General features: G+C 42.6%; 1 pseudogene; it reads right to left on the bottom strand.

Moving 5' to 3' along the window:
• Positions 1-17,778: 17,778 nt before the first annotated feature.
• Positions 17,779-62,064, bottom strand: LOC121645115 (annotated as a pseudogene).
• Positions 62,065-72,089: the final 10,025 nt, after the last annotated feature.

The following is a 72,089-nucleotide window of genomic DNA, read 5'->3' as shown; positions in this document are numbered from 1 at the left end:
TCAGTGGAAGAGAAGGACGACCTCTCACACTCACATGCGGATATCAGACAGATGAGAGCCTCGTTTGGCTTCATTGGTACAAACATCATTCTGACCTTCAGGCTCCTCAGTTTATACTCTGGAAAGGAGCAAAATCAGTGAGAGGTGAATACATTCCTGATCAGCGATATTCCTCAGAAACAACGTCTACAACAACCAGCCTGACCATCAGCGAGCTAACCCTGGCAGACACAGCTCTCTACTACTGTGCTCTAGAAACACAGTGATACAAAGTGTAGAAGAGGCTGTACAAAAACCTGAACACAGATATCTGACTACTCTTCAAAGAGGAGGGAAGTGGTATTCAGACCACAGCTTCATATCAGATGGATTCTGCTCATTCCTGTTGTATCAGAGTCCCTGTTGTTCATGCTGCAAACACTAATTATTCTATTAGAAAAACAAATAGAACAAGAATAGAGCTTAGTAAAGAACATAGAACATGTCTCCTAAAGATACATGCCAGAACAGAAAATAAAAATGAAAACAAACCAGGCCACCCCAACTCATACTGCATGTATATGCTCACACTCGCGCTAGTTTAGAAGTACAAACGTCTGGACTAAATAACTACCAAAGCTCATTATTCTGAACCAACATTGACATAAAACTACAAACCCCTAGTCCATGTTACTCTCTCCTCTCCTCATCAGAAGGTTCAATAAAACATAAAACCAGGATTTAATGGATGTTAAAGATGGTTTTATGTTGAGATGAACAACATGATTGTATCATGTGTCAGCAAATCATTTAGATGCCAGTTTACTGTAGTACAGGGATCACCAGCTCTGGTCCTGGAGGGCCGGTATCCTGCAGGTACTGGATGTTTCCCTGCAGCAACAACCTGATTCAGATGATCGGGTCATTAACAGACTTGTGTTGAACTTGACAACAAGCTGTAATTCATTGGACGTAGGTATAACGCAGACCTCAAAGACACCCAGCAACTTAAGCAACTTCGGCAGGATACAGCAAAGGACCTTAAGCAAATCGACAACACTGCACTACCCGGGAAACTGAAGCTCTGGTGTTGCCAGTTTGGGCTGCTGCTAAGAGTCTTGTGGCCATTGACCATGTATGAAGTCTCGGTTAGCCATGCCAATCAACTTGAAAGGCTGATAAACTCTTATGCAAGGAAGTCACTCGGTCTTCTTAAATGCCTCAGCAGCATTGGGCTATATAGTGACGGAGCCCTGTCTTTACCAAGCAGCAACCTCCACCCGTAAAATGTGAAGCCTATGCGAAAGTGCAAAAATTGCAGTTCCCCCCTCATCCACTAGGGGCTGGCTCCAAAACAGAGCAAATCCCCATAGACTCCCATGTTAAAAAGACCAACTTCACAGCAGAAATAAACAAGTTTAAAGCCTGGTACAAAAATCCATTTTAGGATTAATAGGTCAAGTTTACCTTCATTACAACTGTGAGGGGGGTGGATTTTTTCTAACTCATCCGTTTGGATGGTATTTAATCTTGAATTTCAGCATAATTAGGGGCATGTCCTTTTGATTGACAGGTATCCAATATCTGCGGAAAGAAGGGAGAGTGTAGCACAACCACGGTTTTAAGCCGGCTAACAGCATGCCTTAGCTTTAGCCCGCCTACCTCCATTAGCTGGTTTGCTACCGTCGCTTGGGGTTAGCTTGGTTGGCTCTTAGCTACATGCAGCTCGGAGTTATATGATTGTCAGTCATCCACCCCCACCTTTACAGTTCCCTTTACATACAGTCTATTGTCATTATCACTCTCTAGTCTGGCTGAAGAAGTCAAACGTGCCAAGGTGAGGCTGGAAATGACCCTCAAAGACTCTCAGGACCCTGTGGTGAGACAGCCACAACTGTGCTACAGGCCAAAACTGCTCTTCTCCATCTCCGTATTGGGCCATGTCCAACAAGGCAGAGGAGGCTTTGGCCTTGGAGCTGTGACACCTCTTTGGTAAAAGGCATCTGCACCCGAACGACAAACCACGGTAGTAGAGGAGATGCACCGACAGGTGGAAGCAGCCAGACATTCCGAAGCCATAGCCCAAACCAAACAAGGCCGAGGTGTTACTCATGATGTGCTGCCCTCTCCCAAAAATCTGCATTTATGGCTTGGTAAGGACCCACCTTGCCCTCTGTGCACAACCCCAGCAACACTCAAGCACATCCTGGTTGGCTGTAAGACCAGCCTCAGTCAGGGCAGATACACATGGAGACACAACCAGGTCCTCAGGTTTCTGGCTGGTAAACTTGAGAGCAAGAGGGTATCCATCAATGCCCAATCCCTCAACAACCAGGATGTGCGCCGACAACCACCATTGTTTGTTCAGGGAGGGGGACAAGCCAAAGGGTAGCCCGTCAAACCCTGATCTTACCCCAATGATTGTAGCCAGGGGCTGGCAGATGCAAGTCGACTTAGATCAGAGGCTCATCTTCCCTCGGGAAATTGCAACAATCACCCTGCGAATCCCAAAATGGTTTAGGCCCAGAATACATCTGTTATATGTTCAGAGAATATAAACCTAGCAGAGCTCTTAGATCCAAAGACTCTGGTTAACTAGTCCAGACCAGAGTCCAGACTAAACATGGAGAAGCAGCATTTAGCTGTTATGCTGCAAACAAGTGGAACAAACTGCCAGTGGAGATTAAACTTTCCCCAAATGTAGACATTTTTAAATCCAGGTTAAAAACATTTCTTTTCTCATGCGCCTATGCATGAAATCTGCACTGTAACTTTTTTAACTTATCTAGCTTTTAATCATTTTAGTGTAATTTATGATTTTATTGTGATTATGTGTTGATTATGTGTTGATGCCTTTTACTGTTCTAAATATCTGTAATGTCTTTGTTTTATGTAAAGCACTTTGAATTGTCCTGTACATGAAATGTGCTATACAAATAAACTGCCTTGCCTTGCCTAAATCCAGTAAACATGCAGAGGCCCGGCCATTTAGGATCTTAAATACTAAATTAAAGTTTGTAAAAAGCCTCAGATTTTTAAAACTCAACAGGTTATGTTTCTGGAGAATCTTGCAAGGGTTGACTGGCTTTTTATCACATACTTTTATAGACTGTTTGTATGGTGATTTTAGAGGTCTGATGGCAGATTCACTGACCTGTTCCCAGCAGGTGATGCAGTATGAGATGTGTGAAAAAATCAGAGCATACATAAATATTTAGGCTACGTCCGTAGGGAGAAACGATCTAATAATAATTTACCAGGTTGCATTTGATTGTTTTTGCCATTTTCTTGATGTATGATTGGAAGTTAAGACTCGTATAGCTAAGTATCATCTGCATAGCAATAAAATGTGTCATTATGTCGACTCATTTTACCAACTAGAAGCAAGTAGAAAGTGAAAAGTATCAATCAGGTTGAGACCAGTGGCGTCGCCAGATAGTTTGTCCAAGGTTTCATTCCTGGATGTTTTGAGTCCAGCCCAGGGTAACCTGTAACTTAGACTCATCACTCATGAGCAGCTGCAGGCCGATATCGTACCTCCATTTTCTTATTAAGATTAAAGAAAAAGCTCTTTAAACAGTTACACAACTTCCTGACACTAAATAACTGTTCTGGTGTCTACCAGTCAGGTTTTCAGCCACACCGCAGCACTGAGATGCTCTAGTTAAGGTCTTTAATGGAGGAGTCACCTGAGAGGTCCCCATTCTGGGGGTCCAGATGGGCGATCTGGACACCGCCAGACAGACTCAAACCACGGGGGTCTGCACAAACTGTGAAGGGAGCTAGAAGGAGGCGAGGCTGCAGACGACCTCGCTGTACACCGTCGCTACTGGCGTCCAGGTCTGCTCCAGTGCTCCACGCCGGCTCCGAGGTCTGCTCCAGTGCCTCAGCGCCCCACGCCGGCTCCGAGGTCTGCTCCCATGTTTCAGCGCCCCACGCCGGCTCTGAGGTCTACTCCAGTATATCAGCACCCCACGCTGGCTCTGAGGTCCTCCCCAGCGCCGCAGCGTCCCACGCCTGCTCCGAGGTCCTGCCCTGCGCCGCAGCATCCAGCACCAGCTCCGAGGTCTTCGCCTGTGCTGCAGTGTCCAGCGCCAGCTCCGAGGTCCTCCCCAGCTCTGCAGCATCCGACTCCAGCTCCGAGGTCCTCTCCAGCGTCTCAGCACCCTACGCCTGCTCCGAGGTCCTGCCCAACGCCACAGTGTCCCACGCCAGCTCTGAGGTCCTCCCCTGCGCCGCAGCACCCCACGCCAGGTATGCCTGTTCCCTCTGGTTTAAGTATTCTGGTTTGTCCTGTTTTGGATTCTGTAAATAAACCTTCTTGTACCTGCACCGATTCTGCCTCCTGCCTGACTGCCTGCAAATGGGTCCTCACCTCATCCGACGCCTGCCATTTGTGACAATTTAATGACATCCACTTCACATTTCAGTCCTGGTACTACTGGATCTCAGTGTCTCATTTGACACATTTGACCAGAACATCTCACTAGACCAACTGAAAAACTGTGTAGGATTTTCTGGCACTGCAGTTAGTTAGTTTGAGTCCTATTTACAAGACAGGAACTACTTTGTGTCTATAGGTAACTATAAATCTGAGTAAACCAAAATAACTTGTGGAGTTCCCCAAGGCTCCACACTGCTGTTCAACATCTACCTGCTGCCACTTACTCACATTATGAAAAACAACTAAACATGTTATGCTGATGACACACACATCTACATAAAACATCTCACCAGGAGACTACAGTCCGATCCAGACTCTGATCAACTTTGATCAAATTAAAGATTAGATGTGCCAGAACTTCCTTCAGTTAAATAAAGACACAAATAAATGAATAATTTTATCATCATTTTAACTAAATATTCATCTTAGCTCCACATTCAATGGACACATAATCAAACATCTTCAGAGCTCTCATCACAACTCTGATCATCAGAGTCTGAATCTGAGCCACTCTGGATGTTCTCAGTTAGCTTGGTGTTTCCATTTCTTCATCAACTCCAGCCTGAGTGAGAACAAACTCTGTACGTCAGATCTCAGTGGTTTCCACCTCCTCTTTGCTCACTGACATCCTCCCCCACCTCCTTTCTTTCCTTCTAACCGCCTCCTTGTTTCCACCATCTTGTTTTTCCTTCTACAGACACTTTCTTGCTTTAAATTTCTCTCCTCATCCAGCTGCACTTTGTTCAGGCAGCAGCTCATAAACGCCACCACGCAGCCGATGGATGGATGATACGTCATAGAATAGTGTTGATGGGAAATGTAGTGAGAGCTCTGCCAGGACAAGGAACTGGAATCATTTGCTTCTTTCATCACCTGCTGAACTGGACAGGAAGTTTTCATTTCATCCGGTAACTGGTGGACTGTGGTTGTTCACGACACATTTCATGACCACCCACACCCTCATTAGAGGGGATCAGGTCTCAGGATCATCACGTCCATATTAGTGGAATAACTAGTTCCTACCTTCCTACACTTGAGTAAACCTGAGAATCTTTTATTCCTCCCTAAAATCATAGAAAACCAAGTTAAACATGGATAAAAGTTTTTACGTTTCCAACAGTGAAACTGGGATCCAGATTGTAAAGTCCTGATCTAAACCAGAAAGACCTTCTAAGCTCCTGAGATCAGAGTGATGAAGATGAAGCAGCCAGACTGTTAACCAGGAGGAAGAGTAACTGAGAGAAGAGAAACTACAGATGAAAGAGGAGACGGAGAGATTCAGGGAGGAGCTGAGCTGTTACTGAACTATAGAAGAGACACAAACTTCCACATTCAACACAGTTCAACACACAAACCACAAACATCACCTTTATTCAACATGCTGTCTTTGCAGACATTTGGATTCACTCTGCTGTTTCTAGTCATTCTAACAGGTTTGTTTGCTTCTTTAAAACATCCATTTCTGGATTTTCTGCTTCTTCTTCAGTTATTTGACTTCTCTCTTCCTTTAGGTGTCAGCTGTGAAGAACTCACTGCAGTCAAGAATGAAGAGTCCAGTTTAGAAGGAAGCTCTGTTACTCTGTCCTACACTTACTCTAAAACACCAACTGGAAATGATTATTTCTTCTGGTATCGACAATATCCAGGAAAACCACCAGAATTCTTGATCTCTCACTCTGCTACGGGAAAAGAAGGAAATCGAAACTTTCGATGGACTGACGATTAAAGTGGAGAATAAAAAAATACATATGACCATCTCCTCCGCTGCAGTGTCTGACTCTGCTGTGTACTACTGTGCTGTGAGGCCCACAGTGACAGGAAACAGCAAAACTCTGTACAAAAACCTTTGGAGCAAAGACAACGCAATACTCCACAACGTCCACTAGAGGGCCTCACACACTGTTAAAGCTCTGATTGTTGAGTCATTGGACTGATGACAAAGACAAGAGAGAAATGAAGCAGTAAAGATCAGAGACAGAGACAGAGCTGCTGTGGAAGCAGGAAACAATCTGATTGGTTGAGCTGAACTGAAAACATCATGGCCCCGCCCACTGAACTTCAGCTCATCCAATGACATTATTTCTTCCTCATTCTACTGCAGTGGAAGAACATTGTTCATCTGCTGTGTGTCTGGCTTTAAGAACTCCAAAGACATGTTGCTTTACCTCTTTTTGCTTCTATCTCACATTCTAGGTGAGTTTAAGAACAGGGATTAAAGTTTGCTTGAAGCTGCTGCATTAACCACATATACAGACTGCATTTCACTACTTTTCTGCTTTCTTTGCTCTGATAGAATGAAAATCATCTTTGGATCATCTTGTAAATTGAACTGACAGAGTTCTACAGTTGATTTAGTTGTGAATGTCCACAGAGTAACACTGTACAGGAGACATTTTCCACTGTCTTCTCCTCTCAGCCTCATGGACAATGTTAGTCTGATGGCTTCATTTTCTCTACTTTTTCCAGGACTAAAAGCTGCAGACACAATCTCTCCTGATCAAGATGAAGTCAGTGGAAGAGAAGGACGACCTCTCACACTCACATGTAGATATCAGACTGATGCTAGCAACATTTTGCTTCACTGGTACAAACAACATTCTGACCTTCAGGCTCCTCAGTTTATACTCTGGAAAGGAGCAAAATCAAGGAGGGTATGAACACATTCCTGATAAACGATATTCCTCAGAAACATCGTCTACAACAACCAGCCTGACCATCAGCGAGCTAACCCTGGCAGACACAGCTCTCTACTACTGTGCTCTAGAAACACAGTGATACAAAGTGTAGAAGAGGCTGTACAAAAACCTGAACACAGATATCTGACTACTCTTCAAAGAGGAGGGAAGTGGTATTCAGACCACAGCTTCATATCAGATGGATTCTGCTCATTCCTGTTTTATCAGAGTCTCTGTGGTTCCAGCTGCAAACACTAATTATTCTAATAGAAAAACTCACCAACAATGTGCTTCATAGAGCTTTGGAAAGAATAGAAAATGTTTTAAAATGTGTTATAGAGAAGATAAAATGAAAAAAACCAAGCAGAGGTTGCAGAGCGCTGAAAAGCAGAGTTTATATTTCCACTTAAACAAATCAAATCTCAAACCTATAAGGTTTTATAGACAATGATGCAGAGTGAATCAGCAGTGTTAGGAGAGTAGAGTAAGACAGACGTCACCATTTACCCAAAATATACAATATTCTCATAAAATACACAAACATGTCCCCAAAGTTGCAGGTAAAACTGTTCCAGATGATCTAAGAAGTCAGAACATGCCAGAAAATCTGAGATGTGTTTGGAGCCAAAACTGTTAAGAACTTGGATTCATGAAAACCTCCAACCAGACCAGGGGGCATTTCCACGAAGCTGGATTAAGGGAAAGCCGGGCTTATCTTGATAAGTCTGGATCATTTCAGAGAGAGCTCTGTTCCATAAAGGTGGTTTATGTGAATGCCGGTGAGTAACCATGGTAACTGATACACCAGAACTAACCTGCTCGGGGCAGGCTAACGTTCAAGCTTAGCTTAGCTGCGTCTCAAAGATACAGATTCCCTAAAGAAAAGTTCCACCTGGTAGAACGCTGCGCTCCCACCTCATTCTGGTATTAAAGTAAAATAAAAACACTTGTTATCATATCACTACTTTGTCTTATATAATCAATAAATCTGTCAGTGCCGATGTAACTAAAGAAACACGACTATACACATACTGAACATGAAATAAAAAGAACATGGTATTCATTAAAACTAATTAACACCTTATTAACCCTCCCCAGGTTCAGGAACCCGACCTCCACTGCCTCTGGTTGGCTACCAGTAAAACTGGGATCAGCTGAGCCCCGTCCATACAGGCCGAGGGTGTTTAAAGAGAGAGAGAGAGAAAGCTGGTCTAAAGAGATGGACGGAGAAAGATATAGATAGATAGAGACAGGCTTCCTTTCTGGTTACCATGGCTTGGCCTTTTATTAATGACCCTGCAGAGGGCGCACGCTTCATTCAAAGCTCATTCAGACCACCAGACCCACGGTTTTCAGGGGGAGGACCACCAGTAGCAGTGGTCTCTGACATTGTCTCGGTCTCTGACGTTGTCTTGGTCTCTGACGTTGTCTTGGTCTCTGACGTTGTCTTGGTATCTACAGAGCAACATGTTTACAGCTCAACACGTTTAGAACAAATATTTCTTCAAAGATTCCTCCCACTCTGAGACATGTTCTGGTTCTTTATTTCCACCTGCTGCAGGTTCGCTTTGCTGGTAAGATGCTGCTGCTGGTGGAACAGAGTTAATGTAGCTCACACACACACACACACACACACACGCAATAATATATTGACATTACATGATGATGCATATTGATTACTGGATCATTAATAAACTGGATCATTAATAAACTGAGCAGGGCCAGTACATCTTATCCAGCAGTGACGTGCGGTCAGGAGGCAGCAGTACTCTGCTTCACCTCCAGGGGGCGTAGTTTCATGCTGGTGGATGAATAGTGAAATAAGAAGAAGCTCTTTTCAGTTCTTACCATGTAAATGTGACTCCAGAGGAGTCGGTTCCTCACCAGCCATGAACCCACCGCACGTCACTGATCTCCATCAGCTTTCTTTGTTCAGCTGCTGAGAAAATGAAGCTCTCGGTTTGCTCTCTTTTCCTGCTGCTCCTCTTTTCCACCGTCCACTCGTTCCTCAGGACCTCCCACATAACCAGGCCATGTAAGCCTCGCTTGGATTAGCTTCAGATGCAGCTGGAATGTGTTAGTGGAACAGCTTGATCCTTAATTCAGAGATGATGTTACTTCAAGCGAGGCTTTCCGCTTACAGCCTGGCTTTCTGTAGCTACGCTGGTGGAGCACCCCCAGCGGTTTGGTTCCATCACCTCTAAAACAGCTCTCATTAGGCCACTACTCAAAAAAATTGGTCTAGACCCAAACACCCTGTCAAATTACAGGCCCAACGCCAACTTGCCTTTAATTTTGAAGGTCCTGGAAAAGGTGGTGGTTACCCATCTCGAGGGTGTAATGGAAAGTTTTACACATAACCCTTATATTTGTGTGATATTTAGATGAAACATGTAATCTTGCACTTTGTATTATAAAACCATGGCTTATATTTCACTGAGCAGAACGACCTGTACCCAGCAAATATTTGGTAATGAGCTTTTCTTTCTTATCACACCGCTGGTAACTTTCTTCAGAAACTCTATAACTCATCAAGGAAAAGAAAGAAGAAGTGTGATAAACCAGTTTGAGCAGGTTCTGTAGACAGTGTACTGAGGGCTTGTACCTACAACCTTGATGCTTTCTTGTCATGCGAGTCTATATTAACCAAGCCCATGTGTATCTCTGTGGACTCGCTCAGCCAAAGCTGTTTTGACTGTGTGACTCTCATTGCTGATCAGCTCTTAATAAAAATACTTTGTTTAATTCTCACTTAGTGTGTGATCTTTGATAATAAAAGTTCCACTACAAGGGCCACCTAAAGACTTGTGAACTCTATGAAATGTTTCAGTCCAGTTTTGCAGCCCTGGTCAGAGTCACAAATGATCTGCTGGTGGTAGCTGACAAATTCCCATCTCTTCTGCTCCTCCTCAGTCTAACAGCAGCTTTTCATACAGTGGACCACCATATACTCCTTCACCGCCTGCAGCATACTATTGGTCTGACTGGAACTGTCATTGAGTGGTTCCAGTCTTTCCCCACAGGTAGGGCTGAATGTGTGGACCTGGGGGATGCCAGGTCAAGGCCCCATGCTGTCACCTGTGGGGTCCCTCAAGGGTCTGTCCTCGGTCCCACCCTGTTTACCTTCTATATGCTCCCCGGGTTCACATCATCGGCATGCATGGAATTCCTTTCTACTGCTATGCCGATGATACTCAGCTCTACCTGCAGACTGATGCCACCTCACTGACGGCCACCTTACCCCCCCTCTCCTCCTGCCTGGAGGAGATAAATGCATGGATGACAGAAAACTTTCTATAGCTTAATAGCACAAAAACCGAGACCATCCTCGTTGGCACCATCAGGTTTAATCCTCTCCCATGACAGCTATTTCATGTTCTAACCACTCCATCCATCTCTCCACCTCTGTGACAAACCTTGTTGTCAGGTTTGACCCCAACCTTTCATTTGACCACCACATTTAAAATCTCTGCAAAAAATATTCTTTTCATCTCAAGAACATTTCCAAACGTTGCCCCTCATTTACCCTCAGTGATACTGAAAAGCTGGTCGAGGCCTTTGTCACCTCCAGGCTGGATTAATGTAATGCTCTCCTCGTCGGGATACGGGGAGGAGCCTGGAGAAGCTTCAGCACTTCCAGAACTGTGTTGCCTACGTCCTGAAGAGGAGGCGCAAATACAACCACATCACCCCTGTTTGCAGTCCCTGCATTGGCTCCACGTCCAGCAGAAGATAGAGTAAATGCTCTCATTTCCACCGGGTGCGTTTGCACCGTGTTATGGCTGCTGCAGCTTATCATGGCCATTTTAGTCAACGGTTTAGTTCCCACCGGGCGCACCGCGGTGCGTGTCAGAAGCAACCTGGAAGCGTCTTGTTGCAGCTCTCTGCTAAATAAATGTGGCGAGTCTGGTTTTGACAGAACATGCACCCAGAACGCGTCAAACTCCGCAGTTCAGATATGAGCAGACAGGAAGTCAGACACGGGAGCAGTGTAAAAGCTTCTGGCAATTTTCAAAATAAAAGCCCCCGTGCAGATTTGTGCTGCTGAACCAGTAAACATTACGTCATTAACCGGTCAGGGTCTCTCAGTGGTTTTTCTTGTCATCATGGACGACTAGACGTTTATCTTCGAAGTTGAGAATCACAATATTCTCTAGTCCTCCTGTGATTTAATGATAGCGCGGATCCAGCGAGATGGACTGCACTCGCTGGCGCTCTGCACCTGAAACGCTCCCGATGTGGACTGACGCGCCACAGAGGTCAGAACGAAACCGCAGCCGTTATGCAACCCACACACATCCGGTGGAAATAAGGGGTAAGATGTGTCTGCTGACCTTCCAGTGTCTGCATGGCCACACTCCTGGCTACTTGACAGAGCTACTGACTCCACACTCTACCATTCGCCATCTTCAGCCCACTGACTCTAACTGCCTTTGCCCACCCAGGACCAGACTCAGCAAAATGGCGGACAGGTCCTTTCAGGCTGCTCCTCCATGGCTGTGGATTTCCCTGCCTGAACCCCTGAGGATGCCACAGACAGTGGAGTCTTTTACAAAACACCTGAAAGCTTTAGTCAGCAGGCGTTTTTATAATCTAATGTATTTATTAGTTTATAGAGTTTTGTGTTTTCATGCTTTACGTGATTTTAATTTTTGGCACTTTGACATTTTCTCTAGAATGTAAAGTGTTATAAATAAAAATTATTATTATTATTATTATTATTAACTGAATATTTTATTGGTGACAAACATGCTATTATTGTGGTATTTCTATATATATTTATGCATTTTATGGTAATTTCAGTTTTCTATAGAAATGTAACCACCACTTCCTTTCCTCTCAGCGTAGCTGCTTTCAAAGTGATTTTGTAAACACATTAAGTTTCTGTATGAAGTATCGTATCTGATCGGTATCACCGGAGCTGGCTTGTTTTTTATTTGGTAACAAATTGGAAATAAAATGAGTGGTATCACACATCACTACCAGAAATCTTACAACGTTCTAAACAAAGACTAAATAAGCACTATTATCCATCCTGGAACACCAAACAAGTCGGATTTACTCACAAACAAAACATCTTAAAGGTTCAACACATGTAGATGATACAGACTCAGAGATGGCTGCTGTCATCTGAAACCCATCACGTGACCACACCTGAGCAAGCTGAAAAATCCTGAACTGAGCTGCTGCTTCCTCCACACAATCACCGGGTGGAGCTAAAACACCTACATGGAACATCACAGATGGTAACTGGAGAGATTCAGGGAGGAGCTGAGCTGTTACTGAACTATAGAAGAGACACAAACTTCCACATTCAACACAGTTCAACACACAAACCACAAACATCACTTTTATTCAACATGCTGATCTTCTGTTTTTCCATTTCTCTGCTTCTTCTTATTCTAACAGGTATTAATGGACTAAAAAGCAAAATTAAGCTAAATGAAAATATTTAATGAAAGTAAATCATGTTAAAGATTAACAAATATTTCTCTTCCTTTAGGTTTCAGTGATGAACAACTCACCACCATCAACACCACCATGTCCAGTTTAGAAGGAAGCTCTGTTACTCTGTCCTGCAGGTACACCAAGGGAGCTTCTGATTATGTCTTCTGGTATCGACAATATCCAGGAAAACCACCAGAATTCCTGATTTCTCACTTGGAGTCTGGAAAAATTATGAAGGATTCAGGATCTGGACATTCAGTTAGAGTTAGAAAAGAAGAAACTCTGATGGATCTGGTGATCTCCTCTGCTGCAGTGTCTGACTCTGCTGTGTACTACTGTGCTGTGCAGCCCACAGTGACAGGAAACAGCAAAACTCTGTACAAAAACCTTTGGAGCAAAGACAACGCAATACTCCACAACGTCCACTAGAGGGCCTCACACACTGTTACACTTCTATGGTTTGTTGGGGTTCAGTCTGGATTCCTTGTTCAGTTTAAAGTAAAACATACAGCAGAGTGTTTGATGCATCTTTTAAGTCTCTGTGATGATGAAAATAAACTTTCTTTATTAGAATTAAGCAGAAGAAATAATAATCATGTACTTTTCTCTCTTAAGACAGAAACAGACATTATTAAATCTATAGTTTATGTACTTTCATGTAATAAATTCAGTAAGAGTTTAAAGAAGTGATATGATTTCATGGAGGTGCGTTAATCTGCAGTTGTTCAGGGATTCACTCTCAGTGCTTTGTTTAGCTTTTCTGTTGGTTTAGTGTGTGTTTGACCACGTTCTGCTGGGCAGACGACATCTACAGCCAACATGGCCTCTTAAAGGTGGGATTATGGACTGAGCAGCGTAACACAGGGCCTGACTTCACATATAGAAGGTGGTTTTTGACATCCTCTGTTAGAGCTCATGTGGAACTTTAAATGATCATTTTGTTTGAAACATTTTCCACATGTTGGACAAAAAAATTACTTCTCAGCTGTGTGAATTCTCATGTGGCGCACCAAAGCATCCTGGCGGCCGAAACATTTTCCACATGTTTGACAAGAATACGGCCTCTTACCCGTGTGAATTCTCATGTGGTACTTCAAATAATGAGTTTGATTGAAACATTTTCCACAAGTTGGACAAGAATACGGCTTCTCACCTGTGTGAACTCTCATGTGACGCACCAAATTCCCCTGGTAAAAGAAACATTTTCCACATGTTGGACAGAAAAATTGCTTCAAGCCTGAGTGAATTCTCATGTGGCGCACCAAATTACTCTGGTGACTGAAACATTTCCCACATGTTTGACAAGAGTACGGTCTCTCTCCTGTGTGCGTTCTTACATGAACAGTTAACTTATTTTTAATTTTAAATTGTTTCCCACAGAACTTGCAGGAATGTTGTTTCTCATCTCTTTCATTACAATGACTTTCTAACAGAAAGGACTCTCCTACGTTCTCATTTGTCTCCGTTAGACAGCTCTTTTCTGGCTGTGCATCTGCACACGTTGTTGGTCCTGAGTCTTCAACCATGCTTTCCTCTAAAGGTGAATGTTGGTCTGCAGGAGGACTGTAAGAGGGAATATGGTCCCTGTTTGGTTCTGGATCACTGTGACCATCTTCCTCATGAGCAGCCGGTATTGAAAACTGATCAGTTTCATCCTTCAGCCAAAGCTGCTCTTCCTCCTGACTGCTGAGGAGTTCCTCCTCTTCCTCTTTAATACGAGCAGACTCTGGTTGCTCCTGGTCCAGGTTTGAGTTCTGGTTGCACAGCTGCTGGTCTTCTTGAAGAGCTTCATCCACCTTGTAGACATATTGATGTGGAACCTCTGGAGGGATAAAGGGACAAATGAAAAACATGAAGAAAGATTTTAGTTTAGGTTAATTACTAGGGTTCCTAAAAATGAAAAAATAGGACTCAATATTTATATTATTACTTATTCAACCATTACAAGCTTCACTGAGACTAAAAATCTCTTTTCAAAGAGTTTAACAGCACAGTTAAAATGTACAAACACAAAAACACACATTCAAACTGAGTTTATAAAACACATTTAAAGTAAATGTAAAACTAATTAAAATCCTCAAATGAAGCAGAACATCTACAAACACATGTAACTGCCTCCAAATCATCATGAAAGCCCTTTTTCCCACCTCAGTTTGAACCCTCTGGGACTGAAAATAATAAAAAATCTTGTAAACTAAGACTAAAAGGTCCTGATCTCTTCAGATGATTATATTAAATAATTTATCAAGAGCTATAGGATTAGAGATGAAAAAATGTGGTTTTAAAGGGAGTCAGTGAGTCTTAATTTGTCCCCCTATGACCCAGAAGGATAGCAAATCATTAATCTGACTGAAAAAAAATCATTCTTAACTTTTTAGTTAATCTAAGAGTGATCTTTACATAAAATCCGCCAAAACTAAAACACCTAAAATCTATTATTTTAAAAAAACAAAACAAAACAAAAAAAACCCAAAAATTGTATTTATTTTATTTTCCATCCATCCATCCATTTTCTGCCTCTTATCCGGGGTCTGGTTGTGGGGGCAGCTGCCTAAGCAGGGAAACCCAGACTTCCCTCTCCCTGGCCACATTCACCAGCTCATCCAGGGGGATCCCGAGGCGTTCCCAGGCCAGCCGAGAGATGTAGTCCATCCAGCATGTCCTGGGTCTTCCTCGGGACTTCTTTCCGGTGGGACGTGCCTGGAACACCTCACCAGGGAGGCGTCCAGGAGGCATCCTAACCAGATGCCCGAGCCACCTCATCTGGCTCCTCTGGATGTGGAGGAGCAGCGGCTCTACTCTGAGCCCCTCCCGGACCACCGAGCTTCTCACCCTATCTCTAAGGGAGAGCCCGGCCACCCTGTGGAGAAAACTCATTTCGGCCGCTTGAACTTTCGGTGACTACCCACAGCGGGTGGCCATAGGTGAGGGTAGGAACGTAGATCGACTAGTAAATTGAGAGCTTTGCCTTTCGGCTCAGCTCCTTCTTCACCACGACAGACCGATGCAGAGTCCACATCACTGCAGACGCTACACCGATCTGCCTGTCCATCTCCCGCTCCATCCTTCCCTCACTCGTGAACAAGACCCCGAGATACGTGAACACCTCCACTTGGGGCAGGACCTATTGCAGACCCGGAGAGAGCACTCCACCCTTTTCCAGCAGAGGACCATAATCTCGGACTTGAAGGTGCTGATTCTCATCCCAGCCGCTTCACACTCGGCTGGAAATCGCTCCAGTGAGAGCTGAATTTTTTTATTTTATCAAAATAGCGACTGTGTTCAAAATGGGCATTTTAATGGTCAATAATAATTTGAATGATTATATTTGATTGATATTTTTTATTATGAATGAAGATGATTAAAACATCTGAGCCAAAAAAAAGGAAAAAAATCATCTTCTGTCATGTTTTAATAGTAGTTTTTGGGAGGGAAATTTTGTGTCCTCCAATGACCCCAAAGGATAGTAAATTATAGCGAGCTACATCTTCAATCAATGAACTGTGTTCTAAACTTTACATCAAGACCTTTCAGTGTCATTCTTTTTCGTTCCACTAACTCCGTGGTTCTAAAACATAAATTCAGGGAGGAGATCCAGATATCCGGCAACACATGATCCGATACTGAACAATCAAAAGGGTGTACCTCCGCGTAATGGTCTACACGTCAGGTCTGGAAGAGGTGCGCGTCGAGACTCTGTGGAGCTACGTCGAGCCTACAATGGGAAAGCAGATGCCGCGCAAGCCTAAATCCGCCTTTAGGCATAACCTCAATGCACGTCTTGCACTGTTAGACATTTTATTGTATTTTTGCAGTAACTTACTGGCAACACTATTGCTAGTAAGTTACTGTAACCACTGGTCTGCGGTACCTTTACTGTTATTATGTTTCACAGTAAAAAACACTTTACTGTAAATATCTTTTACAGTAGAACAGCTTTACTGTAAATGTGGTTTACAGTTAGAAAAACTTACCGCAAATTTTACAGTATAACTGTACTACCGCAAATGTGGTTTATAGTATATTACTGTAGTTGTGTTTTACAGTATAATTTGCCTATACTGCAATTGTGTTTTACAACACAACATATTAATTTTGCTGTGCATTACTGTGAGTTTAGGTTTACCATTTTCAATAAGAACATTTTACTGAAACAATGTAAGATATAAAATAAAAATTAGTCAGAGAATGGTGAATAAAACAGACATTTATTGTCAACAAACTTTTCACAATTAAATGCATTTTCAATCCCATAAAACAATGTCACAGCACAGGACATAACAAATGTTGTCCAATTGGACACATGCATCAATATGAGCACATGACATCACTGAAGTGCCAACAATGATGATGCAAAAGGCTATAAAAAACTAAAGACATGGCGGTTCACCTGTCTGTCTGTCTATCAGTCCCCTGTCTAAAAGTAACAATCAGGGGTCCCCAGTAAATTTTCCAAGAATTTCATTGAGTAACACAGAATCAAAATAAACAAACAATAAACACACAAGTTAAAATAAATATTTTAACAACATTTTTGCAACACCTAACTGTTCTCTAAACAGAACCCACCAGCATGAACATTTAATGAATGGATTATTCTGCCAGTCCCCTGTCTGTCAGAAAATAATAATAACAACAACAATAATAATAAAGACAAAAAACTGAAATACGTATCAGGAGGTTTCCAGTAAATTTTCCCTAGAATTTCATTGATTAGTAACACAGAATATGACTGTTCTTATCATGGGTTTCATATACTTTCAACAATGAAACATTGACAGCTTAAAAGCAACTTTTTTTCCTTTAAAAAGAAAAAACATTTTTGCAACATTTAACTTTGTTCTCAAAACAGAACAAATCCACCAGCACGAACAGTGAATGAATGGATTATTCTGCCGGTCCCGTCTGACAGAATGAAAAAAATATTCAACAAATAATAAAAAAACAGTACTTATCAGTGGGTCCCCAGTAATTTTTCCCTTGAAGTCACATAGAATAAGACATGGGTTTCAGGTTTCAGTTTCCAGGATGGTCAGATTCAGCTGAGTCTTCTCTCCATCGCCACCTGTCAGAGACATAGATATGATCAATGTTCATGTTCCTGAGGTTATCCACCTGTTGGTGTCATCTGTCTGTCTGACATCATGGTGTTCTATGGATTTGTGTACAGTAATATATGTGTTGGACAGAGTCATGTCATCAGTTATGTTAAAGATATCTACGTATTCTTACCTAGTTGGAAGTCCTCCATTAAAATTCAGCAAGTTGCTGGAGAAAGGTGGTGACCCGAGAACTGATGCTTGCCACTTTTCTCTTGACAACACGTCCTGTCTTGCGGCTCGTACCTAGTTTGGCAGGGCATTTTGTACCCACATCTGGGTTGATCCTCACAAAGAATCTTTTAACAGAAAAAAGGCTGCTTTAATTTTAAAAAATTAAGGCATACAGTACAGCATCACCTATATCAGAGGCCTTAAACTGGTTCCAGAAAGGGCTGTGTGACTGCAGGCTTTCATTCCAACCAAGCAGGAGCACAACAGACTCCACTCATCTCATCAAGTCTTCAGGTTAAGACTGGACTCACTTGATCAGGTGAGTGGAGTCTGATGTGATCCTGTTTGGTTGGAATGAAAGCCTGCAGCCAAATGGCCCTTTCTAGAACCAGTTTGACACCCTTGACCTTTATGTTTTTTTCCCACTGTAGTCAAGCTGTCATGCACTAGATTTCATTCTTAAATGGTTGATGGTGCTAAGTACATACCTCTGTATCATCTCCATCGTGGTGGATGCTGACTCTTGATACTCCAGGTTGAAGACGTAGTATGATGCAAAGAAGACAGCAAGGGCGCTGGCAAAGTCATGCAGCTGCTCAGGCTCAAAGAATACCTTGCCCTCCATACTGACCATCCACCGGGTTGCAGACACCAAATCATTTCCTAAAACAGACAATGTGCTCACCATTACAAATAATGTTTCCACACAGGTGCTGGATCAGTCCACAGACAACAAGCCTGAGACTGTAAAAAATAGGATCCACACAGTCTGCTGCTGTTTCTCTTATTTATTATATGATGAAAATTATTATAGATTACAGGAAAAAAAACAGCCCAATGTTTCAGCCTTAAGGCCTGTGCTGAAACATACGGCTGTTTTTCCTGTTGGTTATCAGGTAGAAAAAAGAAGAGAAACAGAAGCCAACTGTGTGCAGATCCTGTTTTTGTACAACCTAAAACAGGTTAACTGTTGTAGGAAAAATATAGAATACCACAATAATTACATAGATTTCTACAAAAATATTACAATATGGTAAAAAAAAATATTTACTTACCAAGCACTATTACCCTTGGTGTGGTGGGTAAGGTCATCTCTCTTTCAACAGACATCTTAGTGGATAATGCCTTTAAAACACAGAAGATAGCAATTTGAATGATAACCTAAATAATTTAAACACTTCTCCTTCAAGATATGTGTTTTATGTTGATAGTGCATGTGTAAAATTTAAAAGATAATTACATCAGCCAAGATGAAGATTGAGTCCTCTTTTTCTTGGAAGTACTTCATCAGTAGAAGGATGACTGTTGTGGCGATCTGGTTTTGATTCAACTCTGCGCTGTCACACTCCCGTAGTAGATGTTCAGTCTCCTTGCTCCACTTGAGTCTCTGGCTTTGAAAGAAGTTCCAAATTCTCCTTCCCTTCGTACGAAGAGCTTCACTGAGGCGTGGGTCCACCTCAATATCAGTGAGTGTGTGGAAGTGCATGCAGAGGCCTCTTTTAGTAAACAGAAATGGCCAATGCTCTTGAATCTCACATAAAGTGGGGGCAGGCCAAGAGTTAAGCATGTGTCGCTGGTAAGTGTAAGTCAATGACATAAATTCATTAACATCTGTTGTCTCAATAGCTTGAGGACCTGCTGATCTGAAGACAGTTGACATAATCTGTCTTTTTGTCTCTAAGGTTTCAGCTGTTTCTCCTTCTGGTAGAGTTGTGGGTTACCAGTTGATGCAACCATAGCTATCAAGTTCAGATCTCCCTCTTTTGATGGCAGGATCACCGTTTTCACTTGTAGACCTTTTCCTTGGCTGTCGGATTCTGCTGCTGACATTGTCTCTGTTTACATGTTCAACTCTCGTCTTAAGCTGTTTCAGTAGGGAATAATAACCACAGCCTAACTGCTCACCTTCTGCAGTCTTATCTGCAAAGGTAGCGGGATACTTAGATACAATAGCTCTAGCTACCTCTGCACAAGCAGCTCTATTGGGGTTGGAGCAGTGTACTCGCATTCCTTCTACAACAGTCCTAATCATTATTCTCCTGTCTTCTGGGTGAGCCATTCTGCCAGTTGCCATGGCTTGTGAGAGTCTTGTCGGCATCTTCTCCCACGGAACTAAGAAACTGCTGATCCAGGAGGCGTTGCTTGCATTTGGTTGTGTGGAAGGAAGAAGGCCTGATGCTTGTGGAGGATGGAGTGAATAACCCTGTAGTGACACAAGCACAGTTGGTGGACTGTCGGTTTCAGGTTCCGTTGAGGGGTTTGAAGAATTTGACTCCACTTGGTCATCTGTACACACAATCACAACAGAACAATTTCACATTAACTATGCACAGATTGAATATTTATTGAGTAGCGCTGAAGTTTATATGTGAAAGAAAATCAAGAGTGTTTGGAGAAATAATACCCATGACAATGAAAGATAGTTTTAAGATTTTTTTTCTTTTATGAACTATGAATTGATGTATGAAGTACGATTTCAAGATACCTCTAAAAATAACTTTTTCCAACTATTTTCAAGACATGTTTTCTACCATTAATTACACAAATACATTCTCACCTTTTCTGAATACTTGAATGAGTCTTTGACTTTGTATTGGCGTCAGGAAAGACTTGAGGTCGCCGGGCTCAACAAACAAGAGATCTTCTCTGTTTCTGACACCAATAATATCTCTTAGGTGTTCAATAAGTGTCCTTGTTGTCTCTTCATGCAGGTCAGGTAATGCCAAGTTAATTTCATGCTCTAGGCTGCCATCATCCATACCTGCAATGATTTAAGAGGATGATACTGAATGATGCAGAGATACAACAGTCAAGCCTGAAGTGTTGTACACTGGCAGAGGGTAGTAATCACACAAAGTGTCTGCTTGAACACATATGAATCTTTTTTCAGAATTGTGCAGGAAGTGAAGTCCAAGATCGACCAGTAACACAGACTGAAGAATATCCAAAACAAAGTGTACTTGTTTGTGACTAATGAGGATCACTGAGATTTTTCCAAAGATGTGGCCATGTTCATTGTGACCCATCGCAACAACAAGCCCTTTGCTGTACTTTGTTCCTCTATAAACTACTGCTGATACCTCTGACGTGGTTTCTTTTGTCAAGCCTGCTGTCCTAACAGACTCCTGAATAAGCCCATTGTACAACTGCTCATCATATTCATTAGTTTCACCAACTGCTTGAACTGCTGGGGCAAACAATGATCCACTGCTGAGGTACGCCTGAAGCAACTGGTGCCTTTCTGCCAGTGTTTTACAAAGGTGAACAAAGTTGTGCAGCTTTCGAGCACATTCTTTAAAATATGAATGTTTACTCTCAAACCTGAGAGTCCACAAACAAATAAGTGGCCCAAAGTGCAGTTAAAGGTCACTGTAGTGAAGCAAATAGTGATGCTTAGGCTTGAGTGGGTGATTAGGGAAGATTGTGTGTCTTAAATGGACATACTCTTGTTGTGGAAATTTCATATTATTCCCTTTACTATATTATGTCTACTGATCCCTCTCAGGGTAAACAGCTTGTTTAAGTTCTTGGTAATTGAGTTTAATACTGAGTAGCCTGTTGCTATCGTAAATGTGGATGCATTCTTTAGAACAGTTCGCTCTGACCTGTGTGACTTATCTGATACCAGCCAGGCGCCTCAGGATGACCCAGCCAGGCACTGGGGTTGTTTATGTGCTCACTAAACTGAAAAAGCTCATTAGGTTTGTTGAAGTGTCTAATCCTGTGTGAGGAACAGACAATCTCTTTGTTTGTATTTCATGATGTGCTGTGACGTGATCATTCTGCTTAAAAGATGCTGCATGCGTGTTTCTTATCAGATTCTGTTCAGATCTCTGTGCTGTCAGACCTCTGAACAGTCTCTCAGGAATTGCAATTCTATTCTTTCTATTTTTCCTATTCATTCTATTCTTTGTATTTTAATCCTTTGTTCAATAAACTTGTAATCATTTTTCACTTCAAAACCAGACTCCTCATTCCTTGACAGAGTAACTTTTTGCCTCAACAACCTGGTGTCAGAAGTGCTCCTGTGTGGTCAGTTTCGGGTTTTACGACGGGTGTCTGATCAACCTGAGCACGTCTCAGCTTTTGTTTTCTGGGGGACTCCTCGTGGATCTCCTTACTGGCCCGCCAGGATCTCGAACATCTTCCATCCTGTCAAGGAAGTCTGGTGAGTGAGAAATTACTCTAGGATTTTAATTTGCTCTCACGCACACACACATCTCTCCCTTTTTAGAAAAGTAGGAAGATGGGCAGCCGGGGGGTTTTGGGAGCTCCGCTTACTAGGAGCAGGCCTGGAAGTCTCATTAGGAGATCTGGGCAGGTTAAAATCCCTTCACAAGGGATTTTGGGAGCTCCGTAGGCTAGAAGCGGGCCTGAAGGTCTCATTAGGAGATCTGGGCAGGTAAAAATCCCTTCACAAGGGTGTGAGTGGGTCTCTCGCTGGAAAGCAGTGAGATAGGGCGGACGGATTAGCCGTTATTCCGTATTCTACAGAGACGTCTGTAGTCTAAGGTGTGGGAATATTCCTCCCCGTGCTTAAGTGTAAACATGGGTAATGTAGGCTCCAAAACACCGGCGACGCCCCGCGGTGAACTCTTTGAGTTCATGGAACGTAAGTATGGGAAGGTGTGTGTGGAAATGTGTGCGGAGTAGATCCAGAATGGTATTTTTCCAGCTGAAGGCTCTTTGAGCCCGGCAGCATTAAAAATAACCAAAGAAGGTTTAGATAAGATGAGGGACAAATTAAAGTCACAGAAACGGGTGAAGGTCTCAGATTGGGACCGCTTAGAAAACATCAGGCGGCTTTAACAAACTGGCTCGCAGAATGTGAGCGTCGACAAGAGAAATCAGAACGCCAAAGTTCTTTCAAAACTTACTGACCCTCCACAGACTGACCTGCACCGACCTGACCACAGCCATGATAAGCGAATGACAACCTCTGTTGCTGTGTCTCACTTTTCTCAGCTGAAAACTAACTCATTGTATCCTCTCTACCTGCATGTCCACCATCGGGCCCGAGCGGCCAGAACACCTCATTCCTGTGCCCAGACCTGACGATGCTGGGAGCGTCTCCGGATCCGGACTTGGATTGCCTACCCCCAGTCCCGCCACCTGCCCAAGGCCGAACCACAGCCCGATCCGCAGACCACAGAGGAAAAGAAAAAGTCCAAAGCCCCTCACAAAAGCAGCAGAACTTCCATTGTGACCCTGAGGAAAGATGGCCTGAACTCTGATTCCACCACTCACTCAGTGGCTGGTCCGACTGGGACCCATTCTGGTCTTCCGAACATGGACGGAGACCGAGGTCGCTGAAGATTGCGACCCAATTGCCCCTTTGACCTCTGGGCCAAAGTTTGCTGATGAGTTTCCTCTTTTCTGCTGCTGGAGCTGCTGAGGGGGGACAAAGAGCTGCACCTGGCTGCTATGACAATGTATTCAGCTCTGTCTGGTCCAAACCCAAACGGGGCCAGACGGCGTGACTTCCCACGTGGACGTGGGCGTGGTTCTCGAGGACGTGGCTGCCATCACGACGCATGTCATATCTGCGGACAGCTGGGACACTGGAAGGCTGAGTGTCCGCGTCGCCTGCAAAACGGGGGCCGGCAACGTGCCCCTTCAGATTGACTGGGGGGGTATGGCAGCCAAGGATGGATCACGGGGGACGCTCCACATCTCTGGGTGACGTAACTTACACACACAAAGTTTTGACCCAGTAAATGAAAGCTCTCCTCTCCTTTTCCTCCTGCTCTGCTGCCAGCACACAGACACCCAATGTAAAACAAACTACAGATAACACAACACACACACCCAGCTCCCACACACACACACACACACACACACCACACACACCCGCTGAAGGTCACAACACTGATGAACACGTGCAGTTTTTCCCTCGCTCTGTTGCAATGAAGAGACGCTTGCTGTTTCCTCTGACTTTGACAAAAATTAACCATGCTTATCTCTGTGCTCGAAAGCAGATGCATACCGACGAAGACGTATAGCAGCGAAAATACGCATTTAACGGCTGAGGCCTACAAGATTTTCCCAAACCTACAAGTCGAGGTGTCGGGTAAGACCGTTGAATTCATGGTAGACTCTGGTGCAACTAGATCAGTTGAGGGTTTCTGGGTTTCCTGTGCCGCTTCAGATGTCTGGTAATTTTGTGCATTCAATCTCTGCATTTGGGACCACCGTGAAAGAAATGGTTGACCGCACCCCTTGGGTGTAATTTACTCTTGGGATGTAAATTTAGACATTATTTCTGCTGTCTGAAGTTGGTCCGGTCAACCTTTTTGGTTTGAGATTTGATGTGTCGGTTAAACATTTGTCTCACATCTTCTCCTGATGGAGTGAAAGTTATGGCCAACCCTGACTCCGTCATCACAGCATGGACACACCCCCTGGGAAATCCTGTGTGCTATTGTTGGGAGTTCCCGAGCCAAATTTTTTCTGCAGCAGCTGACTGAGGTAAAAATCTTTCCCCCTCTGTCTCCAGCCCTGCTCAGAACTGTGTGTGCATTGCTAACATCTCACGGGAACCTGATGAGAGATTTGAAACACAATGGTTTAATCATTCTCCAGAAACTTTAAAGGTGTCATCTGTAAAGTGGAATGAGCACGTGGCTGCAGCTGTGCTCAGTCTGACAGAAGAACAGAAGGGATGCTTCCTGCTTCCTCATTCCATCCCGCATGCTCCTCCCTACAGCTATGTGAGTGAAACAGGGGTAATGCATGTATGTGAGCCGGCTGGTGTAAATGTGTGTGACTCTGAGTCTGTGTGGCTGCAGGGTGATGGATGGGTGTGACTGATGACGTCAGCGTGTTGTTGAGTGTGTGTGAGAAGGCCGAAGACTGGATTTCTATCCCTCTTGAACCTGCAGTGATGTTTTTCTTCTGCTGCGAATCCAGCTTGAAGGACACCCCCCTTTACTCCGTCTAACTGCTGACCCAGGATCTGATAAGATGGTTTCTCTCTCAGTCCTACAGCTGAAGCAGTGAGAGTGAGTAAAACCTTTTTCTGCCAGAGGGGTAAAGGCCCCCATACTGATCCTTATGTGCGTTTATGGAAATACTGAACAGCAGTTTTCCTGCTTGGTTCTGTGTGGTGATGTGAACTGCAACTTCCCTGATTTCCTGTCAACTTTAAGTGTGTGCGTAATTCGCACCAAAACTGCTTGTGTGTCTCTGGGTCCCGAATATTTTATTTTTACTCACAGCTGGGTTAAGTTAAGGTTTTGAATATCTTGGTACCTATAATTTATAATAAACCAGAAACAGCTTCCATTTTGCTCTTAAAAAGGCTGCATAATAACTTTGAGCCGTGGTCTCATGTGTGAACCATAACATGCTGCATTTAGGGGTTATTAGCAGCCACATCCAAATATACTGGAATCATTTTCTTTGGTATTGCTCTATCATTCATTGCTAAGTTAAAATGGATAACATGGCTCTTTGAGATCAAGGTCTCAAACATCTATAAAAAAAAATTGAAAATACGTGCTATTTTTACTTTAAAGAATAAACACTGAAGGCCTGATCTATATTTCAACCAAGCAAACTAAAGATCTGAAATCTGTCTAAAAACAAATAAATGAATCCCGGGCATTTTGAGAAAATGTTGATTAATAAATGGGAAAAAAAAAAAAAAAAAAAAAAAAAATTTAAAGTAAAGTTAAGGAGCTCCTCTTTTAACGGTCACCAGATGGAAATTAGTTAAAGTAAAAGAAGGGAAAGTTTAAAAACTATCTCCACAAACCTACGTTAATATAGATAAAATAGGGTTTTTTTGGTTGTTGTTGCTATTTGAAATAACATGAGAAGGTGCACCGTAAGAATTCATACAGAGATGTACCTGGAGAAAATACAAACTATTTCATAATAATCTGATATCCATGGATGTTTTAAAATGATTCTCTTGGAAAATAAAATAAAGAAATTGTAAAAGAACAAAAGAAAAAGCTGCTCGAGCAAAAACTTGGCTGATGATGGACACATAATTAAAAGCAATTTAACTTGATTTAATGTCCTTATCATCTCGGAGTTTATTAAATTGATTAAGAAAACTCCAGCAGACTTCATGTCTTTCCAAAACTATGTTATATTGGCCTTTATGGATCCTCCTACATGCAGGGAAAATCTACCTGCTCTGATTTGGCTTTTCTGCAGAATGAGTGACGTAACTGACAAAGTTCTGACTGACCTGAACGAACTGACGGACTTTACTCGACCTTTTCCTTCCAGCAGGATTTTCTCCAGGATGCTGCTCTGCTTCCACACAGGGATGGTTGCAGTGTTTCATAATGCTGCTACTCTGATGTTATTAACCAGAAACACCTTTATTTTCCTGATAAGCAGGACTGATGATGTGGATCTATCTACAGGAAAAGAAGTCTATACTAAATCTCTTTTGAATATGTGTGTGTACATTTTGAAAAATCAAACATGATTTTGACACTTATGACATTCTGGGATAAACTTTTACAGGAAGGATATTATCACCATGGATACGGGTGCATGTGCTGTTTTAGTTCATCTTATCATACTGCTGATGATGCTGCTTTCACAGGGGTGATACCGGAGCAGTGGCCTTCAGGATCCAGTCGTATAGTCTGGTCATTTCATAATAACTTGTTTTTTCTAGATTACAGGAACAAGCAGATGTTGTAATGGAAAATATCTGATGTGTTTATGTTGGTTATGTGCATGTATGACACTGTCCTGTGGTTTGAGGGAATGTTGATGTGGTTTAGAAAGTTTGTTTTGTCCACATCTTTCTCTCCTAATGCTGGTTGCTATGGCGACGCAGTTACCGTTCTAAAAACCGGACGGTAAGCTGGTTTTGGACGTGTCTCGGGCACCGTTACTCCTGTCTGTCTCACTCCGCCGTCTCTCGCTTGATGTCTCCCTTCTTCTCCTCCTCGCTCCCTCTCTCCTCTGCTCTCTGTTCCCCTCCCTTCACATCCTCTGCTTTGCATGCTGACGGCTCTCTACCTCCTCCTGACCTGCAGGAGGATGTGTAACCGGACAAGGTTGAACCTCAGTCCATTTCAGGTTCTCTCTAGCAGGCCTCCTGGTCTTGGAACTGAGCCGGCCCAACCTGGAATCGTCATTGGTGAGGATTTAGTGTTGTTTTATTGTGAAACCATTTCCTTGTGCTTTCTGAGGCTTCACAGGATCAGCAGCTCTCCCACAACCAGCTGAAATGGGTTTCACACACTGATGCAGAATTGCTGGATTGTAGTTTGTTCGTGACGTGGTTCCACGTCCTGCTGAAACCGTGTGCCATTCGATCCGTCCCGGAGACTGGGTCCTGACTAAGAACCTCAAAAGGATGCACTGTGGGTCCCAGCGGTTCTGTGGACCCCTTCCAGGCTGGTGCCCATTTCATCGGAGTCCAGGGACACGTCCGGTGCCCCCCCGAGGGTGCAGCTGTATCGCCTGGCCCTTAGCCTGAGAAGGAGCCTAGCAACGGGACGTCGTGGCCCCGGACAGAGCGGGTGTGCAGTTCATTTCCCCTGTGGGAAAAAGGAATGGAACCCTGGATGCGTCAACACCGTCTCCCACCTGCACATTTGGTGGTGTTTCAGTGCAGAGGTTGGTGTCTGCCTCTGTTTGTTTTAGCAGCACTGTTTTCGCTGCTGTACATGCTGTCTGCTCTGACAGCAGGAGTTTCACCTGTTCCTCCTTCACCTTCACCTGGTACGTTTTCAGTTCCTGAGTTACACAGACTGCCACGCCATGTCATCAATCATCATGACGAACATGACAACTTGTGGTATGCACTTGCTAAGCAGACCACAACCAAAGTGATTAATAGCACATGTTACGTGTGTTTTCTGATCCCTCATGCCACACCGACTGGAGACGGGAGAGTGGCTGGTGCTATCCTTCCTGGCTGCCAGATCAGTGGGTAAATCTAACAGTACACATTTCCTCAATGCTTCTTTGCTTCTGAAGTTTTGTCCATGGATGCATGATTTTTCATTTCAGTCTATTAGGTTTCACAGAGACTTCTCCAGCAAGACTGATCACCTGATTTCTAAGTCTGTGATGCCTTCTCGTTCTGTACATGCAGTGGCCGCCCCGCTGTGTTTTGAGATGCCTTGGTTTGATGTGTATATGCTTTTAGGGGTAAGCAGTACCTGTAATCACACCATCCTTGCTTCATGTGGGTTTTTTTACTGCTGGATAGACCTCCCTGTAAGGATCCTAATTTTACGTTGTGTGCAGGAGAGAGTAATGTTAAAGGTCCCATATTATGCAAAATTCACTTTTTAATGGTTTTGGAACAGTCATACTGGTCCCCCCGCATGTGTAGGAGACCCGTAAGTGTGAAACTCTTTCAGGCGCTCTCTCTCCCCCCTGCTCCACCTCTAGGGAAGTAAGCGCTGAAATGAGCTTGTTTGAAAGCGTGTACGTTATGACGTCATAAGGGACAATAACCACTCCCCACAGAGCGATGGACCCGCTTACCGGCTCTCAAAGCCCGCCCTCTAAAAATCACCTAGCGCCCAGTGTTTTTCCCTCTTCGGCAACCCTCGTTAGCGGACATGGCTAAGCGACAGAAGCACTGTTCTGTTTGTGGCTGCATAAATGAACACGAAAACGTTTTTTTACTTCCATCCACTGAACCCACGAGGACTGAGTGGATTAATTTTATTTTTGGAGGAAATGTACCCGGAAAACTTCCAAAGGTTTTGCATGTCTGTGGCCAGCATTTCAAAGAGGACTGTTTCCACAACATGGGGGCATGGAAAGCAGGCTTCGCCGACCGTTTGAAGCTGAAGCCAGGTTCAATACCAACTGTCCGTGACACAGCTGGAGAGGTAAGAGCTGGCAGTTATTTTATCGTTTCGGCCTTATTAGTCTGATAGCTTGAAAATATATTAGCACTGTTGTAAATGTAGCCAAGTCACTGTTTCTACTGTTTGTATCCGGTGCCATTGTGCATCAGATTGATGAGCGTAGCTAGCTGTGTTCTCCGTGCGTCACGGTTTGGGTCGGTAATGGGGGCTTCAGGAATGGGTTCCGGTGTTCCGGCGTTTGTTTATCCTTCACTACGCTGTAATCAGCGTCTAGTTACCGCTAAGGCCTAACCTGTCAATCACCTCATGACGGGCGATGCGATGGGCGGAGCCAACAGCTGAGCTGCTCCACCAGGGTTCCGCCCACCATAAACGGCACATTTCTGAAGCTGCTAAAAAGAGGGAGGTGAAGAGAAGCCGCTGCACTCAAACTGAGGGTCGATTTGTCCATACCATGGCGGAAATATTTCATTTAGATATTAATGAATGGTCTCAGATTGGGAATAAAGTGTATAATATGGGACCTTTAAGTTGTCCTGGTTTGTCCCTATTTAACTCTTCTATCTCCATCTTCTATCTCTTCTATCTCCATCTTTTATCTCTTCTATCTCCATCTTCTATCTCTTCTATCTCCATCTTCTATCTCTTCTATCTCCATCTTCTATCTCTTCTATCTCCATCTCCTGAGGGTTATAGTTGTCCAACTAATGTGGGTTGGGTTTGCAGTTCAAAGTCCTTTTTGTATCTGCCTAGAAATTGGTGTGGTAGACGCTATCTATCTTATCTCATCCCTCACCTCCGTGTGTTTTCAGATCTTTCAGGGGTTCTCGCTCCTCCTCATATGACTACAAGGGCTCGTATCTCCATCACTAACTCAGTGCTTGGGGGTGTTTTTTTCCACACTATGGTACAGTTAACAATGCTTTTCAAATGGATGCATTAGCTGTAGAGTTAGAAAGTCTCACTTTTCTAAAACTAAGGGGTTCGACGTGTTAGATTACATTAGATTAGATAAACTTTATTGATCCCACGGACGGGAAATTCACTTATTACGGCAGCATTAAAAAGTGAAAGATAAAAAAGAAAAGAATAAATAGATAAACTTAAGAGTTCAATATAACACAATAAACACAAAAAAAAAACAATAACAGAATAAGGTGACGGTATAAATGACTGTGTAAACAGTGTAAACAGACTACAACATGACAGCCTGGTTCAGGTGTTACAGATTGGTGTAGAGTCTGACAGCAGTTGGGATGAAGGATCTGCGGAGCCTCTTTCTTACACCGTGGGTGTAACAGTCTGCTGCTGAAGGACCTGAGTTAAAGGCCCGCCGGGTCATGGACCCTGCAGAATAGGATGGCTCTGGATTTTCTCTTAGCTGAAAGGGGGGGGACCTGCAAGGTTATAGGGGACGAGTGTTGTACATTCATTCCTGATATATCTACTAATCTGTCTTCTGTTCATGTCACCTTAGAGATCTGTTATCTGGGATGGAGGCTCGTGATAGCTCTGATTTTTCTTCTAAATTATGGTCTTGGTTTCAGTCAGGGGGCTGGTGGCGTATCTTGCTCGCAGTCTTAGGCCCTATTTTTGCTGTTCTGATTACCTGCTGGCTTGTGGTGATTTTCCTCCCCCGGTGCCTCAAGGTTATGATAACATCTGCATTTCCTGGTCATTCCCTCCAGATGTTTGTTAGTGCTCAGGGCGATTTTTCTAACACCCCGTTAGATTTCCTGGTTTCTCCTCCCGCTTAGCCTCCCCGGATCTGTTATGATGATACTGGTCTTCTGCTTGATTTTTCTAGTGATGATGAAGTTTAGATTGTGTGGATTGTTCTCTGTTTAGTCATCTTAGTTTGCTCTTCATCTCATTCATATGTATTCTGATGTGTTTTTTTTTTGTTGTTTTTTGCTGGAAATCACATGTGTTGAATTGAGGGTGGGTTTTATTTCCCCATTCAGAGTTATGATGGAGTTTCTCGAATCCTTGTGACTTTCAACTTCTGATGTTTTGTCTGAATGTATATTGGGAAATGGGGAGTTGATTTGATTGTTGAATATAATCATTAAGGGTTTTTTTTTTACTACAAATACATTACTTTTATTGCTTTTATCTTTTATGGGTTTTCTGTTTTTTTGTTTTTTGTTTCCTCTGTCTTCCTATTGTTTTTCTGTTTCAATTGTTTTTTTCTTTGTTTTTATGTGTTCATTAGCAGGTTGATGTCACCGTGAGAGTTTTTGGTTCACTAGCTGATTGTGGTGTTCTCATTTTTATCCACTGTACATCTCTGCCTCAGTGGTTATCCTTGTTTGATGCATTTTTGGTGTTTTTTTCTTTTATGCTTTAATCTTATGAAATTTTCTTTTCTGGTGTGATCAATATGAAATGGGTTTCATTATGATCAAAAGAGGGGAATTGTTGTGGAAATTTCATATTATTCCCTTTACTATATTATGTCTACTGATCCCTCTCAGGGTAAACAGCTTGTTTAAGTTCTTGGTAATTGAGTTTAATACTGAGTAGCCTGTTGCTATCGTAAATGTGGATGCATTCTTTAGAACAGTTCGCTCTGACCTGTGTGACTTATCTGATACCAGCCAGGCGCCTCAGGATGACCCAGCCAGGCACTGGGGTTGTTTATGTGCTCACTAAACTGAAAAAGCTCATTAGGTTTGCTGAAGTGTCTAATCCTGTGTGAGGAACAGACAATCTCTTTGTTTGTATTTCATGATGTGCTGTGACGTGATCATTCTGCTTAAAAGATGCTGCATGTGTGTTTCTTATCAGATTCTGTTCAGATCTCTGTGCTGTCAGACCTCTGAACAGTCTCTCAGGAATTGCAATTCTATTCTTTCTATTTTTCCTATTCATTCTATTCTTTGTATTTTAATCCTGTGTTCAATAAACTTGTAATCATTTTTCACTTCAAAACCAGACTCCTCATTCCTTGACAGAGTAACTTTTTGCCTCAACACTCTTCAGTTATTATCTTGAGGTATGCAATCTGGTCATGATGGATTTTGGGAGCACACATGAGCTCAACCATTTCCTTGAGCTGCAGACACAGTTGCCACACCTGACTGTCCACAGGATTTTTGATCCTGTTACCAATCAACAGTGGCAACAGTCGCAATAGACACCAGTTCTGTGCTGCAGACCCGGCAAGTTTTTTGCCACATTCCTTAACCTCACATGGTTTACTGAGGCTATCATTTCCTAAGTATTTAAACTGTGAAATCGACCTGTTTAGCTCAGCATAAGTGAAATGCTTTTCTTGTTTCACTAAATGACTTACATACAATGCCAAATCATTAGAGACTACACCTTCAAATAAATCATGACCCAAACATGGGGGAAGCCCAGTGCAGACATGAAAATATTTCAGCGAATTGAAAGGTGAGTCAAACTTTACCCCCTGTACCATGTCTTGGCCAGTGGTGGACAGCTGTTGTACACTCTCTTTGTGATGAGTTATTGTTCTTTTTGGACCAAGCTTAAGTGGTGTCTTTTCAAAGTCACTTCTTTCAATCAAGCAGTATCTACAAAAATGTGTACTACAACTGAAGTTCTCGGTGAAGCCACCTAAACAGTGTGAACCAAGATTATCTCCACATATGGAAATTAAAGTTGCTTTGAGGGTATTTCCATCATCTGTCTCAATCCCTGTATCTTCTAGATCTTTAAGATCTTTGATAATGCTTGAGAAGACTTTCTCATGACCAAAATTCTTGAAATCATTTTCCCTGCACAGCAACACCAACTGCATGGGATCAATTGAGGAGCGATTGTGTGGCTGCACCTCACCAAGACTCATGTAAACACTCAAAACTTTATGTTTTTTCTTCCCTGAGCCAAGAGGATTCACGACCTCAAACGCATCCTGGTAAAGGATAATGGACAATGAAGAGGGGCTGTCTTTTAACAGAACATTTTCTTTAACATTTCTTCCATCTCCCACGTCCTCTACAACCATGTTCATAGAGATCCGATTTTTGGATTGGTGATACTGTTCTCTAACACTTGACTGTCTGAGGAGGGATTTTAATGTCTCTTTGATGGAAATGTACTGACAAAAGCGTTCTTTTCCAGCAGCATCGGTTCCTAGATAAATCTGGGTGGGTTCAACATAGTCAAAAAACTGCTTGTAAAATGTTTTCCTTGTTTTGTCAGATCTGAGAATTCCTTTGTTGTATGTTGTGAAGACATCCTCTTTAGAGAGATCTTGAATAATCATTTCTATCTCATTTTGTGGTATGTTTAGCTCAGAAAGCTTGCCCTTCAACTTTTCAAAAAAGTCTGACATAGAAGTGCTGTGGACATGCTGAAATCCATCAATAATGCACTGTATGGTGCTAGCTGGCAACAGCATTTTGGCCTGCATTTTCAGGTAAAAAAGAGCCAAGCTATGCAAAAATGTCTCTTGATGATCAACTCCACCTCTACATGATCACATGGAGTTGGAGTTCGATTCTCCTCTGGAGGCTGAGTACAACTTATTTTCAGGCAGAGTTGAAACCTGGGTTGTTTTTGCCTGCTTATGTTTCCTGGATAAATGTGTGGCAAAGGATGAGCGCACTCTGAAAAATTTGTTGCAGTTATCATAGGGACAGACAACTTTCTTGCCATCTTTAATATGAAATCTTAAGTGAGTGCATAATGCTGGAAAATTCTCTGCCACATAGGAACATGCCTCAACTCCACAAGCAAGAGTTTCTTTAAAATGAGTGTGTTTAGTCTGCGGCATGCAATTACGGTGGTTCCTATGCATATGGGACCTGAATGCAGAAAATGTTCGATAGGAAGCAGGGCATTGCTCTATTCCACATGCAAACTGATAATTAGCTGTGTGCTGATGTTTCTTCACATGACAACAAAATTGTCTTAATTCTGAAGTACAAACACTGCAAAATTTACACCTGTACATAGCTGCATGCGTCTGAATTTTTCCTAACTTTTATTTGCAAAAAATCATGGGATAAACACATCAGTGTTTGAAAAAGAGCTCAATTCATTATCAGCAAATGCTTCAACAGGTAATGTAAAGTAATTAATGTAAAGCAAAGTTTCCCTATAATTTTCTTTACCAGATAACGAGCTAATGCTTTACCAGGATGTCCAAGCAGTCTTTCTGATTATCTGATTATTTACATTCAATAAGGGATCTACATAGCTTAAGTTGTGGACTTCCTTGTGTCCACCTTTTATCTCACTACACTGTTATGTCAGAGATATAGCTTTTAAAAATGTAGCTTATGTGCAATAATACACCACAGCAGGTATTTAAGCAGGCTAACCGACATGAACAAGCTCAAAGCTAGGTTAGATTACATTAGCTGTCTCTAAATTCCCAGACTATTTTTTTCTTCCTTTACTCTAATTAAATACAATGTCTTTTTACCTGCCGTTTTGTCTGGTCTTGAGAAGAGCTGAAGGTTACCACTCTCATCACACCAAGCTCTAACCGGGCAGAACAGATGGGCAGGACAGGACAGCACTGCACCAGAATGGGCGGGAAAAAGCAAAGACAGAGACAAAACGATAATTCAATGTTGTCTTAATTTACCCCTTGAAATTTCAGTTTAAATAAGTTAAGAAAAACTAACAGCACAACCTATTTTTCCAGAGTATTTGAGCTAATTCGCTCTTTTAACCAAGCTAACACCACCTTTACATGGTTTCCCCAATGAAAAACAGTCTGATAGACGTTAGATGAAAAAAAAAACATACTCCCTTTCCCGATGATAAATAAATTAGTGTGGGAGGGTCTCATGACACCTGCTTAGCCTTACATTACGTTATAGCGTCCTGTGTTGCAGCTGACACAAACTGAAATAAATCTAAGCATTTGACCCCCCTCCCCAAAAATATAAAAAAAATTTTTTAATGAGTAACGTTAGGCGGGAGAGGCGGGTGTCGGGACACCTGCTTAACATTACCTTGTGACGTCCTGTGTTGCAGTTCCCACAAAGTGAATAAAGTCTCAGCAGTCGGTGTGGTTATGGTGGTAGTCGAACAACGAAGCGCTGCAAATTGGCAGAAATGGGCCTTTCGAGCATAAAATAACGATGATATCGCCACTGGCCGAAACTCCGTTTCTGAGTCCTTCTCCCTCCTCGTTAAGGAACAAATACGTCACGCGCCCACATACGCCTAAACAAGCAGCAGCACGCAGAAGGCCTGCGCTGCGCGGTGTACCTCCGCCTCTGCCTGATCAGAACTTTTACCCAGGCAAACATGGCCTGAGCAAGGGAGGAAAGTGCTTACTATAGAATATGAAAGTAATTTCACTACCCATATTTTAAGTATAATTTTAATGTTACTTTACTTGTCACCACAAAAACGTAATATCATTAACAAGACATCCCCAGCCTAAATAAATAACTAAATAAAAAAATAATAAAAACTTTCCCTGGTATCATACCTACAAGGGATGGCACTGGGGTGGAGGAAAATCTGAAAATGGCTGGCAGTGAAAGTTAAAATGTAATGTATTATTGCAACCACCACTAAAACAATAAAAAATACATAAACACCATTCAAATCAAACCATATAGGCTAGTTACAGCAGCACTACTGCCAATGTTTGAGCAGTAAATTACCGTAATTTAAAAAAATACAGTAAGTTACTGTAAATAATAGCACTATACCCATAATGCAAAGCAAATTACAGTAACTAACTGCAGAAATTTTTTAAGGTAAGTTTATTGGGCCTTTTGTGGTAATTTACTGTAAAAAATACAGCAAAGGCTAACGTCTTGGGCTCTGGACCCAGTGTCCTCGAGAAGGGTTGGACTCACTTCCATTCTGAAGTAGCTCCCAGTAGGAGGTGCCAAGCAGGTGTGAGCATGCTCATTGTGCCCCCCCACTGGCACCTGTACATTGGAGTTTACCTCGGTGGACGAAAGGGTAGCCTCCCTCCACCCTCAGGTGGGGGGACGGGTCCTGACTGTTGTTTGTGATTATGTACAGAGTGGCATTTCAGAATACCACTCAGGTGAAGAGAGGGGTGGAGCTGTCAACTGATCACCAGCTGGTGGTGAGTTGGCTTAGATGGTGGGGGAGGATGCCGGTCAGGCCTGGCAGACCCAAACCTGTTGTGAGTGTCTGCTGGGAACGTCTGGCGGAGTCTCCTGGCAGAAAGATTTTTAACTCACTTCTCCTACAGAGCTTCAACCATGTCCCAGGTGAGGCACGGGACATTGAGTCCGAGTGGGCTGTGTTCCGTGCCTCTATTGCTGAGGTGGTCAACTGGAGCTGTGGGCGTAAGGTCATCAGTGCCTGTCGTGGAGGTAATCCCTAACTCACTGGTGGACACCAGTAGGGAGGGATGCTGTCAAGCTGAAGAAGGAGTCTTATCTGGCCGTTTTGGCCTGCGGGACTCCAGAGGAAGCTGATGGGTATTTGCAGGCTAAGCAGGACGCGGCATTGGTGGTCGCTAAGGCAAGAACTCGGGAATGAGAGGAGTTGGGAAAGGCCCTGGAGAATGACTTCTGGATGGCTTTGAGAAGATTCTGATCCACCATCCGATGGTTCAGCAGGGGAAAGCAGTGTTCCATCAACACTGTGTACAGTGGGGATGGGGGGCTGCTGACCTCGACTCGGGACGTTGTGAGTCGGTAGAGGGAATACTTCAAAGACCTCCTCAATACCTCCAACATGTTTTGTGATGGGGAAGCAGAGTCTGGGGACCCTGGCCTTGGCTCTCTTATCTCTGGCGATGAGGTCGCTGAGGTGGTAAAAAGCTCCTCAGTGACAGGGACCCAGGGGGTGGATGAGGTCCACTCAAAATTCATTAAGGCTCTGGATGCTGTAGGGCTGTCTTGGTTGACACGCCTCTGCAGCATTATGTGGACATCTGGGAGAGATCCCCTGGACTGGCAGATTGGGGTGGTGGTCCCCCTCTTCAAAAAGGGGGACCTGAGGGTGTGCTCCAACTCACATTCCACAGCATCCCTGGTAAGGTCTATTCAGGGGTCCTGTAGAGCAGGATCTGTCTGATAGTCGACCCTCGGACTGAGGAGGAGCAGTGTGGTTTTCGTCCCGATAGTGGAACAGTGGACCAGCTATACACCCTCTTAAGGGTCTCGGACGAAGCATGGTGGTTTGCTTAACCAATCTACATGTGCTTTGTGGACTTGGAGAAGGCATTTGACCATGCCCCCCGGGACTCTTGGGGGATGGGGGTGGGGGGGTGTTGGTCCCACATGGCATGCCACCGGAGTCGGGCTGATATTACGATGTGTCCGTAGGGACGAAGGAAGGGGTGGGGGGGGGCAGCGGGGTCCTGGTGGGGGTTAGGGCTCATGGGGGGTGGAGTCTGCTCTCCTTCTTGCTCACTCTCCTCCCGCCATGGGCTGGGTGGATGGGGGCGTTGTGCCTTGGGCCCAACCAGGATATGTGTGTGCAACCTGGGGCTCTCTGGTCCCCTGGTGTGGTGGCGTTGGCTGCCAAGGATGGGTGGGCGTTTGGGGTGCTGGTGCGTTGGACTCTTGGCTGGGCCGGGGCTTTGCCCTTCGGCCCTCGGGTGGTCTTGGGGAGGTGGGGCGCCTACAGCAGCCAGCTAAGGAGTTGGCTGCTTGGGAGAGAGATCTCTCTCCTGGTTGTGCCCCTCTCCGAGCCCCTCTCCTCCCCCGCCACCCCACATCATACACACCACACATAGGGCACTGTGGGGCGAGTGGAGGCAGTGGGCTTGGCTGAGGGGTCCCCATTGTGGGATCCCCGGTGGACTCCTGCGACTTCCTGCCCCACTAGATTTTAATCACAACCTAGACATCAATATACATTTAGGGCCTCGGGGGGATGGGCTGTGGGTGGGCAGACAGGAGTAATATAAATATAATAAAAATATCAAGGGAGCCATGTATACAACATGTCTACCTTGGTAGAGCAAATATGTCAAGCAAAATATGGCACACCGACCACCGTTCTGTATGTTAGGATGCTGGACAGGACACGGTAAAAAAAAGAAAAAAAAAAGAGGTAACATCGCTAAATATAGCGGTGAAGTCGCTACGTTGGCAACACTGACTACAACCAGCTACCGACTGTAAAAGGGGTGTGCCACTGTGCCCTTGTTATTTAGGCAGCTTAATGAAGCTTTGGCCTTGGGTTCAACCCCTGGTGGTTGGCAAACTACAGGGTGAGAATGTACGTGATCAGAGATGCAGCAGATCCGCACTCTGAATGTAAATATCGTTGACGATCAAGTGAATTTAACTGTGGCCACCAAATCATGATCACGATCAAAATCTGATTAATTATGCAGCCCTACTAGTCAGGATACCTCCAGGACGCCTCCCTGATGAGGTGTTCGGGCATGTCCCATCTGGAGGAGGCCGCGGGGAAGACCCAGGACATGCTGGACGGACGACATCTCTCGGCTGGCCTGGGAACGCCTCGGGATTCCCCTGGATGAGCTGTTGAAATTTCACAGTTTCATCCTTCAGCCAAAGCTGCTCTTCCTCCTGACTGCTGAGGAGTTCCTCCTCTTCCTCTTTAATACGAGCAGACTCTGGTTGCTCCTGGTCCAGGTTTGAGTTCTGGTTGCACAGCTGCTGGTCATCTTGAAGAGCTTCATCCACCTTGTAGACATATTGATGTGGAACCTCTGGAGGGATAAAGGGACAAATGAAAAACATGAAGAAAGATTTTAGTTTAGGGTAATTACTAGGGTTCCAAAAAAATAAACTTTTTTGTACTTTTACTCGTTCCAGACTCTTGGTAGTTTTTCTCAGTTTGGGGACTGTGGGTAGTGACCGAAAGAACAAGATCGCGAGTACAAGCGGCCGAAATGAGTTTTCTCCACAGGGTGGCCGGGCTCTCCCTTAGAGATAGGGTGAGGAGCTCGGTGGTCCGGGAGTGGATCAGAGTAGAGCCGCTGCTCCTCCACATCCAGAGGAGCCAGATGAGGTGGCTCGGGCATCTGGTTAGGATGCTTCCTGGACGCCTCCCTGGTGAGGTGTTCCAGGCACGTCCCACCGGAAAGAAGTCCCGAGGAAGACCCAGGACACGCTGGATGGACTACATCTCTCGGCTGGCCAGGGAACACCTCAGGATTCCCCTGGATGAGCTGATGAATGTGCCGGGGAGAGGGAAGTCTGGGTTTCCCTGCTTAGGCAGCTGCCCCCACAACCCGACCCCGGATAAGGATGGATGGAGGAACGGATGGATGGGCTGGGTTTGACAAACCAATTTTTTTATTTTAATTATTAAAATAAAATAAGATTATTACAGTAATCTGATTACTGCCAGATAACTGATTTTGATTGACAAGTAGATGAACTCAGTGTTTTATATATTAAAAAGTTAACTGAGATCATCTTTAATATTGAAGAAAAACAGGTGGTGTTACATAATCAGGTATAAATGAATCGATATCAAATCAGATTTAATCGAAATTGAATTGAAATAGGTTGTTGTGAATGGAATTGATTCAGGAAATTAGTGACGACATCCAGTCCTGATATATACGTGTGAGCAGGACGGCAGGACCTGGGCCGGCATTGAAAGCCTCGATCGGTTCTGCTGTCCGACCTGTTGTGTGCATGCGTGGTGTCGGAACAGCTCTAGTATGTTGATGCTAGCAAGCCACGTTCCGTCCCACAACTTTGGCTCGCTGACCCGGCATTTAAAGACCGGCTTTAGCCGGTCATGGGGAACGATCGGGAAGCTTTTTGTAAAGTGTGCAGGAAAACCAATAATGTGACCTGGAACGGTGTCACAGCGATCATATCACATGGTTTTTGGTGCAACTGCAAACAACCACCTGGTTTGTTGCTGTACTGTTCCATCTCCCATCAGCCCAAACATAAAAGCTACTGGTTATTCCAGCCTTGGACATACAGGGTCTATATGGGATTTCCTGCTACCACAGAGAAAATACCAGTTCATTTTATGTGCTGTGTTAAAGTGACAGGTGGATATTTCAGTACTGCTGCTGCTCAGCTAAACTAGTCTGTACACGTAGGCTACCGTCCACATCTGTCCACATCTGTCCTGGTCCAGCTCAGAAACAGCTGTAAACTGGGCCAATGAGGAACATTTTCTTAGTCCAGGTTAAAGCTGATGAGGAGACTTTGTGACTTCATCAGTATGTTTATCTGGCTGGAAATCTGCTTGTTGGCTTATTTTACTGCATGAAATCTTTGGTGGGTCCTGCTGGACCAAACAGACCTCCACAGGTGGGCTGCTGCATGGAAAAGTTTAATATGTTTAATATGCCTTAAATTGTAATGTTTTATTTTAGGATTAAAACACTGCTCTTTTAAAATAATGCAAAACATAAAAGAACCAGTCTTTTGAACGACTCTTTGAAGTGACGACTCCCGAATGAACGACTCGTTTCAAAGAGCCATAAGTCCCATCACTACAAAACACACTCATTTTAAATGGGAACATCATCTTCCCCAAATAAAGATGAAAATGAAGCTTTTTTCCTGAAAGGACCAAATTATCAGTCAGTTTTAGGTATTTACCCAGTAAGAACATGTGAAGTTCACTTACTTACCCGGTAACTGCAGCTAGTTCAAATGGGTAAATACGAGGAAACTACTGTTCAACAGCTTCATAATTACTCTGGATTTACCCATGAAGTTCTTAGTAGCAGCAACACATGACGGTAACTACAGAAACATGTCAGTAAAAACGTAGAAAGAAAGAAGTGTTGAAGTACAGTGAAAAGCTTCTATTATTTCCTGCTAACTACGTCCCTGCAAATATCTGCATTGGGGTGGTAGAGATGTGAAACGTCTGCAACCAGCCCACAGTGGCATCTCAGCGTCTCTCTTAGTGTTTCTGCCTGAAACTGCAGCTGCAGCATCATTTTCCTCTCAGTCTAAAACTAAATGCTGCCACGTGGACTACAGATGGGAATTAGTGAGAACGCTGGAATCTGCTACAGAGCATCTTTACCTTGTGGATCAGGTTTTCTACATGGTCCCTGACAAATAAAGCAAATAAATCTAAACTAAATGTACCGTAGAGCTCTGATCAGGATCCTCCATGAGTCCATGTGTTAGTTCATTCAGACCATCCCAGTGTTTCATACCTGTTCTGATTAACTTTATCTGTGGATTCCAGGTGATATCCAGCAGCCTGCGCTGACGATCGATCTCTTCTTCGTACTGGACGATGGTTTTTTCAAACTCTGTGAATATTTCTTCAGCAGCAGCAGTTAGTCGCTCGCTGATAAACTCTCTCAGATGCTGAACTGAAGACATTGTTGCTGAAACACTGAAATATTCAGCTGAGAGACGACAACACAACCGTCTTCCTGCTCCGTCCTCACACGAGGAAAGCTAACGATGCTGCTAGCGGCTTGTTTACTTCCGGTTGGTGTCACACTGGGAAGTTCCGGCAGCAGAAGAGGAAGTCAACCTTTTATTCCGCTTTGTATTGGAAACATTACTTACTTAAATGTACTTACTTAAATATAATTTAACTTCTAAATGTACCGTAGTACTTACCTAAATATGATTTAATTATATACACCAATGACGTCAGAAACTAATGTTTAACCCTTTATAGGAATTTATTCTTTGTCCAATTACAAGACGTTTGAGAGCTAATCTGAATGTATAAATAAAACCTAAAAGCACTCAGAGACCACAGACCTCCACCAAGCCATTGTAATGTGTTCCCAGTGATTTTAGACATTAACTTTGAGCCAGAATCTGATGGTAAACTTATCCCTAGAAAAAGAAGAAAATCCTGGATCCTGATCCAGATCACCCCCAAAATCTAATCACTTGTTTCCTTTCTATTTTTGACATTTCCAGAAAATTTAACCAAAATCTCTCCATTTTTTTTGTTATGCTGCTAACAGAAAACAGACAACGCAACGCTGCTGAAAACATGACCTCTGCTTTGGGGGAGGTAATAATTTAAAGTGATTATGGTTTTCTCTCAGCTTTTTTCAGACACCTGCAGGATGACACACTTTCTCCTCTCCAGGCTGTAGAGCTCTGTGGTAATCAGTCTTTATGTCAGACTGGTTTGAGCTGACAGAAATGCTGCACTAACTCAGATAAAACTAGAACTGTGCTGAGCAGAAAAGCAGCTCAAGTTCATGAGTCTCCTCCTACTGCTTGACTGCAGCTGTGAACATCAGACCAAACACAAAACCTCTCACAGATAATTCATCCTGAACTCCAGGTCCACCATTTCTCCTCTGGAAACATGGAAACACTGGCTGTGATTTGCTTCTTTTCAGCTCTCGTAGGTACGTATTTTTATTTTATTGTCTCTTATTTGATCTTTTATTGGTGATGATGGGACTCAGTTTTCGGGTCTGTTTCACTCTTTACCTGCAGCTCTTTCTGACTGTAAAAGGACTCAATAAATAAACTTTACTTTCTTACTAGAATATGTGTGTATGAATGGTCAGAGCTGATCTTACATGAACATTTCCAAGAATCACAACAAGTTGGTAAATTCAACACTTTGCAGGAAAATGTCCTCGTGCACTAAACGTGCACAGATCTGTGCATAAACATGATGAATAAATGAGGACCCTGTTCTACATCAATAACACATCTAAGCTCCTGAGATCAGAGTGATGAAGATGAAGCAGCCAGACAGTTAACCAGGAGGAAGAGTAACTGAGAGAAGAGAAACTACAGATGAAAGAGGAGACGGAGAGATTCAGGGAGGAGCTGAGCTGTTACTGAACTATAGAAGAGACACAAACTTCCACATTCAACACAGTTCAACACACAAACCACAAACATCACCTTTATTCAACATGCTGTCTTTGCAGACATTTGGATTCACTCTGCTGTTTCTAGTCATTCTAACAGGTTTGTTTGCTTCTTTAAAACATCCATTTCTGGATTTTCTGCTTCTTCTTCAGTTATTTGACTTCTCTCTTCCTTTAGGTGTCAGCTGTGAAGAACTCACTGCAGTCAAGAATGAAGAGTCCAGTTTAGAAGGAAGCTCTGTTACTCTGTCCTACACTTACTCTAAAACACCAACTGGACAGGATTATTTCTTCTGGTATCGACAATATCCAGGAAAACCACCGGAGTTCCTGATCTCTCACTTTGGAACAGGATCAAAAATATCTCCTTCAGTTCCTGGACTGTCTTTTAAAGTGAGTGCAGATAAGAAACAACTGGATCTGGAGATCTCCTCTGCTGCAGTGTCTGACTCTGCTGTGTACTACTGTGTTCTGCAGCCCACAGTGACAGGAAGCAGCAAAACTCTGTACAAAAACCTTTGGAGCAAAGACAACGCAAAACTCCACAACGTCCACTAGAGGGCCTCACACACTGTTAAAGCTCTGATTGTTGAGTCATTGGACTGATGACAAAGACAAGAGAGAAATGAAGCAGTAAAGATCAGAGACAGAGACAGAGCTGCTGTGGAAGCAGGAAACAATCTGATTGGTTGAGCTGAACTGAAAACATCATGGCCCCGCCCACTGAACTTCAGCTCATCCAATGACATTATTTCTTCCTCATTCTACTGCAGTGGAAGAACATTGTTCATCTGCTGTGTGTCTGGCTTTAAGAACTCCAAAGACATGTTGCTTTACCTCTTTTTGCTTCTATCTCACATTCTAGGTGAGTTTAAGAACAGGGATTAAAGTTTGCTTGAAGCTGCTGCATTAACCACATATACAGACTGCATTTCACTACTTTTCTGCTTTCTTTGCTCTGATAGAATGAAAATCATCTTTGGATCATCTTGTAAATTGAACTGACAGAGTTCTACAGTTGATTTAGTTGTGAATGTCCACAGAGTAACACTGTACAGGAGACATTTTCCACTGTCTTCTCCTCTCAGCCTCATGGACAATGTTAGTCTGATGGCTTCATTTTCTCTACTTTTTCCAGGACTAAAAGCTGCAGACACAATCTCTCCTGATCAAGATGAAGTCAGTGGAAGAGAAGGACGACCTCTCACACTCACATGCACATATCAGACAGGTTATAGTGACATTTATCTTTACTGGTACAAACATCATTCTGACCTTCAGGCTCCTCAGTTTATACTCTATAAAGGAGCAAAAGGCTACACAGGTGAATACATTCCTGATATCAATCAATCAATCAATCAATCAATCACTTTATTTGTCCCCCGAGGAGGCAATTGGTTGTACAGCAGAGAAGCAACACAAATAACATATATAAGAAAGTTAAAAACGAGTATAATCAATAAGAACAATAAAAATTTCATTCATTCAAGACTCTAGGCAGCTACCTTTTCCTCCTGGAATTGAGGATAGAGATAGCAGAAGGAACAAAGGAATGTTTATATCTGTTAGTCTTTGCTAATGGAAGTCTAAGCAATGAGCCAGATGGAAGAAACTGAAACTGATGATGTAATGGATGTGAGCTGTCAGACAGGATAGATTCTGCTTTCTTAAGCAGCTGTCTGTTATACAGATTCTGCAAAGTTTCTTGAGCACTTCCAGATATTTTTCCACAGACATGAACAACCTTACTGAGAACATTTTTCTGTTTTACACTCAAAGATGAAAACCAACAAATGAAAGAGAAAGTCATGACAGACTCAATAAAAGTACGGTAAAACATGGTCATCAGGGAGGAGTCCACCTGGAATTTTGCGAGTTTCCTCAGACAAAATATACGCTGCTGACATTTCTTGTAGATCGTGTCAGTGTTGCTCTCAAATGTCAATTTACTGTCTATTGTGGTCCCTAAATACTTATATGACTCCACAATTTCTACCTCTTGACCATCCACGACTGTGCCAACAGGAGAGGGACGCGTTCGTCTGAAATCGATGCACATGTCTTTTGTCTTGGCTACATTTAAGGTTAAAAATGACTCCTGGCACCACTTTAAGAAATAATCAGCTACAGGACCATGAGAGGTTTCTGTACTGTTCAACAAGCTTAAAATAACTGTATCATCAGCAAATTTCAGGATGTGATGATTGTCAAACGTGCTACAACAGCTGTTGGTGTACAGAATGTACAGCAGGGGAGAGAGGACGCAACCTTGCGGTGAGCCGGTGGATGTTACAGATATGTCAGAGAAATGTTCATTTACTCTGACTCTCTGGGTTCTATATGTTAAGAAATCCAAAATCCAACCAACTATGTTACCATCCAGACTAAAATTATCGATTAGTCTCTGAATAAGCAGATGGGGTTGAATAGTATTGAAAGCAGAGGAGAAGTCAACAAACAGCAATCTAGCATGATGGTGAGAGCTCTCCAGGTGCTTGAAGATATAGTTCAGCAGAGTTAAGGTGGCATCCTGGACCCCCCTCCCGGACCTATAAGCAAACTGTAGGGGATCGAGCAAATGTTCTGTCCTATTCAGGAGTTCAGCTTTAACCAGTTTCTCAAATGCTTTCATGACCAAAGACGTCAGAGCAATGGGCCTGAAATCATTCAAGGTTCTGGGATGTTTAACTTTGGCAGCAGGAACTATGGTGGCCTGTTTCCATGTAAGAGGAACCTTCTGCTGAGAAAATGACAGATTAAAAATGTAGTTAAAAATCGGACCAAGTTGTTCAGCACAGGTGGAGAGCATAAGCGATATTCCTCAGAAACATCGTCTACAACAACCAGCCTGACCATCAGCGAGCTAACCCTGGCAGACACAGCTCTCTACTACTGTGCTCTAGAAACACAGTGATACAAAGTGTAGAAGAGGCTGTACAAAAACCTGAACACAGATATCTGACTACTCTTCAAAGAGGAGGGAAGTGGTATTCAGACCACAGCTTCATATCAGATGGATTCTGCTCATTCCTGTTTTATCAGAGTCTCTGTGGTTCCAGCTGCAAACACTAATTATTCTAATAGAAAAACTCACCAACAATGTGCTTCATAGAGCTTTGGAAAGAATAGAAAATGTTTTAAAATGTGTTATAGAGAAGATAAAATGAAGAAAACCAAGCAGAGGTTGCAGAGCACTGAAAAGCAGAGTTTATATTTCCACCTAAACAAATCAAATCTCAAACCTATAAGGTTTTATAGACAATGATGCAGAGTGAATCAGCAGTGTTAGGAGAGTAGAGTAAGACAGACGTCACCATTTACCCAAAATATAACCACATATATACAAATATACATATATTTCTATATACATACATGTTATGGGCCAGATGTAATTCAGGACCTTGTTCTACATTTCTGGTGTATTGATCTTCCCTTGATGCAAAGTTTCTTCTTCTTTTTTAATGATCAACTTTTTATTCTGTTCCATCTCCAACTTTTCCACAATAGAACATAATAATAATTTTGAATATTTATAGATCTCCCTCTTCTTCTTCTGATACTATGAAAAATATAACGTCAACAGTCAATTCTTTCAAAAACAACAGTGAGCTGATTATTCTGGGAGACTTCAATAGTAACTGGCTCCATCGTTCATCTGCCAGTGATAGACATCTAGTAGCTAGTGCCAACCTCACACAGTTAATTAATGAACCTACCAGAGTCCACCACCTTCCCTCAACGTTAATAGACTGGATACTAGTCTGAAATCCAGAGAGAATAATTACATCCGGTGTAACTGCTTCAGTCACCATTTAATAGTGTTTTGTGTATGGAAGATCAAAACTCCCACCTGGATATATTAATGTAAGACAATATAAAAATATAAATACGGAGCTTCTCCTGACTGACCTTGCTAACATTACCTGGACTAGATTTCAGTTGATGCCCTACGTCACAGATGCATGGGAATTCTTCCATTCTGAAGTGAAGGTCATTGATAAACATGCTTCTTTCTAAACTATTCATGTTAAAAGAAGACATCTTCCATGGGTTCGTTCTGATTTAATTAACCTTTACAAACAAAGAGACCAAGCTTGGACTAAGTATAGGAGCTCTAAAGAACCAGCTGATTGGGAGAGATACCGTCAGCTTAGAAATCACTCCAAAACACAAACTAGGGATGCCAGGTCAAATTATTATAAGGAAGCCTTCACCCAAATCATAAGAACCCCAAATTACTTTGGAATAAATTGGATCAACTTCTTAATAGGTCCAGAAAAACCGTACCTAACTGTGTCAATGTTAATAATAGTGTAATATCCGACCCTCACTTGATCTCTGAAGTTTTCAATCATCATTCTCCTCCATAAGTAGTGGACAACACTCAGACAACACTAGCTATTTATCTTTCACTGGTCCTTTAAACAGAGCAGTGCCGGAGGGATCATTCTCCTTCACCCAGTTTTCTTACTCACATGTTCAACAAGCAGGTAATGAACATAAAAATAACAGTAGTGTGGGTCCTGATGGCCTAGAAGTTAAATTTCTTAAACTTGGATCCAGCGTACTTGTTTACCCATTAACAGATCTATTTAATTTATCCATAATTACATGCTCTATTCCTCTTATCTGGAAAACTGCAAGGATAACACCCCTATTCAAAGGTGGTGATCACACTGATGTAAGTAATTACCGACCTATTTCTATTTTATGTGCCATCACCAAATTATTTAAAAAAACTGATCTTCCATCAACTAACCAATTATCTTAATCATTTTGATATCTTATCACCCAATCATTCAGGCTTTCGGTCTGGCTACTCAACAACTACTGCTCTACTTAAATTTATAAATGATGTGCTCTCTTCCTCAGATCAAAATCAGTATACAGGTGCCATATTTCTTCATCTCTCATTTTACAGGAATCCGCTTCTCAGCTGTCTGACTTCTGTTGAGGCTCTTAAATCATCATTTAGATCAGGGGCGTCAAACTCAAACACACAGTGGACCAAAATGAAAAAACTGGAACAAGTTGAGGGCCGCCTGGTTCAATATTTAAAACTCATTTAAATCACCTTATTGCACATACTGAACCTGGAACTAACGGAGTCTACAAGTTATTTCCTAGAAAACAACATTAATAATCAAATAAATGAAAAAATAGCAATTTCAAGTATTTTCCTACAGGCAAAGAACCAAAAATTATTTTACTCAATTTAAAAATAAAACGTCCTGTAACAGCAAGAGAATAAAAATGTAAAAAATGAAACTTCATTAAAGGACAGTTTGCTGCTCTGTGACGCTCACTGGTCTCAAGATGATATGTCTGTTTGCTCAAAAGCCTGGTTCATTATTATCAGGTATTTATTGTGTATACACACACACACACACACACACACACACACATACACATATATATATATATATATATGTTAATCCTGGGCACGTTAACACGTTAACGTAACACTTAATTAACGCCGTTAATTTTTTTAATCGCGCGTTAATTTTATTTTTTTAATCGAGCCGCTGGCTTTGATGACAGAAACATGGCGTCCATGTCTCTCTTCCCTGCTGCAGCGGTGCGTCTGACGTGATCGGGAGAGAGCGGGTTCATTAAAATAAAGACATGTTTTCTGTCTCGAACAGGAATAAAAAAAAAAAAGAACTGACGTTTCTCTTTGTCTAAATACATGCAGATGGACAGAATGTCGTAATTTTTGGACGGGAAACTTTTTTATTATTATTTTTTTAATAAATGCGGTTTTAATTTATGCAAGACAGCAAAGGTAAGACATGCTTTCTGACTTTTACAAACGTGCAGCATAAATCGGGTCTTCTTCTGCCTCTGGTTCGGTGAATCTTGGTCATATTAAGATGAAACTTCCAGCTGTGGAATCTGAGAGATGTGAGCTTTCAGTAGAGGAGTCGTTTGTTCGTGTTCATGCCGTGGGGTGGACACGGGGAGACATCATTTGTGTTTACATATTTTTTGGACTTTGTGTAGCTGCTCTTTAAATAATTTGTTGTCTTAACTGTGTTTGTTGGTGATAGAAATGGTTTTACTGAGCTGGTAGCTGAGATTCTGGACTTTCTGTGGATACCACACATGTTTATAGTTACATCTACAGACCTGACGCTACACCCGGAACGAGATGTTAACCCTTAACTCCCGGTAGCGGAGGCTGAAAATGAAAGTTTAGAGAAATTAGAGGCCAGAAATCTGGATAATAAAACACTGAAGGAGCATGGATGGAAGTTTTTGTGCATATTGTGAATATTTCTCTCTCCTCACCATCTAGAAGCTGTGAGATTCTCATCCTGCTTTCTGTCTGTTCACCTGATGCTGATATTCATCACATATTGTTCCTTCTGTCTTTAAAAGGAAGCAGCTTCACAGCTTTAAATTCATCCTGCTGACTTTTTACCTTTTAGTTAGTAAATCCTGAGGATTTCATCCTTCTTTCTCATAAATATTTGGTTTTATATATGAAGAAATATTTTATCTGAAAACTGCTGCTAAACCTGTTTATGTGTTTAGTGCAGGGGTCTGCAGCCTTTCCAATCCAAAGAGCCATTTTTCCTCAGACAGCTAAATAAGACTCCTTTAGAGACGCAAATGTTACGAAACTTTTCAAAAAGGCAAGTTAATATATATTTTTAATGAAGAGCCACCATAGGATGTTTGTTATTTTTGAAGAACCACATTTTATTTCCATTTTTAAGGTTTTAAAATAAAGAAAAACATAAAACCTTTATAAAAAAAAAGAGGATAGACAGACTTTCTGCTAAGGAATGTAGATATTTGTGGAAAATTATGTAAAAGAAAGGAAAAAAAAGTTCCTGGTTTCCAACCTAATTACAAGAAAGATAGATTTAAAAAAATATTTTAGCCACGTATTTATTTTATATTGTGGAAGTTTCAGAGAGACACTTGCAGCTCCAGAGTTGCAGGTTGGAGACCCCTGATGTTTGTAAACCAAAACTTACAGCATTACTTTTTTATAGCTGTAGGCCTTTTTTTAAAGGAAAGAGACATTTTGCGCGTAACAAAGCGATTAATCGCAGCATGTCATGCGATTAATCGCGATTAAAAATTTTAATCATTGCCCAGCACTAATATATATATATATATATATAGTGAGACATCGTCTTATTTCTTTATCTCTGCTGAGAATTGCACATGCAAAATAAAGTCTGCCAGGGGAAAAATATGGCAGCGGACCAGGAAACAAAGCAGCAGCAGAGGACGTCAAAATTCTGCAACAACTTCACAAAACTTATAAAATAAATTAATGACATGAGAGATTTGTAAAGCGGACCTTGCGTACCACAGAAGTACGTCCAATATGAAACTAGATGAGTAATTTCATGCTACTATTTATCTGTCTCAGCTGTGTGAATTCTCATGTGTTTCACCAAAGCATCCTGGCGAAGGAAACATTTTCCACATGTTTGACAAGAATATGGCTTCTCACCCGTGTGAATTCTCATGTGTTTCACCAAAGTACTCTTGTGACTGAAACATTTTCCACATGTTTGACAAGAATACGGCTTCTCACCTGTGTGAATTCTCATGTGTTTCACCAAAGTACTCTTGAGACTGAAACATTTTCCACATGTTGGACAAGGATGCGGCTTCTCAGCTGTGTGAATTCTCATGTGTTTCACCAAAGCATCCTGGCGACCGAAACATTTTCCACATGTTGGACAAGGATACGGCTTCTCAGCTGTATGAGTTGTCATGTGTTTCACCAAAGTACTCTGGCGACCGAAACATTTTCCACATGTTGGACAAGGATACGGCTTCTCACCCGTGTGAATTCTCATGTGTTTCACCAAAGTACTCTGGCGACCGAAACATTTTCCACATGTTGGACAAGGATACAGCTTCTTAGCTGTGTGAGTTGTCATGTGGTTCACCAAATGAGTATTTTGACTGAAACATTTCCCACATGTTTGACAAGAATACGGCTTCTCTCCTGAGTGAATCCTCATGTGGCGTACCAAAGCACCCCGGTGATTGAAACATTTCCCACATGTTTGACAAAAGTACGGTCTCTCTCCTGTGTGAGTTCTTACATGAACAGTTAACTTATTTTTAATTTTAAATTGTTTCCCACAGAACTTGCAGGAATGTTGTTTCTCATCTCTTTCATTACAATGACTTTCTAACAGAAAGGTCTCTCCTACGTTCTCATTTGTCTCCGTTATACAGCTCTTTTCTGGCTGTGTATCTGCACACGTTGTTGGTCCTGAGTCTTCAACCATGCTTTCCCGTAAAGGTGAATGTTGGTCTGCAGGAGGACTGTAAGAGGGAATATGGTCCCTGTTTGGTTCTGGATCACTGTGACCATCTTCCTCATGAGCAGCCGGAATTGAAAACTGATCAGTTTCATCCTTCAGCCAAAGCTGCTCTTCCTCCTGACTGCTGAGGAGTTCCTCCTCTTCCTCTTTAATACGAGCAGACTCTGGTTGCTCCTGGTCCAGGTTTGAGTTCTGGTTGCACAGCTGCTGGTCATCTTGAAGAGCTTCATCCACCTTGTAGACATATTGATGTGGAACCTCTGGAGGGATAAAGGGACAAATGAAAAACATGAAGAAAGATTTTAGTTTAGGTTAATTACTAGGGTTCCTAAAAAAGAAAAAATAGGACTTAATATTTATATTATTACTTATTTAACTATTACAAGCTTCACTGAGACTAAAAATCTCTTTTCAAAGAGTTTAACAGCACAGTTAAAATGTACAAACACACATTCAAACTGAGTTTATAAAACACATTTAAAGTAAATGAAAAACCAATTAAAATCCTCAAATGAAGCAGAACATCTACAAACACATGTAACTGCCTCCAAATCATCATGAAAGCCCTTTTTCCAATGTGGAAGAAATTTGACTTATTATGCTCTATATATAATATTATAATCAGACCTATAATTACTTCCTTTACTATATTCATTTACACTTTTTACATTGTACATTTTTACTCTTCATGCTTTTATTCTCTTTTAAGGTTTCTTCTCTTCATATACAAGCTCTGTTAAAAGTTCACTACGAGGGTAAGATGACCTTCATCTGGTCCTTCCTCAGACCCTTAGACTGGTTCTGGTGGAGACACTATGTGAGGTTGTTTGACGCCAGCTCTTGGAGTTGTGTGTCCACCCAAGGTCTTCAGGCAGGAGGATTCTTTCTACAGAAATGTACAACTATTGTTTTTCCTCTTGTCTCCCCAGAGTCTCTCTCCACTTCAAGCGGGTCGGGACGACCACTCTCATTACTTGCAAGTAATTCTTTATTAAAAACTTCTCCTGTAATAAACTTTTTAATACGTTTACTCGTTCCAGACTCTTGGTAGTTTTTCTCAGTTTGGGGACTGTGGGTAGTGAAAGAACAAGATCGCGAGTACAAGCGGCCGAAATGAGTTTCCTCCGCAGGGTCGCCGGACTCTCCCTTAGAGACAGGGTGAGAAGCTCGGTGATCCGGGAGGGGCTCAGAGTAGAGCCGCTGCTCCTCCACATCCAGAGGAACCAGATGAGGTGGTTCGGGCATCTGGTTAGGATGCTTCCTGGACGCCTCCCTGGTGAGGTGTTCCAGGCACGTCCCACCGGAAAGAGGCCCCAAGGAAGACCCAGGACACGCTGGACGGACTACATCTCTCGGCTGGCCTGGGAACACCTCAGGATTCCCCTGGATGAGCTGTTGAATGTGCCGGGGAGAGGGAAGTCTGGGTTTCCCTGCTGAGGCAGCTGCCCCCGCAACCCGATCCCGGATAAGGATGGATGGTGGAACGGATGGATGGGCTGGGCTTGACAAACCAATTTTTTAATTTTAATTATTAAAATAAAATAAATCCAACATCGATTCATAAAACTTTGAGATCAATTTTTCATACGTCCTCATTTCTGTTAACGTGACTTTTGCCTGACTTACCGAGACTCAGCGAGATCTTAGCATATATACACACAACTGGTTTCCTCCGTCGCCTCCATCCAATCAGCTTCTCTGATCGATCTGCAGGCACGGAGCATGAGAGAGAACCTGGTATTTGCAGGAATTCCAGAGCAGACGGAGGAGGACCCCGAGACCACGGTGAAAAACTTCATCAAAACCCACCTGAAGCTCCCGGAACCAACTTCGGAGTAAATGAACGATATCCCAGAGAGATTCTGGACCGACAGAAAGTTCTATTTCCCATCAGGAGGAAATCCATCACTGAAGGCGCTCTCGCTGTCATCGCGGTGGATAAATTATTTATTAATGGACAGCTGTACCGCGACCCGGACATCACTCCGTAGCTCTACTGACTTGGTATGTGCTTAATTTTCCTGTTTTCTCACTAGATCATGTTATATCCTTAAAACTGCCATAAAAGATAATTTAGTTAACAGTAAATCCCCTGCCCGTCTCCACTACACTGCTCTCAGCACAGATGCGTTTTTTAAATTACTTTTTTCATTTGGCACGGTCGCTCTTTTCACTCTTTACACTTCTTCTCTCAGACCCTTTAACGGTTAACGGTAACACTTGTCATTATATTATATACACATCAGCACTTTTCATGATTCACAGGAACACACACAGAACAGCACAAGCGCACATACATCCCTGTCACAACCAGCTGGCAGACACACATGCACGCAGAGAAGCAGTGGGATGCACGCACACACGCTTCAGTAATATGCATATTGCCTCATCTCTGTGGTTCGTTCATGAACGAACTCACATTTGTCACTTGGAATGTGTGTGGAGCTGGCACAAGGGAAAAGAGGTTAAACATTTTTAATCGTTTGCAAGAAATGAAAGCAGATATAATATTACTCCAAGAGACTCATTTATCAAACTCAACAATAGATCTTCTCTCAACAACCCAGTTTCCACACGTGTATTCAGCTTGTTATAATTCTAGGCAGAGAGGAGTAGCTACTCTTATTAATAGAAGGTTAAATTTTGACATAGATAATACAATCATAGATCCAGAAGGCAGATTTATAATAGTTACATTATCTATTAAAAATGTTAAGATATGTATCGCAAATATATCTGGTCCAAATGTAGATGATCCCTCCTTCTTTCACTCCCTCTTCACCTCTATGGTCACTCAGATAACACATTAATTATAGGAGGTGATTTTAACATTATACTGGACAAACAAAGTACCACAGGAGCTCATCGAGTCTGGAAATCCTCAGAAACTGTAAAACAGTACATGAAGGATTTTGGTCTCTGTGATGCTTGGCGCTCTCACCATCCCACACTAAGAGAATACACCTTCTTCTCTTCAGTTCACCATTCCTATTCTAGATTAGATTATTTCTTAACTAGCAGCTCGCTGATGAATGACGTGTCAGAAATCAGAATCCATCCTATTAGCATTAGTGATCACGCACCAGTATCATTCACTCTGAGAAGTAATAGCAATAAACCAGCAACTAGAAACTGGAGATTTAATATGTCATTACTTAAAGATCCTGAGTTTATCAGCTACTTTAAAAGAGAATGGTCCTTATATCTAGAAAACAACAACTTGCAAGAAACTTCAGCAAGTGTTCTTTGGGAAGCAGGAAAAGCAGTAATGAGAGGGAAAATAATTTCCTTCTCTTCTCATAAGAAAAAGAAGGAAACTTTGAGAATTTCAGGGTTAGAACTCAGAATTAAATCCTTAGAGGAGCTTACCAAGTCTCCCCAGAAGAACACATACTAAATGCTATAAGCAAAGCTAAACTTGAACTTAATGAAATAATAGATAAAAAGACGCAATTCTTGGTGACTTTGTTTGGAGAACTTTCAGCATGGCAACAAATCTGGAAGGTTCCTGGCTAATTAGTTAAAAACAAACAAGGAGAAATCAACCATCTCCTCTGTCAGAGATCCAGAAGGAAACATCAGCCATGACCCTGACAAGATAAATAACACTTTCAAAGAATTCTATAAAACATTATATACATCACAACTAACTACAACAGATGACAATATTGATAAATTTCTTAGTAACATCAATCTTCCACAATTAAAACATGAAAATAAAATGGTCTTGGATTCCCCCCTTTCAGTTGGCGAACTCCATGAAGCTCTCCAGCATATGTCCAACAACAAAGCTCCAGGTCCAGATGGTTACCCAGCAGAATTCTACAAAGAATTCTGGACAACGTTGGCACCCACTTTCTACAATATGATATTAGAAATAAAGGAGAAACAAAAAATACCTTCAAATATGAACCTAGCCAATATTACTCTACTATTAAAACCAGGTAAAGACCCGACACTTCCATCCAGTTACCGTCCAATTTCATTAATAAATGTAGATCTCAAAATAATTAGCAAAGCTTTGGCCAGAAGAATAGAAAAAATAACCCCTCTAATAATACATCCTGACCAAACAGGCTTTATTAAAGGTAGACTTTACTAGACCTCTACTAACATGCGTAGATTAATTAACATCATAGATTATTCTACTCTACATAATCTGGAATCCACAGTCATTTCTTTAGACGCAGTGTAGCGTTACTTCTACAACTTGCAAATGGCTATGAGATCTTTAGCCATAGTGACTGCATCATTCTCAGAAGGCAGGCTCTTGAAAAGGTCATCCATATAGAAATTTCTTTTGACAGTTTCAATCACTTCCGGCAAAAAGTTGGTCTGGTTGCTCTCAGCAGTCTTTCTCAGAGCGAAACAAGCACAGCTTGGAGAGGAAACTGTTCCGAATAGATGAACAGTCATGCGAAATTCCTCCAAGTCTTGTTCCAAATTGCCGTCAGACCACCACAGAAAGCGCAGAAAATCCACATGTTCCTGAGTTACCTTTACTTGATGGAACATAGCCTTTATATCTGCCATTAATGCTACATGTTCTTGCCGAAACCTCCACAAAACCCCTACCAATGAGCTAGTTAAGTTTGGGCCTTGCAAAAGTTGACTGTTGAGTGAAACCCCTTTGTATTCTGCTCCACAATCGAATACGACTCGCAGCTTATGTTTCTGAGCATGGTATACACCATGGTGCGGTATATACCACACCTTACCATTTGCCACCACTAACTGATCCTGTGGCACCTTTTCAGCATAGCAAATTATTTATGGTTTCTGAAATAAAGTTGGCGTATTCCTCATAAAACTTTGCATCCCTCTGTAGTTTCTTTCTGAGACCAAAGATGCGTTGCCGAGCAATGGAAATGTTGTTTGGCATTGAGATATTTTCTTTTCTGAAAGGCAGTTGAAGCTTATAGTGCCCGTTCTCAAGATGAGCAGAGCGTTCCATAATGTCTAAAAATCTCTTATCTTCTCTTGACATTTCTTCTTCTTCTGTAGAAGACCTTTCATTGAAGTCATAGTTGAACTGACTGGTTAACAATGCCTCAATTCTGTCAACTGCAGTCCTATTGGTGTGAACTGATGGGCAGTCACTCTCACAACCACTACAAGCTTCCACTGCACCATTTATGACCCATCCCAGTAGGGTCTTGACTGCATAGGGCCCATCACCCTGGCTGTTAACCATTTTCCAAGGTTCCATTAGCTTGGATGCGTTGGTGCCAACTAGGAGATCAACATCAGCATCTATGCGAGGAAATTTAATTTCTTTCAAATATGGCCATTTTTTTTGCTCTTTTTCACTGATGATGTTATCTGTAGAAACAGGCATTTCCCTTTGCGTAAATACTCTTGGAAGTTGGAAGAAGTGTTTGCCAGATAATCCTGAAATCTCAAGTCCATTAACGATGGAGGTTGTCACGGTCTTGTTGTGACCCATGGTGCGAAGATGAATCTGAGCATTCCGACCTTGAACGTTTAACTTATGAAGGAGTCTTTCAGAGCAGAACGTGTCTGTACTCCCTGGATCCAAGAAGGCATATGTTTCAATAATCTTAGTTCCCTTTGAACTCTTCACTTTAACAGGCAAGATGGGAAGAATGCCTTTGTTGTGACCAGCCCCTGTATGACCACAAGTGGAGGAAGTTTTGCAACTTTCAGAAGATTTCTTTACTTGATTCATATCCTTCCGGTTAACCTTGTCCTTTTGTCCAATGTGTAAAATGCTAGGATGCATCTGACTGCAGTGGTTGCAAGAAATGCGCCTATCGCAGCTTTTACTTAAGTGTCCTGTGTTCAGACAACCAAAGCATAGTCCTTTCTCCTTTAGAAAGTCTAATTTTTCAGAGTGTGACCTTTTTTCCAACAGTTGACACTGATTCACCATGTGACCATCCTGTGAACAAAATAAGCAAGGGGAGGCTTTTTCCTTTATGGGCACCACTTTATTTTCATTGGCAGCCACTTTGTAATAATCCTTGACAGAAACATGAGTAGCAAAGCTATTCTTTCTGAACTGTGAGTTCGTTTGAGATTTACTTGGTCGTGTTGTTCCTTTAATAGTTGTCGTGTCTTGTATGGTACCAAAAACTGGATCTGATGCAATCCTAATCTGTTGCTCAATGAAGTTGACGATGTCAGGAAAACATGCCCTTTGTCTAGTTCTTTCAAGAATTTCATTTGCCTTTGCTCTCCATTTTTCTCGGAGCTTATAGGGAAGCTTCTGAATCAGAGTTTTCATGTTAGCTGACATACTTAGTTCCTCCAAATATTGTAACTCCTCCATAGCATTACAGCACTCACAAAGAAAAAGTCCATATGCTTTCAGTGACTTGACATCCTCACTTTTTACACTTGGCCAGCCTGTAACCTTCTCCATGTAAGCTGCTGTTATACTGAATTCATTTCCGAAGTGTTCTTTTAGTAACCTTTTGGCTACAGCGTATCCTTTTTCTGGAGTCATGTGCAGACAGCTTCTTACCATTTCCCTTGGTTGTCCTCTGGTGTACTGTTCAAGATAGTACAGACAGTCCCCTTTAGAGCTGGTTTTAGCTTCCACACAGTGCTCGAAAGCTTTAATGAAAGAATTGAATTGTAGCGGATCTCCATCATATGTAGGAATTACTCTGTGGGGAAGTAACTGAGATGTTTGCATCTGGACAAGAAGAGCGGTTATGTCATTCTGTTGCTTTAACACATTGTTGAGATCTGCTGGTTGATTTTGACTTGGTGGTGTGGTATTCTGAGTGACAGCTGGATTTTTAGGTACTTTAAAAGAAGGCTGTAGAGAACTTGGAACAGCAGGTGAAGTTATATGCGACACTAAAGGCTTTGAAACAGTTTTGTCTGCATAAACTGGAATGTGACACTCGTGAGATGCAGTAGGATCAGATGCTACATCTTTTACCAACAATTGTTCTGCACATTTTTCCTGTGAATGAAGAGATGTGCATCGCTGTGCTGTCTGAGAGGCATGTGACGCAGCAGGTGGAATGAGCAAGTTAGGCTTGATCTTGGGTTTGGCTCCTCTTCTGATATAAGACTCCATCCCATCTGAGTGTTTAGATATAATGCTGCTTCTGCTCTGCAGCACACTTAGTTTAGCGTTGGCAATTGCTATTTTAGTGTCCAACTCAAGTTGTTCCTTTTTCTTTTTTAACAAATATTCCTGTTCCTCCAGAGCATGTTTATCCTTTAAAGCAGCAGCACAAGCCAAGAGTGCAGCCTTTTCTGCCTCTGCTATGATGCGTTGAGAGGCTGTAGATGATCTGCTGCTTGAAGAACTTGAAGCTGAGGAACCATTTTGAGGTTTTGTTCTCCTGAAGGATTTTAAAGAAACGTTTGAGATGCTGTCATGAGGTTCAATTTGGGGCTCCTCTTCCAACAGGCCTCCACTTGCCCCTCCAGGTTGAACTTCTTTGCTATGTTCATCTCCATTATTCCTTTCATTTTGACCATTGATTTCCTCATCAGGACAACCAAAAATGTCATCCTTTTTTATACCATTTTCATTAGTCCTTGACTCAGCAGATTCAGGTAATGGAATTCTTGTAATATTTTGCTCCGTTTCACACACAATAGCTGAACCTTGCACCAACCATTTCCTGGTATCATCAACAAAATCATTTACATACAAACATTTTGCTCGGTACCATATGTCATGCTTTTGTGCTTCTTCAGCAGGCAATAAACCCAACAAAACCTTTTGAACTTGGTCTGTTTCTTCAGACAAACTTAGAAATGTTTTAAACTTATCTTCTACCTCTTTTACACACCTTTCATCTTTCTTTAATGCATTAATAGCATGTTTAAATTTAGACAGTTTATTTAATTTAGTCTTTCTTTCCATTTCTAAATTGTTTATTTTTTCCAACAAAGCCTTAGCTGTTAGTTTTATTTCTCTTTTTTCCATTGTAGCACTGAGCGCTTTTACGTCACCGTGCAAGTTAAAATCAAAGTCTGAGTCCGTAAGCGCAGTTGATTCCTCTTCTGCCATATTGGCCAAAAGTTTGAAGTTTGTTCATAAACGCCCGAAACGTAATGTTTGTGTCAACGCAGACGTCGCGTATCGACGTGACACAAAGTTTTATCCAAAGCTGTTTCGCATCTGCTACCAATACATTGGTTTTACGCATGTAGATTGATTGTGTGTGCACACACTACTTAGAATGGCCATTCACAAACTTCAGCGCTGAACCACATACCCCACTGGTGCGTTGGCCGGCATAGATGCTCCGATGTCCCGACGTGCGCTGCTGGGAATCCCGACGGCTCCAATGGCTCGATCCGCTGCAGCCATTTGCCCCGACACTTGTCCTAGTCCAGATCCTCTCGCCGCACGCTCCAATAACTCCAATAGCTTCTTTACGCATTGCGTCTTGACACTTGCCGATATTGTTATCCAGGTGGCTCCAATAGCCCAATCCGATCGAGACAGTTTTCTACCTAAATGTAGCGTTACTTCTACAACTTGCTACCGGTTGTGATGTTTTCGGCTTTTCCTACGTGTACTCTTTGCTTAATAATGAATGACTCGGTAGTTCAAAAGGTAGTCGTATATCCATGTTTCATTTGTCATATAAATTCCAATAGAATCAAGGTAACTTTTCAGCATATAACATTCGAGTGCAGTAGAAAACTGTTTCCCTCACTTCTATCACAACCCCTGTTGGGAATGATGCACGGCCTTAAATGACCCCCCATCCTCCTGCACAGGTGCACACAAAATCAAACATGACCCCTACTGGTCGGAGGAAGAACCAAAAAGAAAACATGGCTCCTACACGCAGAAAAAGCATTTGACCGAGTAAACTGGAAATTTTTATTTGCAACGTTAAACAAATTTGGGTTTGGGTCATCTTTCATAGATTGGATAAAAATATTATATAACAACCCAAATGCATGTGTGAAGACCAATGATCAAACCTCTCCAAGCTTCTGTTTGCAGAGAGGCACCAGACAGGGCTGCCCGCTTTCTCCATCACTCTTTGCTATTTTTATTGAACCCCTAGCTGCTGCCATAAGACAAAATACAGAGATTAAAGGAATCCATGCCAAAAATATAGAACATAAGATAAGTCTTTATGCTGATGATGTATTACTTTTCCTCCAGAACCCACTGACATCTCTCCCCCAGACAATCACACTTATTAACACATTCTCATCAATATCTGATTACTCTATTAACTGGTCTAAGACTATTATTATGCCCATCAACTGTGACCTACAAAACACACCCAATACTACAATACAGTCTGGAAACATTAGATATCTAGGCATAAACGTTCCCCCAGGTTATCAGAACTAACAAAGCTAAATTATGTCCAGCTACTTAAAACAATAGAGGATGATCTCTCACGGTGGAGGCGCTTACCCATATCACTCATGGGGAGGGTTGCCACAGTTAAAATGATGGTTCTATCAAAAGTAAACTATCGGTTTTTAATGATACCCATTAATCCATCCTCCAACTAGGTTAAGTCACTGGACTCACATATATCAAAATTTTTATGGAAAAACAAGCCATCACGTATCAGTCTAAAAACTTTACAACAGACTAAAGATAGAGGCGGATTGGAGCTACCCGATACAGCAACCAGATTATCATTTTGCTGCTGTGATGCTGGACAGGAAACGTTAAATAAATAAATAAATAAATAAATAAATAAAATAAATTACTATAGATGACAAATAATGCAAGATATACATTTACTATTAATTTTTGAGAAGTTAATGTAAAAGATGCTAAATTAGGAGACAATCGGGAGCCAAAGGAGCCGGCTCTTTGAAAAGAGCCGAACATCCCACCACTAGTACATACAGTTGTAATGGATGCTACCGTGGAGAGGGATGTTGTGGGGAAGGCAAAAAAATAAAAAATAAAAATCTTCAGTCCATCTTTTCATTCATTCTCTGTACCGCTTAGTCCATTAAGGGTCGCAGGTAAGCTGCAGCCTATCCCAGCATGAACAGGTGAGAGGCAGGGCCAACACATGGGGGACAAACAACCATTCACACTCACACACACTCCTATAGAGAATTTAGAGTCATTAATTAACATGCTTGTGTTTGGACGGAGTACCTGGAAAGAACCCACAAACTCCACACAGAAAGTCCACCGCCCTCAAGGTTCCAACCTCCGTGCAGCCAAGACTTTCTTTGTTTTTTAAGTTTAATATTATTAAGTGTAATTCTTTTTTTAATTACGAGTCTGCAACATGTCACAACACTTCTAACTTTTTAAATGTTTATGTCGACACTCTTCATTAATAAACATTAATATCTGACAGGAAGCCAGCGCGGGATCCTCCAGCAGCAGTTACGTACGTTTCATTTTCAGCCTGGTCGTGAAACGGAGGCGATCATCTCCTGCTTTGAATGCTGCTCTACTGCGTGAGGAACAAGCCTCTTCTGAGTGCTTCTGGACGGGGGAGGGGTCGGTGTAGCCCCCCTCCTCATTGAAGAGTAAACTATACGCTCTTTCACGTCAGTCTAGAAAAATCCAGAAAAAGTCGCTGGATTTGTCGCTAGTCGTTTTTTAAGAAATGGCTAGAGGTGAATGAAAACTCGCTAAATACAGTGATGAAGTCGCTACGTTGGCAATAGAGCTGCAACTAATAACTATTCTGATGGTCGATTAGTCACCGACTATTAAAACGACTAGTCGACCAATCGGAATATGAATCTCATGATTATTATAAATGGATCTTATTTCACTTTCAGCTTTGAAATCTTGCATGAGGTTGTTATGTAAGTCCGACGTTCCTCCTCTTTAAGTGTTCGAGCGTTGCAGACGTACTTGCGTCGTACACAAGGTCCGCTTTACAAACCTCACATGTATTTAATTTATTTTATAAGTTTAACATGAAGTTGTTCCAGACTTTTGACGTCCTCGGCCACCGTTTTGCTCCCTAGTTCGCCGCCATATTTTTCCTCTGGCGGACTTTATTGCGCATGTGCAACTCTCAGCAGAGATAAAAAAAAGAAGACGATGTCTCACTCTGTAGTTTTTTTTTTTTTTTTTGCAGACAATAGTCAACGGCTAAATTCGTTGTCGACTATTTTTATTGTTGACAACGTCAACCAATCGTCGCAGCCCTAGTTGGCAGCACTGAGTACAACCAGCTGCCGGCTGTTAAAGGGGTGTGTTACTGCGCCCTTGTTATTTAGGCAGCTTAATGAAGCTTTGGCCTTGCGTTGGCATCCTGGTGGTTGGCAGACTACAGGGTGAGAATGTACGTAATCAGAGATGCAGCAGAGACGCACTTTGAATGTAAATATCGTTGACGATCAGGTGAATTTAATTGTGGCCAAAATCGGATTAATTGTGCAGCCCTACTAGTCAGGATACCTCCAGGACGCCTCCCTGATGAGGTGTTCGGGCATGTCCCATCTGGAGGAGGCCGCGGGGAAGACCCAGGACATGCTGGACGGACTACATCTCTCGGCTGGCCTGGGAACGCCTCGGGATTCCCCTGGATGAGCTGTTGAAATTTCACAGTTTCATCCTTCAGCCAAAGCTGCTCTTCCTCCTGACTGCTGAGGAGTTCCTCCTCTTCCTCTTTAATACGAGCAGACTCTGGTTGCTCCTGGTCCAGGTTTGAGTTCTGGTTGCACAGCTGCTGGTCTTCTTGAAGAGCTTCATCCACCTTGTAGACATATTGATGTGGAACCTCTGGAGGGATAAAGGGACAAATAAAAAACATGAAGAAAGATTTTAGTTTAGGTTAATTACTAGGGTTCCTAAAAAATAAACTTTTTTATACGTTTACTCGTTCCAGACTCTTGGTAGTTTTTCTCAGTTTGGGGACTGTGGGTAGTGACCGAAAGAACAAGATCGCGAGTACAAACGGCTGAAATGAGTTTTCTCCGCAGGGTGGCCGGACTCTCCCTTAGAGATAAGGTGAGAAGCTCGGTGGTCCGGGAGGGGCTCAGAGTAGAGCCGCTGCTCCTCCACATCCAGAGGAACCAGATGAGGTGGCTCGGGCATCTGGTTAGGATGCTTCCTGGACGCCTCCCTGGTGAGGTGTTCCAGGCACGTCCCACCGGAAAGAGGCCCCGAGGAAGACCCAGGACACGCTGGACGGACTACATGTCTCGGCTGGCCTGGGAACGCCTCAGGATTCCCCTGGATGAGCTGTTGAATGTGCCGGGGAGAGGGAAGTCTGGGTTTCCCTGCTGAGGCAGCTGCCCCCGCAACCCGACCCCGGATAAGGATGGATGGAGGAACGGATGGATGGGCTGGGTTTGACAAACCAATTTTATTATTTCAATTATTAAAATAAAATAAGATTATTACAGTAATCTGATTACTGCCAGATAACTGATTTTGATTGACAAGTAGATGCACTCAGTGTTTTATATATTAAAAAGTTAACTGAGATCATCTGTAATATTGAAGAAAAACAGGTGGTGTTACATAATCAGGTATAAATGAATCGATATCAAATCAGATTTAATCGAAATCGAATTGAAATAGGTTGTTGTGGATGGAATTGATTCAGGAAATTAGTGACGACATCCAGTCCTGATAAATACGTGTGAGCAGGACGGCAGGACCTGGGCCGGCATTGAAAGCCTCGATCGGTTCTGCTGTCCGACCTGTTGTGTGCATGCGTGGTGTCGGAACAGCTCTAGTATGTTGATGCTAGCAAGCCACGTTCCGTCCCACAACTTTGGCTCGCTGACCCGGCATTTAAAGACCGGCTTTAGCCGGTCATGGGGAACGATCGGGAAGCTTTTTGTAAAGTGTGCAGGAAAACCAATAATGTGACCTGGAACGGTGTCACAGCGATCATATCACATGGTTTTTGGTGCAACTGCAAACAACCACCTGGTTTGTTGCTGTACTGTTCCATCTCCCATCAGCCCAAACATAAAAGCTACTGGTTATTCCAGCCTTGGACATACAGGGTCTATATGGGATTTCCTGCTACCACAGAGAAAATACCACTTCATTTTATGTGCTGTGTTAAAGTGACAGGTGGATATTTCAGTACTGCTGCTGCTCAGCTAAACTAGTCTGTACACGTAGGCTACCGTCCACATCTGTCCACATCTGTCCTGGTCCAGCTCAGAAACAGCTGTAAACTGGGCCAATGAGGAACATTTTCTTAGTCCAGGTTAAAGCTGATGAGGAGACTTTGTGACTTCATCAGTGTGTTTATCTGGCTGGAAATCTGCTTGTTGGCTTATTTTACTGCATGAAATCTTTGGTGGGTCCTGCTGGACCAAACAGACCTCCACAGGTGGGCTGCTGCATGGAAAAGTTTAATATGTTTAATATGCCTTAAATTGTAATGTTTTATTTTAGGATTAAAACACTGCTCTTTTAAAATAATGCAAAACATAAAAGAACCAGTCTTTTGAACGACTCTTTGAAGTGACGACTCCCGAATGAATGACTCGTTTCAAAGAGCCATAAGTCCCATCACTACAAAACACACTCATTTTAAATGGGAACATCATCTTCCCCAAATAAAGATGAAAATGAAGCTTTTTTTCCTGAAAGGACCAAATTATCAGTCAGTTTTAGGTATTTACCCAGTAAGAACATGTGAAGTTCACTTACTTACCCGGTAACTGCAGCTAGTTCAAATGGGTAAATACGAGGAAACTACTGTTCAACAGCTTCATAATTACTCTGGATTTACCCATGAAGTTCTTAGTAGCAGCAACACATGACGGTAACTACAGAAACATGTCAGTAAAAACGTAGAAAGAAAGAAGTGTTGAAGTACAGTGAAAAGCTTCTATTATTTCCTGCTAACTACGTCCCTGCAAATATCTGCATTGGGGTGGTAGAGATGTGAAACGTCTGCAACCAGCCCACAGTGGCATCTCAGCGTCTCTCTTAGTGTTTCTGCCTGAAACTGCAGCTGCAGCATCATTTTCCTCTCAGTCTAAAACTAAATGCTGCCACGTGGACTACAGATGGGAATTAGTGAGAACGCTGGAATCTGCTACAGAGCATCTTTACCTTGTGGATCAGGTTTTCTACATGGTCCCTGACAAATAAAGCAAATAAATCTAAACTAAATGTACCGTAGAGCTCTGATCAGGATCCTCCATGAGTCCATGTGTTAGTTCATTCAGACCATCCCAGTGTTTCATACCTGTTCTGATTAACTTTATCTGTGGATTCCAGGTGATATCCAGCAGTCTGCGCTGACGATCGATCTCTTCTTCGTACTGGACGATGGTTTTTTTCAAACTCTGTGAATATTTCTTCAGCAGCAGCAGTTAGTCGCTCGCTGATAAACTCTCTCAGATGCTGAACTGAAGACATTGTTGCTGAAACACTGAAATATTCAGCTGAGAGACGACAACACGACCGTCTTCCTGCTCCGTCCTCACACGAGGAAAGCTAACGATGCTGCTAGCGGCTTGTTTACTTCCGGTTGGTGTCACTCTGGGAAGTTCCGGCAGCAGAAGAGGAAGTCAACCTTTTATTCCGCTTTGTATTGGAAACATTACTTACTTAAATGTACTTACTTAAAAATAATTTAACTTCTAAATGTACCGTAGTACTTACCCAAATATAATTTAATTAATAACACCCATGACCTTAGAAACTAATGTTTAACCCTTTATAGGAATTTAATCTTTGTCCAATTACAAGACGTTTGAGAGCTAATCTGAATGTATAAATAAAACCTAAAAGCACTCAGAGACCACAGACCTCCACCAAGCCATTGTAATGTGTTCCCAGTGATTTTAGACATTAACTTTGAGCCAGAATCTGATGGTAAACTTATCCCTACCTACCGATTGTAAGGAATCCTTTAAAGAAAATCCTGGATCCTGATCCAAATCACCCCTAAAATCTAATCCTTTGTTTCTTTTCTGTTTATCAGATTTCCAGGAAATTTTATCAAAATCTGTCCATTTTTTTAGTTATGTTCCTAACAGATAAAGCAACACTGCTGAAAACATGACCTCTACTTTGGTGGAGGTAATAATTTAAAGTGATTATGGTTTTCTCTCAGCTTTTTTCAGACACCTGCAGGATGACACACTTTCTCCTCTCCAGGCTGTAGAGCTCTGTGGTAATCAGTCTTTATGTCAGACTGGTTCGAGCTGACAGAAATGCTGCACTAACTCAGATAAAACTAGAACTGTGCTGAGCAGAAAAGCAGCTCAGGTTCATGAGTCTCCTCCTACTGTTTGACTGCAGCTGTGAACATCAGACCAAACACAAAACCTCTCACAGATAATTCATCCTGAACTCCAGGTCCACCATTTCTCCTCTGGAAACATGGAAACACTGGCTGTGATTTGCTTCTTTTCAGCTCTCGTAGGTACGTATGTTTGTAAGAAGAAAACCTGGAAAACAACCAGGTTAAAAACTACAGATAGAGTTTGGATTCTCATTGAAGTGAAATCTGACTTTAGATCAGAGCTGGAAATAAAACATGTGGTCTGATCAGCAGGTAACAGCCTGGAAGATGATATAACTCCCAGCAGAGCTGAAGTGTTTTCATCAGAGGGTCAAAGAGAAACTCTGTCCTGTAACTACTCAGTTGCAGCTGATAACCTGCAGTGGTATCGACAGGATCCTGGATCAGGTCCTCAGTTCCTTCTCCTCATCACTGATTCAACAAGTCCAACTGTGGTGGAAGCAGAACCTCCATACCCTGGACTGACTGTAGAACTGAAGAGGGACAGAAAACAAGTAGATCTGGAGATCTCCTCTGCTGCAGTGTCTGACTCTGCTGTGTACTACTGTGCTGTGAGGCCCACAGTGACAGGAAACAGCAAAACTCTGTACAAAAACCTTTGGAGCAAAGACAACGTAATACTCCACAACGTCCACTAGAGGGCCTCACACACTGTTACACTTCTATGGTTTGTTGGGGTTCAGTTTGATTCTTAATGCAGGTGAGAATAAACCAGACATCAGTGTGTTTGGTGTTTTTTACCTCTATGCTGTTATAATGTTCAGATACTAAAGAAACCAGTAGAAAATGAAGCAGGAGGGTTTTACTTCGTCTTGAAACGAATCCTGAGTTGATGCTGTTGATATACATGAACATCTGAACCAATCAGAGGGATGTTTTCTAAAAGTAGAATGGAGTGAAGGTAAAGCTTCATCAAGCCTTGTCAGAGTGTCCAAGTCTAATCCGTCTCACATGAATAGTGATGGATCAGATTTATACAGCACTTTTCACCCAGAGCATTTTCTAATGAATCTCTTATTCATTCACTCTCCAGCGATGCCGACACTGGAGGAAAAGTGTATGAAGTGTCTGGGACTGTGATGATACAGGATCCGAACCGCAGCCGGTTATTGGAGGACCCGCTCTACCACCTGAGCCGCTCTACGTTTGGGCAGCCCCCAGTCTGACCTGAAGAAACTAACTTTAACCAGGTTTAAATGATCAGAACGAATCTCAGAGGGAACGTTTGTGTCTCTGCTTTTGTGAAAACCAACAATGATCAGTTCAGCCGGCTAACAAAGAGAATCCCAGCCTGTCCCCCATTGGGTCTTTGTGAAACCGCCTCAGACCAGAATCCATGTAGGTCCAGGTTAAAACTACGATGTCTTTCAGCTGATTGGAAGATAATTCTAGCTTCCTGTATGACTTACAGCTGGAACGACAAGACACTGAGAGACAAACCACACTGTGATCTTCATTCTGTCCACTTCTTCGGCTGGCCTTGGGGGGTTTAGATGTTCTGTAGAGATGGAGGTGACTTGATGTGACGTAACTTCCACACATTCCCAACATCGCTGCTGCAGTCCCGTCTGATTCCAGTCGGGTTCAGGAGAAATTAATGTATTATGGTCTGGAGAAAAGACACATCCAGCGGTACAATGCAGCACAGTGATGGTCAGGGAATGTCCCACCTGCCTCCTCTCTCATGTCACTGACTAAACCCCACCTGGATACTCGTCGCTATGGTAACAGATCCCAGCAGGAATGTGAGAGGATCTCTTTTGGGAAGTGGCCTCTGATCAGAATTTACTCTGGGATCTCAGTGAACAGATCAGTTCTCTGAAGACGTTCTCACAGAGGAGCAGAGTCTGAAATGTCTTCTAATGTCAGCAGATCAGGGATGATCAGGTCTCACCTGTCTGCCACAGGTGTCTTTTAGAAGTCTTTAAACCAGTGAAGCTGCACATGTCTTTCATTCTTTCTAAAAGATTACTAAATGAGAGAGGATGATGCTGAGAACATTGTGTGAGAGCTCGGTTCTGTCTCCTCCTGAACTAGATACTAAAACCAGTCCGGTTCTGGCCTCTTTCTGTCCATCTGCTGAGTCCAGTATTTGTGATCTTGGTGTGATATCTGCTTCTTCTCTGGGCTTCGACTCGCATGTTAAATCTGGCTGCTGCTTCTTTCCTTCAGGAACATTTCTAAACTGCCACATATGGTCTCCTCAGCTAAACTGGAGACATTCTTCATGCGTTTGTGTCACGTTTACAGGACAAATCGTCTCTTTCACGCCTCCAACTCAACAAGATGCTGCAGCCAGATTAGCAACAGGCTCACATCTCCCCTTTTCTATCCTCTTTCCTTCAGCTTCCAGCAGATTTTAGGCTTTGTTTTAAAACTCTTCTATTAACACACAGAGCAGTAAAGGGCCCGGCTCCACGTTATTTATCTCAGCTTCTTACAAATGACACTGCTGCTGGCCGCCTTCGTTCAGCCTCAGAATTTGTTAGTTGTTCCCCGTAAAGGACTAAAGACCAGCAGATCCTTCCAGTCCGTGGCACCGAGGCTGTGGAAGAGTTCCCCACTACAACTACATTTACTGGACTCCAGAGACTCTCATGACAAGCAGATAAAAACTTTCTTCTTCAAACAGGATTTAACTGTTTTATATTTTAACTAGGTTTTTATTTTATTGTCTCTTATTTGATCTTTTATTGGTGATGATGGGACTCAGTTTTCGGGTCTGTTTCACTCTTTACCTGCAGCTCTTTCTGACTGTAAAAGGACTCAATAAATAAACTTTACTTTCTTACTAGAATATGTGTGTATGAATGGTCAGAGCTGATCTTACATGAACATTTCCAAGAATCACAACAAGTTGGTAAATTCAACACTTTGCAGGAAAATGTCCCCGTGCACTAAACGTGCACAGATCTGTGCATAAACATGATGAATAAATGAGGACCCTGTTCTACATTAATAACACATCTAAGCTCCTGAGATCAGAGTGATGAAGATGAAGCAGCCAGACTGTTAACCAGGAGGAAGAGTAACTGAGAGAAGAGAAACTACAGATGAAAGAGGAGACGGAGAGATTCAGGGAGGAGCTGAGCTGTTACTGAACTATAGAAGAGACACAAACTTCCACATTCAACACAGTTCAACACACAAACCACAAACATCACCTTTATTCAACATGCTGTCTTTGCAGACATTTGGATTCACTCTGCTGTTTCTAGTCATTCTAACAGGTTTGTTTGCTTCTTTAAAACATCCATTTCTGGATTTTCTGCTTCTTCTTCAGTTATTTGACTTCTCTCTTCCTTTAGGTGTCAGCTGTGAAGAACTCACTGCAGTCAAGAATGAAGAGTCCAGTTTAGAAGGAAGCTCTGTTACTCTGTCCTACACTTACTCTAAAACTATAGTTGCTAATGATTATTTCTTCTGGTATCGACAATATCCAGGAAAACCACCAGAATTCCTCCTGCATATCTCTGGACTCAACAAGTCAAGAACAGCAGAGTCTCTGAAAGCAGCCGCAAGGTTCTCCACTAAACTGGGAGAAAACAAACAAAAAGTAGATCTGGAGATCTCCTCTGCTGCAGTGTCTGACTCTGCTGTGTACTACTGTGCTGTGAGGCCCACAGTGACAGGAAACAGCAAAACTCTGTACAAAAACCTTTGGAGCAAAGACAACGCAAAACTCCACAACGTCCACTAGAGGGCCTCACACACTGTTAAAGCTCTGATTGTTGAGTCGTTGGACTGATGACAAAGACAAGAGAGAAATGAAGCAGTAAAGATCAGAAACAGATTTATTATTACAGAGCTGAAAATGTAAAGAAGACTGAAAAGAATCAGGATGTTTTGCAGACCTGCAGTTCTGTCAGAGGTTTTCAGTCCTTATTAAAAGCAGTTTTTCTCTCTGCTGTCGCCTCCTGCAGCTCAGGACAGTGGATTGATACAAAGAGAAGAAACTAATCAGAAGTTTCTCTTTTCTTACATCTCATCAGAGAAACTTATGGTTTGATTCTTTGGGAAAGTTTTTCTGATAAGAGTTAAGAAAAGAGGGTTCTGAACCGTCATGTGGTCTTGTTTCGTCTGTGTTGACCAGCCTGTTCAGTCTAAATTATGAAGCTGGTTGCACGTGTCTACAAAACTCTATCCAGAGTTCCACATAATAAATACATCATTATTTCAGCTCCATCAGGGTTCATATTCAGGAAAATAGATTAAAAGATACCTCTCTAGCTCCATTAAAGTGGTGGCAGATAAATAAGAAGCTTTAAGATCTCATTTAAAAGAACTCAGATATGGAGGAGACTTCAGGTTTTCTGCTAGTTTTACTCAATCAAACAAAGATCCCACTGCATGAGAAACCACAGAGACCACCATAGATGTGGAACTAGTCATTTCTGAGGAAGGTGAAAATGTTCATGTTTCTTCTCTTGAAGGGACATTTTGTAACATTTTCTATTTTTTACTGGACAAAATCGATGTCTGTATGTATATATGTGTTAACGTTGGTGTATTATGAGCTCTGCTAATGATCTGACACAAGAATTTTAGATTTGTTCATAAATATGACGGGTTAGCCGGTAGGGAACCATGACAGTCTGCCATCTTCAAACTACAGCTGCTGACAAGGGACAAATAGCAACAACTACACGTTTCCCCTGCGAGCCAGTGCACAGTAAGACGCAGGGGGAAAGATAAACGAGAGCAGCTTACTACACTGGCAAGTTCAAAAATCTCTGAAATTGTTATTCACGAGTGCAGGACCATGCATATGCAGCACGGGAGCCGTTTTCACCATCACCAAGAACACAAAACAAGGGACTTAAAGGCGAAAGCTACAACTTAGACTCCTCCCACCAGCAGGTGTTGTACTCACACGCTTTGCTCTCGCTCCAACCTTAGATTCTACTAGCTGCCAGGTAAGCTAAAAATCCGTATGGATGAGCTAAAGCTAACGGTATTTACTAAGCAGCAGCTTGAAATGAAAACAACTGCAAGAAGAAAAAACTCACCACAAACGAACATGGACAAACCCGCTGCAACACGCCTGTGCTAGTTTACAGTACCGGCTGACCGTTAATGAGCATTAAACATGTTACTGTAAGGCTGACCACTAATTAGCATTAGCATTAGCAAAACATATTACTCACCTGTCGAGAAGGAAAGTGACAACCTCCACGTGACTTTTAAGCCCCTTTCCTTCCTTCAGTCGGCACCAACGTTCAAATGCTTGACCGATGTTCACCCTCGTCCTGTTTCGTTTTTGGTCCACTTTAATTTGAGAAATGTAACGGGTAGATGCCACGAGGGGAGCCCATACTGGGGCTGATGGTTGAGGAGGCGTGATGGCCTATTCTCACCCTCTGGGAGCGATCTGACAGGAAGTCCAGGATCCAGCCGCAGATGGAGGAAGACAGTCCCAGCTCTGCTAGTTTGGACACCAGTCTGTGGGGGAGGATGGTGTTAAAGCAGAACTAAAATCCACAAAACACCGTCTTGCATAGCTCCCCGCTGCTCCAGATGGCTTAGAGCAGTGTGGAGAGCTGTGGGGACAGCGTCCTCTGTGGATCTGTTAGCGGTGATGTTCACCTGAAGTGACCCTGCACCAGTTTCTGAAAACACTTCATGGAAATAGGTGTGAGTGTCCCTGGACGGTGGTCATTCAGACTGCTGATGGTCGTCTATTTAGGCAGGGGGACAATCACCGAGGACTTCAGGCAGGGTGGGACAAGGACTGGTTAAAAATCCTGGTAAAGACACCAGCCAGCTGGTCTCCACAGGTCTTCAGAACTGGTCCAGGTACACCATCCGGTCCAGCAGCTTTCCCTGGTCCACCCCTCTCAGTGTGTGCTGCACCTCCAGCTCCTCCAGCCTGAGGATGTGGTCTCCGTGGGCTGAGGGGAGGGATGCAGCCTCCGGTGGCTCCACCTCGAAGCGGGTGAAGTAGACATTAAGCTCCTCGGCCAGCGAGGCGTCACCCTCAGCCACTGAGAGGTTTCCGGGCTTGTAATTGGTGACGTGTTGGATCCTCTGCACCACCTGCCTGGTGTTGTTACTGCTGAGGTGGTCCTCCATCTTCCTCTAAATGCTGTCTTAGCCTCTGTGATGCCTCTCCTCAGGTTGGCTCTGGCTGCACTGTATTGTGTAACATCACCAGACCTGAAAGCCGTGTTCCTCTCTCAGCAGTGTCTCCACCTCTCTGGTCATCCAGGGCTTCTGGGTATCCGGTTACTCCACATATCCGGTTTAGAAAAGATATAAGTATTAAATATAAAGTC

This window comes from Melanotaenia boesemani, chromosome 8 (genome assembly GCF_017639745.1).
Source record: "Melanotaenia boesemani isolate fMelBoe1 chromosome 8, fMelBoe1.pri, whole genome shotgun sequence".
Taxonomy (NCBI): Eukaryota; Metazoa; Chordata; class Actinopteri; order Atheriniformes; family Melanotaeniidae; genus Melanotaenia; species Melanotaenia boesemani.
The sequence above is the reverse complement of the archived record's forward strand: the minus strand, read 5'-3'. Positions and strand labels throughout refer to the sequence as shown.